The sequence below is a fragment of the Pinus tabuliformis genome, chromosome X, assembly GCF_031772625.1.
Source record: "Pinus tabuliformis cultivar Carrire ecotype Pingquan chromosome X, CPIR1, whole genome shotgun sequence".
NCBI lineage: Eukaryota > Viridiplantae > Streptophyta > Pinopsida > Pinales > Pinaceae > Pinus > Pinus tabuliformis.
This window is the reverse complement of record NC_142308.1, coordinates 827,999,466-828,071,554: the sequence shown is the minus strand read 5'-3', so window position 1 is coordinate 828,071,554 and position 72,089 is coordinate 827,999,466.

Here is a 72,089-nt window from a genome sequence, read left to right as displayed (position 1 = left end):
CATGAGGCTTGGTGCAATTAGGCTAATCTGTTTATCCTGGCTATGGTGAACAGTAGAATCCTCAAGGATAAGCTCTCCACATGTTTTATTGGAATGTAACTTCCAATTTTTTTTGGATGCCTAGGACAGTGTATGCGCACGTATTCTTCTACTGAAAGACTACCTCGTCTCTGGCCCATGAAATGCATAACTTCTCCTGTTCGAGAGAGACCATTGATAAAGTAAATATTCTTAACCTCTATCTGCAAGGGCATCTGATCAATCATAAATGCATCATCATCGACACTCTAATAGTGGATTAGCATTTACAGCAGACGAGTGTTGGCTTTCATGTTGGGCATTTTGAAAAATTCAAACAAGTCACATCCCCTCAATGCATCTAATGCCTATTGATCATTCATAGCTTCATTATCAATTGTGGTATGCTCCATCTCTCTCCATGTGATTGTCATCCTGAAAAAAATTGAGTTTCAACCGTTAGATTTTTATTAAAATTTCAAACCACGTATACACGGGTTCCTTTTACACGCAGTTGTGTGTAGAGATATCGTATATGCAGGTTGATAACATCCAACCCGCGTATATGCCGAGTTGAAATTTTTAACATAAATTCCTACGGTCAAGCCTTAATGAAAATTTCTAAAAGCAATCACAAAGTAATGCAAGCTTGAATTGAGGATTACCTAATGATGTTGATCCAATTTGAATGGTCCAATTCTTTGGGGGGAAAGTTTGCTCTTTTTTCTCCACAACTTTTGCTCTCAACACAAATGGCGCAAATGGTGAGTCAAAAGGTCATTATATAGCTTTGAAATTGTCAGTTTTTTTCAAGACTTGATTTTTTATTTTTTATTTTATTTTTTCTGTCTCATGAATCTTTTAACTTGTGAGATTTGATTGTAGGGAATAGGTTGTTTATTTACGGTATTTTGGATGCTTCTTCAAGATTTCATATCAGTTCCATGACCGCCGACCCGTCATGGTAGGTATCGTTTACTCCCTAGTATATAGGTAGGGAAACCATTTTTTCTATTTCATCTTGCATACTAGCCTCCATTTGTCAATACACTTGCCATAGGGTCGATCACATCATGTCTTAGTTAGCAAACCATGTTCACTCGCTGATTTTTAAATCATGATGCGATGGTAGAGCCATCCTTTACATGGGCATCATAGTTAGCACCTCACTGACATTTGTTGCCCATGTTGTTATATTGAGTAGGCTCGGGAGTCCTCTTTAGTCCCGCCATGACTTGTGCGTTGAAGACTCATTCTCCTTGCTTCTTCGCTTAGTTCTGGCCTTATACCTTCGAGGTTCCTTTGTGTTGAGTTGTACTGTTGCATTGCATTTTGACTATTTGCACCTTTTTGCCTTGAGCTAGCTTCAATTGGACTCGTGTTTAAGCCACTTATTTGACCATGTCTTCTGCAAACTCAAACCTGCAATCACTTATCTTCTGTAACTTGACACACCCTTTGATCCATGGAAGGAACATCCCTTTGAGTATCCTTGACCAGTTTCACCTCCCTGCATTGAGCATAGGATTGTTCCCATCCCAGGAACTAATCATCTATTTCACTGACACTCATTCTTTCCACTGTACTATAGCATTCTTTTATTCTTTTTCCGGCTTAAAGAAAAAGACAAAAAAAATTATATATCCCAAAAAGAGCAGGAACGGGACATCATTTCCATATATTGTTGGTAGCTAGAGTCAGTTGTGTCACCCTTGAACAAATCAATCAAAAGAAAGTCTCCTCCATTTTGGGCGGGATTTAGTTTGACTTAGGTACGCCTTAACCTTGTTCTTGAGTCAGTTATCCTCTGATTGGTTATCTCTTCCAATCATATGGAGAGTTCGTTCGTGCCTCTTGCATGAAAAACTTATACAAAGTTGTCATATGCTGCCACATAGTCATCAAGGAATCGTGCTTTTGTTCAAGGGAAGTAAGCCTGAGTCAGCCTCTCTGCGGTGTGTCTTGACCTATTTTTCAGTCAACCATCCTTGGTTGTCAATGTCTTATTTGTCATCACATCAGTTATATTAGTCCTTTGCTTGTGCTGGTTTGAGAAGGTCTCCATTGACCTCTTGCTGGCGGGTCTTGTCCTTATCGACGACGACATATTGCTCTTAGGGCAGGCCTAGAGATGCACCCTAGCCCTATTTTCATTATTGATAGGTCACCTTGTGCTCAACATCGACTAGTATCATGGGTCTTTGACTGAGTGGTTTCCCTTATGTTCGACATCAACTTTCATTATCACATATTGGGATTCGTGTGGTGCCTTGGTTTCCATTTGACCCTATTGGTGGATTCCTCGCCTTTGTGTCATCTTTCATTATTAGTTGGTTCAGAGGGTTTCTATTGTGCGCTAGCTACATCTTTTGTATGCTGGAAACGTGCTTCGGTTGGGTTACTACATCTTTTTTTCGTCTGATTCCTACCATATTATTGGCCTACGGGTTACACTTGTGCTAGATTGATGAAGGATGCCTTAATGCCTTCCTTCTAGTAGATCTTTTCCTATCGACTATGACTCATTGCTTTGGGGCAAAGATCTAGAGTCCATTTGTTAGTACCTTGGGGTTTGTAGTCATCAGTGGCATAGCCTTCGCTATTGACAGAGGGAAACCATCATTGTCCCCTGAGTGATAGCCTTCGCACTTGTTAGATTGTACTGGGTACCTTGACTCTCATTATCATTATCGGTGAGTAGTCTCACATTTGTTAATGATATACATCAATGATTGGTAATCAAACGATTTCTCACATGGTCAACTTCAGATCATTTATTCCCATTGTGTAGAAATGTACCACGGTGGTCGGTGAAGACCTTGGGTTGCATCAACATTCTTTGGTTCACTTGTCAGTTGCTCCTGTTGCTGCTAGTTGACACCATCCACATTATATGTTGTAGCTCTTCACAGTGACATCTTATATGCTGGCATCCGAGTTGCAGTGTAGTATCATCTATTTCCATCATGTTCATTTGGTTTTATTGGGGTCAATTTTTTACATCAGTGATTAGCTTCATCTTTTAGCTTCATTGATCATCTTCTTATATGTGATATTCAAACATGTACTTGTTTGATCACGATCAGATGATCCATTATGTACTTTCAGTTCTTTATACTTGTATACATAGTGGATCCGCTTGTACTTGATATGCGGACATGCTTTACATTCTGAGAGCATAGGTATGCCCACCTCAGATAGTTGTTTCTTTCTAATCTTCTTTTGATGGCTTGGCAGGCTGAAATCTGGTGAAGTCATTCTCGGTTTTGATAGGTTTCCTTTCCATATACTTAATACATTTTGGCCATCATGTACCTGTTCTGATCTCATATATTAGGGGGAATCTGTTATAGCTCCAAATATCACCCTTGGTATTTGTGATGCTTGGTTTATGGCCTAGGGCAACCCCTCCTTCCAGACTTGGTCCAAATATTTTAAAAATAGTTTTTTACTCCCTGTATGCTACTTTTCCCTGTGATAAAAGCATGTAAAAGTGGGTTAGTCAATACCAAAGTGTATAAGTGTTAAAACACTTTAAAAAATTAGATTTCCTTAATTATGCGTGGAGTTCATGGGTTTTACCTGTTGATTACCTCCTAGTGCCCGTGGCCCAATTGTTTCCCAACTAAAAAACTAATTGGGAGAATTATAAATAAGACTTCTATGGGAAGGCATTAAGGAGGAGAGAAGAGATAGAATTACTATACTGAGATTATCCCCTGACCAAGTCTGAAGTATCCTTGTACTTCAAGCACTTCCCCAAGTTTAGGAAACCCTTGTTTCCTTGAGTGTTGATATTCTCCCACTTGCTTGAGATATCATGGTATTGGTTATGGAAGGAGGCTGTTGAAGATTGGGACTAGACGGATCCAGAGGACGGTTCCGCTTGGAGCTGGAAGAAGAAGACTCAAGTGAACTCTTTCTATATCTATTATAGCTTTCTACAATAAAAAGAAACACTATCTTGTTCTTGAGATTGACTTTGTTTATGCATTAGATGTTTTTGTTGTAATTCATGTATGAATGATTATTTTGATGTATAACTAACCATTTTCTTATATGATATAAAGTTGATTTCATTAAAATGATTTATCTATATGCTTCTATGTATGTTTGAATTGGTTGATTTGCAGATTCGAAGATCATCAGGAGTTGCAGAGAGTCTGAACCCACTGGAACTGCCCAAATGAAGGACATCCGGTTATGATCGTTATCACATAGTTTATTTATATAAGCATGTTTCCTGAGTTGTATGCATGTTTCTTACCGTAGATTGATTTTGCTCTGTTGTTGTTCCAACTCAAAACCCTAGGGTACTTATTCCCATAACACCTAGTGGATTAATTGGTCCAATGAATTCAATTGCCCATCTATCAAATGCTTGCAACATGACCTGTGGGTTTAAGGGTAATTCATCTCTTCACGATGGTCTTCTAGTCCTCTGACACACATCACATGCTCTGTAGTACTCCTTAGAATCTTTATGAATCATAGGCCACCATAGTACTGTTCGTAGAATCTTCTGCACAGTTGCCTTACCTGCATAGTGTCCTCCTACGACACCACCATGTGCTTAAGCCAAAATACTGTGTCGTTCATACTCAGGTACATATAGGTACAAAAATTCAACCGGTCCTATCTTATATAAGTGTCCTGCAATCACTGAAAAATTTGCAGCCCTGTTTACGAGTTACTTCTTTTGCTACGTTGTGTATCCTTGAGGAGCTACACTAGTAGAAAGAGTTGTACGTAATCAACAACTCTGACAGCAAAGAGCTGTGTGTCAGGTAGCCCCTCATCAAAATTCATGGGTTCTTTTTTGTTCTTGACCCTAGAGAGGTGATCAGGTCCAACATTTAACCTCCCTAGCTTAACTATCACTTCAAAATCATACTAGAGAAGCAACCATCGATAGATCTTATTGGCTTGTTGGGGCTTGACCCAGGTTCAGAAGTGATTTAGCCAAACAAAACCAAAAACTATCAGCACTTTTGGCAATAGTCCACGAATCGCGAACTGAGGTCTCACCCGAGGTAGTATGGGAGGGTGCTGGAACTAGGTTTCTGCACCCTAGGGATGTCTTGATGAAGGCTGGGAAGTTCGCGAACCGAGCCTGCGCACTTGCGCTGGTCCGCGCAGCCGTATAATCTTCACGTAGCTCTGTAAATAGCGTGAAGAGGCGTTGTCTATATCCCTTGTCCTTACTGTGTTATTATTATAGATCTGACTTAATTTTGTGGACCCAGTATTCTCATTAATCATTCAACATTCATAACAAGTGCGTGCAATCATAAACTGGAAAGAGATGCATAAAAATATAACAGAAGCATACAGACACAGATCTACAAGCAGATGAATAATATTTCAAAATCACTTATCTTTTATTAAACCTTTGTTCAGTTACAATCCCAACTCCGCCTGCACACTCAGCTGCAGGGGTCCTCCCACACAGTTGCAGACTCTTTCAGGCCTCACTGTAGAACCTCTCCTTACTACTACAACTAAAGACTCGGACTTACAGACTCATAGCAAATTCCTTATTCAAAAACCCATATTACTTAAGATCAAGACTACCACCCTTTTCTACACTTAGAGCCTCGCTCTATTTATACATTCCCATGGTCCGCGGACCATGGGTAGGCTAACACATTCTCTATTAAATTACAATATTTTAGGGCAAACAACCCTAGACTCTCATGCTCCATGCCCGCATTTCATGGGGTCTTACATTACATTTGACCAAAATTCGGGCTACAAGCCCCAAAAACCCACTATGGGGGGATCCGCTACCCAACAGGCCCCCAACACAATCATCGTGACTCGTCCTGAGTCACTCAGCTAGTGCGGTGATCTTCACTCGGAGTCCATCCAACAACTTCTGTGCTTCACTGACATCTGCCACACATTCCTCCGTTGTCCGTTGTATCAGTTGTGTGAAACTCTCCAATGCATTGTTCTCAGAGGCACCTTCTTGCCTTAGCGCATATGTATCTTGCATCTAGGCTAGCTTTGCCTCAATTGTGGTGGTGATCGTGAATACTTCCTTAAGCTAAGGCTGGATGCTTGCTTTAAGCCCTACTTCTTTCTGGTGTGCGACATCCACCTGTTCCTTCAGGGCCTGGGCCTCCCTCATCTTGGCCAATCGCTGAGTAAGGGCGACTGTCTGCGCGATCCCCTAGACATTGTCATAGGCTTACTACAACTCCCGCGCTTCTGTCTCTAACTGTTGTAGCGTTGGGTCTTCCTACAGTGAAGTGAGCGTGAAGAGGGACTGATCCAACAATCCTATGCAGTCCTATATAGCATGCTCTATCACTTCCAACCTCGATTGAATGGCACAGTGGCGCTGCTCTCTGACTTTCAGGGGTGTAGAGGGTTGCGCGTTCAGTCGTAGCTCTATGATCTACAAGTTTAGCTCCAAATAAACCTTTGCGACCTCCTCCTGGTTCTTGCGGACTCCAGCTGCTAGTTGTTGAATCTTTTCCCTGGTGGGGAGTGCTGCCAGCATGGCCAGCTCCGGTATGCTACTATAGGCCTCCTCCACGGCCTGTTCTAATCCCTGGTTTTGTGCGACTAGGTTGTTGCGTTGCAGGCTGAGCTATTATAAATTTAACTTCTACTTGCTCAAGACTTGGAGGGTGCGGCCCTCCCTGGAGCGAAACTCAATAGTTACTCCATCATGTAGCTGGTATAGGGTTTCTCTGGGAAAGTGGGGCCAAATTCAACCCACATCCCCTCATGTCACCCTCGGCTTCTGCTAAGACTGCACCTTTTGGTAACACCAAATTGTTCATTGTGTAGGCACACAACATCTGCTCGGCTTCGGATGCACCTTCCACAAGGTGTGGTGTCATTATTCCTGGGGGTCACACCTGTAATGCCTGTAACTGTGCTCTGAGTGCCCCATACATAGTTGTCTACTCCATCATTAATTCTTCAAGAGCAACCTTAATGACATCACAAACTATTTCGCCACTATCAAGAAGGTCTCCCTTAGAGGTATTCGTTGCCTTTGTATTTTTCCATGCGGTTGGCTTCTCTGGGACACACGACCTCTTGAGTTGGGTCGATTTTGTTGTAGGGTCTCTGTGTTCATCTGTCTCAGCCTCCCCTTGTATGTCTTGCTCCGTAGACATTTCCCTACCTTCCTTAGTCTCTTTGGTGGGCGCGGTTGTAGTTTGTGCCATCTGCACTATCGCTGCTGCCTCAGTCGCCTTCCATTGTATGGTCGATTCCTGTTCCTGGCGCTTTCTCTCCACCAGCTTTGTGATGCGCAGTTTGGTTTCCTTCTTTTGCTGTTGTGCTGTGATCTTTTCCAGTTCTACCAAGGCCAGAGTGCACCACTCTAGAGACCATGCTGCCATTACATTGAAGATTGCATCGTCTGTTGCAATAAACGAAAGCTTCACCCACGTTTGGGATGGATCCTTTTGCGCCTGGATATATAGATTATACATATCCGCCTTAAATCTTGCCGTGCTTTGCAAACTGTTATATACTATCGGGGACAAGTGCGGCTTATGGTTGATCCATGTTCGGATGCTCGCCTCCATGAACACCCAAAACACCTTGATCTCACGAACCCTCATCGCGTCTTTCATTGCCCAGAGCGAGGTGTACCTCGTGGCTTTAGGTAGGTTCCTCTCAATGGTGGGAAATTGGCTATCCTCCAGCAGCTCCCCTACAACCAACAAGATGGATAAGAGCAACCATGCATAGTGGAAGGTCTTACCCTGCTCCTGGGCCTCCCTACAATTTGTCAAAAACTCATCGCAGAGAAACTGCGCCCAGTTGAACTGGACCCCCTCTGCGCACTGCTCTACCAACGCAATTACAAATGCTGGCACCTTGTCTGCACAACATTTCCTCATTAGCTTGCCGGCCAATAGTTGGGTGGCTACATGCACCCCTTGGTCCTTGATGCTCACTATTACATACCCTCGCTTCCTCTTCTCCAACTTATATTTAGCCTTCATAGCTTCTGCGAGGGCCAAGTCGCTATGCTTTCCTGCAATGGCTGTGAGATCGTTTCCTTTGATGGGAAACCGAGAAATCTGGTGAATTAAATCAGCCGTGATGGGAATTGGCTCATCCAGCTAGAGATACCCATCATGTACAAGACATAGTAGCTACTGGATGAAAAAACTTGTTATGGGCGCGCGGTGGTAGTTAGGTATCCACCGCAGATGGAGCAACCCAGCCTTCTCCACACCACATAACCATTTATGCTGCAGTAATTTCTCCGCGGCAAACTGTGGGAACTTCTCACTGTCTGCGAGGTCTTAGTCTTTGAACTTTATATTAGATACCCATCCCAACGGTGAACCTTCAAACCTTATTTCATCTAGAAGAAGCGGGGTTTAGAGCACACTCTTCGTGGCCTCCAGGTCCTTTGGTATCTTGGATGTCTCCTTCCATAGGGGGATGTAGGGGGGTAAATTTATTGCTGAAGATACTTGGGAGACATTCTCCGCCTCATTGTCCTGTGCTTCAATTTGGGTGATCAGGGCTTGCAAATCTTCCTCCTCCTCCTTTGTTTCAAAGGTGACAGCTTTTCCCTTCTCTGCCATTGACAATTTACTAAATCGTGGGTTCCGTGGTGATACCTGGACTAGTCCCATTGTCTGCTTGTCTTTCAATGGTTGTGGCATGCATGGGGACTTTGGAACCTATGGTGCAGCTGCCGCCTCTCCAGGCTCCTCCTGAGTCACATGGGGCTCTGGGGTAACTTCCGCGAATCGCACTCTGGTTCTCGCAGCTGTCATCGTTTCTACACTGGATCCGTTTAGTTGTGTACTCACAGGTGGCAAGGTAGATTGGTGCTCAATACTATGTACTGGCTTAAATATTAAACAACCAAGTGTTGTCTTGAGGCTACCCCAAGGGATTTTATAGTATTGTTTGAATTTGAATTCGACCATTCTCTCCACTTCTAAGTCATTAATACCTTCTTGGCGGAAAATCATCCTGAATCTAGCTCTTAATTCCTGCCTTAATGTCTCACTGCTTGCTCCTTTCTACCTTAAATTGGACCTCTTGTCATGAACAATGACATCAATGGTCACCTCCCAGCCTACCTGCGTAGCAGCATAGCCCCTTACGCGTGGCCGTGACCCCTGTGACATACTGGCCCTGCGCGTAACCTCCTTCCTATGTAGCTCTCCTGCAGACTCGTTTCCCGCACCCTCTTTCAACTACTTCGAGTGCTAAGACTGTGCTTCTTACAGATAGTCAGGTGGTCGCACCAACAGCTCGAGTCGTGGGCACCCTTCAATTACCCTTGCGTCCGTTAGTGTGTCGCATTCTTCTTTGTATGGTATGCTCCCCTGCTTAGTAAGGTGCGGTTGCAGCCATAGTAGCAGGGTTGCAACTTCTTCTAAAGTAGTAGTAGGGCTGTCCAGACTTTGTCCCCTCATGTTTAGTTTCTTGGCACAGCCTTCTTGCGCAACTTCAGAGTTTAGTTTGTTGATTTCTTCGTCCAATGTCATTTCTCTCTTCCTTAGCCGTGCCCAATCTTCATCGAGTTCGTGAAGTTTCAAGCTCCCTCGCCAAATGTCTTCTTGTAACTGCCTAATTCCTTTACCTAGGGCCTCACGTCCTAGCCCAACTGTGAGAGCTGTGGTCTGGGGATTCTTCTCTGCTCTCCTAGTTTCATCTCTCCTTTTTAGTGTTGGGGTCATTTCCGCGCTCTAGTTTTTGCTTATGGTCCCATAGGCCCCTCAAACCACTAGTATGCGCAGGTCCCAGTTAGTTTGTCTCCCGTGGTGAACTTTGTTTATGATTCCGCATAGCTTTTAGAATGCTTCGTCGCAGAATATTTGTGGTGTGCATTTCCGTGTCTAGTTCTAATGTTCGATCCTTAGTCCGGGATATGTTCGCACAAAACATGTCTGCACCCAGTGACACAGGTGGGTGGCAAACTGCTTTGTGCTGGTTGCCTGGCTCTTGTTTGACATTGGAGACTTCCAAACCATCAGTGCATCCGCATTCTAGATTCATGCCAGTTTCCAATAGTCTTTTAATGTGTACTCCACCATCATGAGGGTGTCGCACACAATGCCCATTCCAGCACACCACACCACTGCTATTCTGGTATTGCACTTTCAAATTTGTCTAAGAATTCATCCACTCATGTTACCCCATCATATGTTGGCAGTTCCCTTGCTTCGGTCGTCACGCACCACAGTGATCTAATCATCATGTTGCAATTCAGCGTTGCCACTTTGTGCAACTAGTTTTGCTAGCGTTCTATTTCTTTGTCTGAATCCAAAGTACAGGAACTGCCGTGCTCCCATGAGATTCTCCATGCTTTCGGGTTCACCCGATCCTCGTCTTGTGCCGTTATGTGGTAAATGCAATCTAGCTCCTTGTCATTGTCATCGTCACGCACAGGTTCAGTGTAATGCACTCCTTCAGCCGAATCTAGAGGAATTACTACGCGAAGGGACTTTTTCTCGAATATCATCTTCCGCTTCTTCAGATTGATGACTCCATTCATATCAGTGGCCCAGTCTATTCCTAGCAACGTGAGGTAAGGGTTGCTGTCATCAACAATATCTATCACCTCAAAGTCTGTTTGCATGCTCACACCTTCGATATCAACTGTTACCCCTTGCAACCTCCCCATGGGCAAGATCTTTTGTTGTTTCACCATCTGTAATTGAATAGGGGACCACTACAATGCGGGCCTGCCCATGCATTCCCATGTCTGCTTTGGTAACACATTTGTGTCCAAACCCAGGTCTAGGATTACCTGATCCATTTCATATTCGCCAATATACACCATCAATCTCATTTCCCTCCCGGTGCGCAATACATGCTTTCCCAGTTTCCAGACTACGCACGGTTCCATGATCCTTCACACCTAGTGATCAACTCCTGTAGTCCTTTAACTCCCTTATTGTTGCGCAACAGTTTCATGCACGTCTCTAAAAAGGTAGTAAGCATAGAAGGATCCATTCCTGGCTCTGGTTGATCCTTACTACCTGAAGTAGAGGCCTCCGCGAAGCTCTTCTTAGCTTCCATAAATTCCTCCTTTGCGCGTTCCAAGTCAAACTTAGGTTCCTTTGTAGCAGCCTTGTGAACCCATGTATCTTCCTCGGGCTACTTCCCCTTATCTTTCCCTGTGGTCTCACCACTTCTGAGCACCATATTCACATTTGGGTCTTCTTCGCATGGTTCAAACCTCATCATTTGAATATTTTGTGGCAGAGTAGGTTGAAGTACCCCTTTCTCGTGCATCTGTGTGATCAATGTAGGACAATATATTGCTTCATGATTGAATTGAGCACAATATGAACAAGATAGTCTCGTCGGGTTGGTACAATCATGGGCGTAGTTCCCTGGTCCTTCGTAATTGTAACAAATTAACTGTCCACGACCCATTTCTCGCCCCATTACTCCTCGTCCTTGACCTCGCCCTTGAAATCCACCATGCGCCATTCTCATTGCTAGGTCAAGGGTTCGCGTTTCTGTCTGCATCTGATAGGCTGGGGTCTGATCCATCATTAACTCGTAGCTCCGAAAAGTACGCTCATCGTGGCCCACTGACCTATAGAAATTACAAAATAGCTACTGCAGGGTCTGTGTATACTTCTGCAACAAATGACAGTTATCTGTCGTCTGATTTCCTCCTATCTAATAAATTGGGCACCATAGCACGAGTGCCGCACTTGGCCCTGCTTGTGCCTTTGGTATCAACGGCATTGCCCCCCCTCCTGCCAAGTAGTTTTCGAATACTGGACAGTGGTCTTTATCATGGCCCTGGCCCTTGCATTTTATGCACCACACTTCTTCGCGTGCCTCTGGCCATGGCGCCCTATCCTGTTTCAAAATATGCATCTCCAAACATAGTTTCTGTAGTTGCGTGTGAATATGTTGGACTCGCAATCCTGGACCCTGTATCGGTGTTTCATGTAACCTCATCACCATTTCCAACGCTTCGGCCTGGGTTGAAAGCTTTTTCTGTGACAACACTGTCCTAAGGTGTGATGTCAAAGATGCCACAAACCACGCGCAGTGCTATGCATCTGTTAGTGTCATATTAGCTGCACAGATCATACCCTTTAGCCTCTGATCCAGGTCCCAGGGGGTTTCGCCTGGAAGCATCACGATCTCCTAAAACCCGATGATGGAATGTGTCTTTAATTTCAGCCAGCTAAATTCTCTATTCAGCACATTCTGGATCTCTGCTATTCCTGCATTTGGGTGATCATTAGAGTGCTTAATATACCATGTCAGCGCACAATCCTGCAGTGCACTCACCAATGTGGTCTTCTTAATGTTGTCATCCGTGACTCCTTGTGCTTCCCACATTGCTCATACCATGAACCAGAACTGGTTTGGTTCCTCATTCCCTACTCCTCTGAATATGGGTAGCTTGATCGCACTTGCCATGCTGAACTGTGGGGGTGGTGGAGGTGGGGTGGGTGAAGATGGACGTGATGTAGGTGAAGTGGGTGAGGGCATAAGTGGAGGTGATAATTGCGGAATGTGCTGCCTTATCAAACAGACTGCACTTCTCAAGGAAACCCAAGCACACTCTTCCTCACTCTCTCGTGGAGGTGAAATTAAAGGACTATTTCCTAATCCCTCGATACCTTTGTAGATATTTCTGCTCCGTGTCGTTCCTAACATCAATGTATTCACATAACCTGCTTTTCACATAACAACATCTTAATCCAGGTATTCAGGGATTTGATGTACCTACCTCACGGTCCCTTGAGAAAACATTGTTCTTCTTCGCTATAGCTCATAGTTGTGTATACCGTGAACTCAGTGATAAATCCCCCTATTATCCGGTCAAGCCAATGGTCCACAGCTCGTGCGATCTTATCTTCTAATGCCTCTAGTCTGTGCACCAACTCCAAAGTCCACACTATCTGTTGATCGAGCTTGTACCTTCCCTGGCTGTCGGCTAACCTCACGATCCACTCATACTGTTCAGAAGAGAAGGATGCGAGGAAGATCTCATGGATTTATGTATACACGTAGCGATCTAGCCACCTTTTCTTGGATATTTGCGGAGTTTTGTTTTCCTGTGTCACGAACATGTGAAGCTTCTTATCCAACCAATCTTCAATTTCCTTCTTCATAGGATTCCAGTGTTCTAACATCAGACATCCCTTAGGTAGATCCCAGTCCCGACAATGGAATCATTTGTTGGCTTGTTGGGGCCTGACCTAGGTTCAGAAGTGATTTAGCCAAACAAACCCCAAACCTACTATCCCTTTCGGCAACAGTCCGTGGAGCGCGGACTGAGGTATCACTCGAGGTAGTATGGGAGGGTGTTGGAACTAGGTTTCTTGACCCTAGGGATGTATTGATGAAGGCTGGGAAGTTCGCGAACTGAGCCTGCGCGCTTTTGTTGCTCTGTGCAGCCATCTAATCTTCATGTAGCTCTGTAAAGAGCGTGAAGAGGAACTATCTAGATCCCTTGTCCTTACTTTGTTATTATTATAGATCTGACTTAATTTTGTGGGCCCAATATTCTCATCAATCATTAAACATTCATAACAAGTGCACACAATCATAAACTGGAAAGAGATGCATAAAAATATAATAGAAGCATACACACACAGATCTACGACCAGATGCATAATATTTCAGAATCACTTATCTTTTATTAAACCTCTATTCAGTTACAATCCCAACTCCGCCCTGCGCACTCAGCTGCAAGGGTCTGTGCACACAGTTGTAGAGCCTCTCCTTACTACTACAACCCAAGACTTGGACTTACAGACTCAGAGTGAATTCCTTATTCAAAAACCTATATTACTTAAGATCAAGACTACCACCCTTTTCTACACTTAGAGCCTCGCTCTATTTATACATTCCCATGGCCCACGGACCATGGGTAGGCCGACACATTCTCTATTAAATTACAATATTTTAGGGTGGACAACCCTAGACTCTCGCGTTCTGCACCCGCATTTTGTGGGGTCTTACATTAAATTTGACCAAAATTCGTGCTACAAGCCTCAAAAGCTCGCTATGGGGGGGTTCGTTGCCTAACAGATCTTCCCCCCCAACATAGGCTTATTGACCAGGTATTTCAATGGAGAATGATCTGTGTACATTTTGAAATGTGCACCTAGCAGATAATGCTTAAATTTTTGTAGTGCATAGACCATGGCTAATCCTTCTTGTTTCATGCTTGAATAGTTGCGCTTTGCCTTAGATAGTTTTCTACTTGCAAAGGAAATCAGCTTGTCAATATCTCCATCACCTGGATGAGTTAAAACAACTCTCAATGCTATACAAGATGCATCCATGTGCACATGAAACTCTTTCTTCCAATCCAAGAATACTAGGATTGGCGCAGTAACCATCTTCTCCTTAAGAACATCAAAGCTCTTCTGGCAGTCATCATCCCAGCAAAACGTAGCGTCCTTCTTCAATAACTTATCCATTGGCATAGTGATCTACGCATACGCCTTTATAAACTTACTGTAATACCTTGTATGAACCAAAGTTGTGCTAGCTGTTTTACATTCTTGGGTGGATCCAAATAGATACTTACAACAATCTTGGTAGGGTCCACCATCAAGCATTGCTTACATACGACATGTCCCAACAGTATTCCATAAGGTACACATAAGATACATCTCTTCAAATTCAGGGAAATCTGATATTTCCTACATGTATACAACATTAGGTGAAGACTAGAAACCTTTTTCTTAACCAACCCAAATACTATCTAGTCATCGAAGTAGACCTCCAAAAACTTGTGAATAAATTCCTTGAATTCTACGACTACCACCCTTGAAAATATTGCAGGAGAATTTTTCAGCTTGAACGACATAACTATATATTGGAATGGCCCGCATTATGTAGCGAAGGTAGTATTTCTTCTATCCTTTGACACAATCTTAATTTGGTGATATCTGGAAAATCCACCGTTGAACGAATAAGCTTCCTATCCACCAACATTTTCTAGAACTTCATCTATAAAAGGCTTTGGAAAGGGGTCATGCAGGCATGCATAATTTAACTTCCACAGATCTACATAGATCCTTATATCACCCTTTGTTTTCTTTTCCTTGACCACCATTGAACTAACCCATTCCAACTCTTCACTAGCTCAATTATACCTGCCACAAGCATCTTATCCAACTCTTCTAGTACATTTTCCTTGTACTTGGGGCTCATTCGATATGGGCGCTGCTTAACTGGCTTCACGTCTGGCTTTAAATTGATCTTCATCACACCCAAATCACCTACTATTCCCTTCAATTCAGAGAACTTTGTTGGAAATAAGTCCTGATATTCATGCAATAATTTAATAACCTTGCCTACCATGTCTTCATCCCAATAGTCACCAATATGTGAAAACTTTGGTTTTGCTTCTGAGCCAATATTTACTGGTTTGGTATTTATTGGTTGTGATATATCAGGGATATTTGTATAAGGTCCTACAACTTCGTGCAGTCCTTCTGACTCAGGAATGTTGATATTTCATGGATCCTCACCGCCTTCTTATGTAGTAACATTGTAGCATTCTAACACATGTTGTAGTTGCGCGCTCTATTCAGGCTAAATCCAAGTTATAGGTTATATTGGTGTTCGAAAGATCGCTACCTTAATTGCCTGAAGCACCCATCAATGCATTCGAAATTGTCTTCGAAGCTGAATTTAAGGAGAAAACCCTCCTTCATTTCATCCCAATCAGTAGTCTTGTGTCACAACTCTATCTCCAAATACCAGTTCGTCGGTATAACATCCAAGGTATGAATAAAGATATGTACCCATTTTGGTTGAGGTGCCTCACCCCAAGCCTTAGTCCATCGAGCCAAATGTTCACGTGGGTCATCCTTACCTGTTTACTTTTCCTTGAGCCACATTTTGTAGAGCCAAATCTTAATCTCATCAATTTACAATATTCCTTCCAATCAACAATATTATCCTTGTGGGTTCCCCACCATCTTATTGGCATAGCTCTTAAAGCCAAATCTAGAGCATGGAACCTGTTCTCCTCTGGTATTGTTATCACTCCAAGAAACTCTCCTAGGTTGCAGCTTGGAGATTCGTGGTAACATATAATCTTCAATATTGTTCTTTGAACTATTGGAATGAAAGATGGTTTGGATCAAGCCAGATAACCATTTCAACTCTATTTTTACTCAAGCCATGCATGAACACCCTCAGTTTTCTAAGGCTTTAGACCACTAATGGTCAATAGTTTGTAGATTTAATGGATAGATGGAGAACATTGACCATACTGACAGATGCATATATATAAACACATATGAATGGCTATCTATAGGTAGTAAATGAAGAACATTGACCATACCGGCAGATGCATATATAAAACACATATGAATGGCTAGCTATAGGCAGTAAAAGAAGCTTGCAAATCTAATTTATCAAAGCAGAGATAAGATGACAGTTATTTGGCCTTAGACACAAAAGAAACATGAACAACCTGTTCAAGTGCAAGCTTAGAACAAAAGAGAAAATGGACATTGAACATATAACAGCAAAAGAAGCTTATATTTGCTAGAATGAAGATGAGAAGCTTGAGTAGCAAAGTCTCAATAGTCTCCAGAAGTTGAACTTGTATTACATCTTACTTTCATCTATTTATAGCTCTTTACACTACTCCTGAGCTCTCAGAGGCTCGGGGGGTTTCTTCTTCTGACAGAAGAATAACCGTTCAGATATTTTGGGTAGTTTGCTGCGCTGTCTTGGAGCTCTCTCATGCTAGAGATGCCCCACAATCATTCTATTTATTCTGGCTGTGTCATGTTGTGGCTCCATGATCACTTTGGGTTGATTCAGCTATGTAGTACTATATATGCTCGTTGATCACTTTTCGGCCTCTACTCTATGTTGGAATGGCTCTTCGGTTCTATGAAATCCCTTTAAAATGTGGACATTGACTGTTTCTTGTTTAATACAGAAAAAGCGCTGCAACTGTAAAATCTCACACATATCAGTTTGTTTCGAACTTCAAAAGTCCTCAAATGTGGCTTAGTCCTCTATCGGGTCCAGGTCTTTATCGCATCGGCGCTGCCCAAGGCTCCCTTTGTATTTCGTTAAAATACAAAATACACAAAAAATGCATTAAAAAATTCTTTCCCGTAGACCTCAAATTTTATGAAATATTATATATATAACTGTTGGGTCCAATTATTAGATCGGCCATATGTATATATGCCTGCTCCCATGTGGAGCTGATGTGATATAGTGATGCGATCAATCACAATCGCATGTCACTCATGCCCAGGGTCCGTGGCTAGCGTGCCCCTTTGAAATTCCTGATAGCGATACCCCGATGTAATGTGGGCGATTGATCTTCATGCTTGATCGATGGTCCACGTTTAATCTCTGATCATTATTGCCAATTCTGCTTGGTCTGCATGGATACCTTCCGGTTTCCTCCGTGGATTTGCGACCCACCGATCTGGTTGTCGGAGATCGCTAATTGGTGGTGCCTTCTACCCAGCCTAAAGTCCTCTTTGCTTGCCAATTTGTGATTTGTCGCTTAGATCTAGGCTGTTGATTGGCCAGATCTAATGGCTGCTGTGCATTTGGACTGTTAAGCCTTCAATACATGGTGTTTCATGGTTTTGGAGTGTTTTTAGCCTCCCGATAATGTATTTCCACCCTTCCAAGGGCTCTCCTCTTGTGCTTATTTCAATCTTTGGATGATCTTAAGCAATATTTGAAGACTTCAATAGCATATATCGATCCATTGGCATGATTTTAAGCAAATTTGGAGACTTTGGGGAATATTTGAATCCGTTTTTAGGCCATTCACCAACAAGGATGACACTGGCTCCTTCTGGGGATGAAATTCTCCATGTGAGGTTTCAAGAACTATAGAATAATGCCTTTCCTATAAAACCAAAATTAGATCTTCCTTCTAATGTTCCATTGGGCATGGAGTCTATTTAGCATGAAATAAGAACTTAAGAAAAAAACATATTTACAATTCCAAGGCTTTAAAGCCTTAAATGAAATAAAGTTTCAAAAACTGCCCATTGCCTAGGCCATCCAAAACATCTCCTCCTTCCTTTAATGCATCCCTTTTGAGAAAACAATCACCAAACTGAAAATTGACCCTTTTTACCTTTCTATCAAAGGTTTCTTTCTCTTGGTCAATGTGTATATCAGCAAAATCATCAAAGACTTGCAAAAGCCTATTTATTTGATCATCTACTTCATAAAATTTCCAGCATTTGATATTATAAGGCAGAGATGGTCTATATTTCACCTCATCTCTATATGTTTTCAGCCTTGGATGTTTTGCTTGGAAGGTTTTTTTCACTTGAAAATTTAATATAAAAGATGGATCAATGCATTCCTGTGTGGGGGACATAAGGACTTCACCTGCTCCTGCAACTTCCTTAGAGAAAGCCCCATCCAAGAACATGTCCCAGATCTTTGGGCCTGCTTCCTCTGTGATCTGGCAAACTAGTTTTTTAAGTAGTGTGGAGGCTAACTGAGATTCTTCAATCTGAAGAAAACAAGCTCCAAAATCAGTGCCAACAACATAGATGGGATGATTAGTGGGATTCCTTTCATCGTTGATGATATAAGCCAATTGAGCTTCTCTGTATAATCTCCTGCTCTCACCTCCAAAAACTGGGACAGTAGCATAGGATAGATCATTTTTCAATGTTCCACCTAATCTCTTGATCCAGCCTCTGGAAAGAAACTTGCCAAACCTGGGTGGTACATTTGCTACCACAATATCCATCATCATGCTCTTCATGGGCAGCTGAGGCAAAGTGATGGCTAGGTCCTTGATTAATCCTTGACATTTCACTTTTCTAGAGTCAAAAGAAAATAGGTCATGATAAGGCTTGGTAATGTCAAGACCCAATTTATCCATGACAGCCTTGGGAATTAGATTATGGTTGGCTCCAGTGTCGAGATGGTAGTTGTGAAGGATTTTGTCATGAATAGTCAGAGAGACATAGAATGATGGGGAGCTATTTGCACAATTTTCAATCATTGGGCTGAGAATGATAGCTTGTTGGTCATCTTACAGATTTACATAGTCAGTGGAGGCTTGGATGGATTTAGGCTCAAGGGCCTCAAGGATGGATCTTTTGAAGGATTCATTCTTCACTAGTTCAATCAGAGGCATAGGTATTCTTAGCTTCTGAATTTCTTATTGATAATTGAAAGAAGAAGGGGACTTGTCAAGGCCTCTTACCTCTATGGTTGGAGCTTTAAGGACGATAGGATCAACTTCTGGTTGCTTTTGCTTATTAGATTGTTATTCTGCAAGGAAAAAAACTTTATGAACATGAGTTTCCTTGAAATTATTCATCTTAGACCTCAGATTATATTTGTGCTGATCTTTAGTTTGTAAAATAGCTTCACCATCCCATTCTTGGCTGATCTGGTCATTTAATAATGACTTTTCATAGCCAGCTAAGGTCAAAAAAGGGGCACTGCCTTTTTCTTCCATACAATGGATCTCATCATTTTCTTCACAATGCTCTTCTTCCATGGTTGCATTTTGAAAAGGGGTCTTCACCCTTTGGTCTTCATTGGCATCTTTGCTACTTTGCAAAATCTGCAACTGCTCATTTGCTCTTCTATATGGATTAGGATCTCTAGGGTCTTTATCGCATCGGCACTGCCCAAGGCTCCCTTTGTATTTCGTTAAAATACGAAATACACAAAAAATGCGTTAAAAAAGTCTTTCCCGCAGACCTCAAATTTTATGAAATATTATATATATAACTGTTGGGTCCAGTTATTGGATCGCCCATATGTATATATGCCCGCTCCCATGCGGAGATGATGCGATCAATCCCAATCACATGTCACTCGTGCCTCGGGCTCATGGCTAGCACACTCCTCTGAAATTCCCGATAGCAATACCCTGATGTAATGTGGGCCATCGATCTGCACGCTTGATCGATGGTCCACGTTTAATCGCCGATTGCTATCGCTAGTTTCGCTTGGTCTACGCCAATAACTTCCGGTTTCCTTCGCCGATTTGTGACCTGTTGATCCGATCATCGAAGATCGCTGATCGGGGAGGCCTTCTGCCCAGCCTGAAGTCCTCTTTGCTTTTCGATTTGCGATTTGCTACTTAGATCTAGGTTGTTGATTGGCCAAATCTAATGGCTGCTGTACATTTGGACTGTTAAGCCTCCAATACATGGTTTTTCATGGTTTTGGAGTGTTTTTAGCCTCTCGATAGTGTATTTCCACCCTTCCAAGGGCTCTCCTCTTGCGCTTCTTTCAATCTTTGGATGATCTTAAGCAATATTTGAAGACTTCAATAGCATTTATTGATCCATTCGCATGATTTTAAGAAAATTTGGAGACTTTGGGGCATATTTGGATCCATTTTTGGGCCATTTGCGAACAAGGCTAATAGGTACATCTCTTTCAAAATGATCAAGAAAAGTATTAACATCATCTAGCCCATCATATTAAGGTAATTTATGTACCTCAGTTGATATACAGTGCAAAGACTTTGTAATCCTATTTCATCGTAGTGTAGAGACCTCATGAAACCGATTGTGTCAATTTTCTAATTCTTCATCTGAGTCTGATTTGTATGAACTATCCTTCTCCCAACTGATACATCCATCTGCAGTGGGATTAATCCAGCCTTCATCTCGCATAGTGAGATTATATATGTGATGAATATATTCATCTTCATAGTCATCATGGACTGGCTCTGTGCATCACACACCTTCAGTTGGATCCAATGGAACAACCACTCTAAGGCCATTCTTTTCAAACACCATGCTTCGCTTCTTCAAATTAATAATATCATTCATGTTGAAATCCAAACCAATCCAAAGCAATGTTGGGTATGGATTACTATCATCTACTATTTCAATAGCTTCAAAATCTACGAGCATGCTCGCTCCTTTAATATCTATAGCCACTCCATGTAAGCGACCCATCAAAATTATCTTTTGTTGGTTTTCCATGCATAGCTGGATTGATGAGCACTGCAACTTAGGTTTCCCCATAGTTCCCAAGTTTGTTTTGGAAGTACATTAGCGTCATATCCCAAGTCTATAATTATCTAGTCCATATCAAAATCACCAATTTGTGCTATCAACCACATTTCCCTATTAGTCCTTTTCTTGCTTCGGTTCCCCTTATTTACTGTGTGGTATTCTGGTAGTAGCTTGTCCTTGCTAGGACAATTAGCTATCAATTCTTGGAGTCCTTCAACTACCTTTTGATCCCTCAAAAATTCATTCATGTCTATAGAAATGATTTTAGCACTGTGGGATTAGAGTTCTCCATCGCAGTACTTTCTTCAGATTTCTCTCTTCGTGGGAATATTGGTATTTAAGTTTTAGACATAGAAGCACTTGGATCCATAAAAAAATTTCTTGCCTCCATAAACATCTCCTTTTCTCTGTGTAAGTCAAATCCAATATTCTTTTCACCAGCCCTACGAACCCATGTATTCGATATTGACTTCCTTCCTTCTACCTTGTCTTCACCTATGATGATACCACTTCGCATGACTATATTGACTCTAGGATTGTCTTTGCGTAGCTCATATCTCATCATGTGAATGTTTTGTGTGGGTTGTTGGTTCTTCTTTTCCTGCATCTTTGCTATTAATATAGGACACTCTTCTATAACATGATCAAATTTCTTATAGTATTGACAAGAAGGATGAGTTGGATTTTGACAGTCGCGCGCAAAATGCCCTGGTTCTTCATAATTGTAGCTGATGATATGGTGCTAGAAGCTGACCTCTTCCATCGCCTCCTTCACATCCTCTTCCATGTCCTTGAAATCCTCCACCAACTGTAGGTGATCCTTGGTCGATTTGCACGTGATTTTCAGCTTACATCCCATACATTGGGGTTATGTCTATCATCTAGTCATAGCTTCAAAAATTTCTTTCTATCATGGCCAACCGATTTACAAAACTTACAAAATAGTTTCTTTGGTGACTGTACAAAATTTTGTAATAGATAACAATTTTCTATCATATGCATTCCTGATACTTGGTAGATACTACACGAGGCGCTTGAACTAGTGCTTGGTATAGTAGGAGACTTTGGCTTCAGCGGGTTGGGACCTACCATAGCTATATAATCCCAGTACACAGGGAACTGATCCTTATAGTGGCCTACATCCTTACACTTCATTCACCAAACTTCAGGGTGTAGTCCTGACTGAACCTCGTTTCCCTTCTTTAGATCCTACAACTCCATATGCAGGCTTGCTAACTATGACTAGATCTGTTGAACTCCTATATTTGTATCATGGATTGATGAAGCATCTAGCTTCATCATGATATATAATGCTTCGGCCTGAGATCTGATCTTTTGTTGAGACAAAGGCAATATTAAATGTGGCAATAACGAAGCTATGTATCATTCCTTATACTGTTTGTCTGAAATCTGAAGATTATCTTGTCTCAGTAAGCACTTCAACCTCTGATCCATATCCCATGTAGACTCGTCAATTGTCTTCTTGATCTCCTTTATTTCAATAACACACCGAGCTTCTGATTTCAACTTTCTAAGTTGTACTATGTTTGATATACCACGCAAGTGATCTATCCTGTAGTGTTGTAACTAGTTTCACTTTCTTCATGTCATTATCACTAATCTACTGCACCTTCCACATAGCTTCAACTATGAACCAAAACTGATCAGGATCCTCTTATCCCTGACCCTTGAATACATACATTTTCACTGTATTCGCCATATTCAAGAACAAAGGTGGAGGTGGAGGCATAGGTGTAAGAGGTGGTGATGAAGGTGGAGATGGGGTGGATGGATGTCGAATCCCAGAAGTGCCCTAAACTTCTGTTTACGGTGCACCTCCAGGTGTGTTAGGGCTGGTCCTTTCTTCTTTGTCATCTAATTCACCCAACAATAGACTATATGTGCCTTCAGCGTATTTGTCCCAATTGGCTCTAAATATTTTTCCACTTCACATGGATCTGGTCTAACCTCTTTTAAACATCAATTGAGAGGCATAACACCCTTTTCACACAACAACATTTTAATCAAATTTTTTAGCGATCTTAGGTACTTACCTCTCGGACCCTTAAAGAATTAGTGTTCAGCTTCGCTATAAGATACAGTTGTGTCAATTGAAAATTCAGTGATGAAACCTCCCAAAATACTATCAATCTAATAGTTGACAACCCTTGCAACCTTATAATTAGACTCTTCAAGACGCTTGATCAGTTCAGGAGTCCACACAATAGGATCGTCGTGTTTCCAAGTAGGTTCATTGTCTACTAGCTTAGATAACCACTCATGTAATTTGCAAGGGAACGATGCAAAGAAAACTTTGTGATATTTTGTGTAGAGATATCTTTGTAACCACCTTTCTTTGGACCAACACGGATTTCGATTTTCTTGAGCTACAAACTTGTGCAACTTCCGATCTATCCACTTCTCGATTTCTTTCCTAGTTGGTATCCATAGACACCACATCACACATCCCTCAGATAGATCCTGGTCCTGAAAATGGAACCATTTGTTGGCTTGAGGGGGCTTGGACCCAGTTTCAGAGTTAGTTGTGCTAACCAAGAAAACCCTACACTACTAGCCCTTTTAGCAATAGTCCACTTAGCGCAAACTATTGTCTCACCCAAGGCAGTATTGGGGGATGCTAAAACTAGGTTTTTGCATCCAAAAGGCTATGTGATGTAGCGGTGAGGCATTTTCTTAATCTAGGGCCAGATTTGACCTTCGCAAACCCTTATCTTCGAAATCACAGACTTAAAGCAATTTCTACTTAATTATATCTACCAGCTCCTCTTAAGTGTTCTAACATTCGTAAGTTAACATACAAAAGTAGATCTGAACCTTTGCAATACAATTAAAATGATATGACAGAGAACAAAATCATAACTAAGCATAAAAAAATATAAATATACATCAAACACACAAACTTTCTTCAAATATGCTTTATTACTTCAGATCTTCAGTACATACACTTCTTCTGACCCTGCACACACAGCTGTAGGGGCCTATGCACTCAGCTATGGACTTACCAAGGTCTCCATGCACTCAGCTACAGGAGCCTTCCCCTTCGCCAAAATACAGACTTATAGACTCAAAATCTTATTTAACAATTATCCATAAGCTTAGACTGAACTGAACTGAACTAATGACTCCTAGATGACTCCCTTTCATATCTTTTATTTTATGTTACCATGGTTTGTGAACCATGGGAGGAGTTTATTTTATAATCAAAACAACCCATCCCTTTACAAAATAAAGGGCTTTGACCTGCCTTTTGATCCCTCAACAACTTCATGCATGTCTGTAGAAATAATTTCAACACTGTGGGATCAGAGTTCTCCCTCGCAGTACTTTCTTTAGATTTCTCTCTTCGTGGGAGTATTGGTATTTGAGTTTTAGACATAGAAGCACCTAGATCCATAAAAATATTTCTTGCCTCCTTAAATGTCTCCTTTACTGGATGCTTTCCTTCTACCTTGTCTTCACCAGTGAAGATCGCGTGACTATATTAACACTAGGATTGTCTTTGCGCAGCTCAAATCTCATCATATGAATGTTTTGTGTGGGTTGTTGGTTCTTCTTTTCCTGCATATTTTCTATTAATATAGGACACTCTTCTATAACATGATCAAATTTCTTACAGTATTGACAAGAAGGATGAGTTGGATTCTTATAGTCGCATGCAAAATTCCCTGGTTCTCAACAGTTGTAGTAGATGATCTGGCCCTTACCTCTTCCAGTGCCTCCTCCATGTCCTCTTCCATGTCCTTGGAATCCTCCATGAGCCATCGGTGAGCCTTGGTCGTTCTGCACGCTGGTTTTATCCTACACTATATACATTGGGGTTATTTCTATCATTAAGTCATAGCTTTTGCAATCTCTTTCATCATGGCTAACCGATTTACAAAACTTGAAAAATAGTTTCTTTAGTGAGTTCACAAACTTTTGTAACAGATAACAATTGTCTATCATATGCATTCTTGATACTTGGCAGATACTACACCAGAATTTTGAACCAAGGCTTGGTCCAACAGGAGACTCTGGTTTTAGTACGTTGGGACCTCCTATAGTTATATAATCCCAGTACACAATGCACTAATCCTTAAAGTGGCCTACAAACTTGCACTTCGTGCACCAAACTTTAGGGTGTAGTCCTGACTAAACCTCCTTTCCCTTATTTAGGTCTAACAAATCCATATGCAATCTTGCTAACTGTGATTGGATCTATTGGACTCCTATATTCGTATGCTAGATTGGAGAAGCCTCCAGCTTCATCTCGATCTCTAATGCTTCAGCTTGAGATTTGATCTTCTGTTGAGACAAAGGCAATCTTAAATGTGGCAATAATGAAGCTATGTATGATTACTTATGTTGTTCGTCTGAAATCTAAAGATTAGCTTGTCTCAGTAAGCACTTCAATCTTTGATCCATATACCACACAGATTCGTTAGTTGTTTTCTTGATATTCTTTATTTCAGTAACACACTAAGCTTCTAATTTCAACTTTCTAAATTCTGTGTTCAACGCAGTCTTTGTCTTAGCCAATGTAGCATTTGGATTGGTTGTACTATATTTGATATACCATGCAAGCGCTCTATCCTATAGCGTTTTAACTGGTTGTGCTTTCTTCATGTCATTATTATTGATCTGCTGTGCCTTCCAGATGGTGTTGATTGCGAACCAAAATTGATCAAGATCCTTTGATCCTTAACCCTTGAATACATGCATTTTCGCTGTATTTTCCATACTGAAGAATGAAGGTGGAGGTGGAGGCATAAGTGTATGAGGTGGTGATGAAGGTGGAGATGGGGTGGATGGATGCGCAATCCCAAAAGTTCCTTGAACTTGTTTTTTCTGTGCACCTCCAAGTGTTTTAGGGCTGGTCCTTTCTTATTCATTGTTCGATTCACCCAACAATGGACTATACGTGCCTTTACTGTATTTGTCCCAATCGTCTCTAAATATTTTTCTGCTTTGCGTAGATATGGTCTAATCTCTTTTAAAAATAAATTCACAGGCATAACACCCTTTTCGTACAACAACATTTTAATCCAAGTTTTCAACAATCTTAGGTACTTACCTTTCAGATCCTTAAAGAATCAATGTTCAGCTTCGCTATAAGATATAGATATTTCAATTGCAAATTTAGTAATGAAACCTCCCAAAATACTATCAATCCAATAATTGACAGCCCTTGTAACCTTATAATCAAACTCTTCAAGACACTTGATCAGTTCAAGAGTCCACACAATAGGATCATTGTGTTTCCAAGTAGGTTCAATGTTTGCTAGCTTAGACAACCACTCATGTAATTCGCAAGGGAACGATGAAAATAAAATTTCGTGCTCTTCTGTGTAGAGATATCTTTGTAACCACCTTTCTTTGGACCAATGTGCATTTTTATTTGATTGCGTTGCAAACTCATGTACCTTCTGATCTATCCACTTCTCAATTTCTTTCCTAGTTGGTATCCATGGACGCCACAACACACATCCCTCAAATAGATCTCGGTCCCAGCAACATAACCATTTGTTGGCTTGAGGAGGCTTGGACCTAGGTTCATAGTTAGTTGTGCTAACCAATAAAACCTTACACTACCGGCCCTGTTGGCATTAGTTCGCTAAGTGCAGACTACGGTCTCACCTGAGGTAGTATTGGGGGATGCTAGAACCAGGTTTCTGCATTCATAAGGCTATGTGATGTAGTAGCGAGTTGTTTTCTTAATCTAGGACCTGATTTGATCTGCGTGGACCCTTATCCTCAGAATCACAGACTTAAAGTTATTTTTACTTAATTAGATCTATGAGCTTCGCTTAAGTGTTCTAACATGCATAAGTTAACATACAAAAGTAGATCTAAACCTTCGTGATGCAAGTAAAACAATATGAGAGAGAACGTAATCATAACTGGGCATAAAAACATATAAATATACAGCGAACATACATAATTTCTTCAAATATGCTTTATTACTTCAGATATTTAGTACATACACTTCTTCTGACCCCACGCACACAACTGCAAGGGCCCATGCACTAAGTTGTGGACTTACTAGGGTCTCCATGCACTCAGCTGTAGGATCCTTCCGCTTCGTCAGAATATGGAATTATAGACTCAAAATCTTACTTATCAATTATCCACAAGCTTAGAATGAACTAAACTGAACTAATGATTCTTAGATGACTCCCTTTTATATATTTTACATTACATTACCATGGTCCATGAACCATCAGTGTAGTTCATTTTATAATCAGAACAACCTATCCCTTTACAAAATAAGGGGCTTTGACCTGCCTAAAAGCCCCTTTGACTCTTAACGTTCTGCGCGCTCTGCTCCTCAAAATGCAGAGACTTTACAATGTTACAAAATTTGACTCAAAACATAGGCAAAACTTGTACTTGGGTGTCCCCATCCCAACAGTAGCCGCCACATCTCTTCTCAGAGATAAGCTACCATCACCCGAGCTAGCTTATTTATATTCTGCATGTAAACAATTTTCAGTACTTTGTTATTATTGAATTGAAGTTTTGTTTTCATTGTAACTCTGTGTTTCTACATATATCTATATTTCATTTCATTCCTTCATAAATCTAGATCACCCAACTGCGACAATACCACCAACCTTTGACATTGATATCATAATCATCTAATAAAATATATTTAACATAATGGAAACAACATAATATCATGCACGAAAGTCATAAACTGTAAATAACTAATATGCCATAATATAGGTTTTGAACACTAGTCTAATAAAATTCATCAATAGATTGTAGACCTAAAATGTTACACCCAACCATAGACCACTCTACTCATCATCTCTTAGTAATGGATCACCCCCAAGTCAAGGGAATAGAAAAAGTTGGCTATGGTACAATAGTAGTACCTAATGTAAATAGGGCCTAGGTAATAGATCCCAGCAGTTTGACATCCTCCATCAATACACAGAATTCAAGGTAGTACACCCCCTTTTCTACACCCACAATCCATCATGTTGTGCCACTACCCTTCTAGGGCTTCGAAATTACGCCAACTAAGGGTGTCTCAAAGCCCCATGATATCTAGAAGTTCTAAACAACATCAACAATCTCCAGGTACCCTCTAGACCCATATAGGGACACCAATCCATATACTTCTCCCTTAATGGATCCATCCTTCCCCATGGCCACCCAAGGAGAATTGCACTCATACCTTAACTAACCTAAGGTCCTTGGGGTGCAATCGCCAGTAATCCTCTGATTCTCCCAAAAACGAGCACCACCGTCATCCCTAATAGTCTATCCCTTTGAATTATGGGACCCCCTCCACCCCCCAACCCCTTTTATAGATATGGTTCCCATTAATTTATTTTTTAACAATATATTATAATAATATATTATAATATATTTTTAATATCAAGAAACGTTACCTTTATAACAGTGAATATAAATAAAATAATAGTATGTTATGTTAGCCCCCCTTGCTATGCTCTCTATCCCCCCTCACCTTTAATTGCATAGATTCCTAGCCCTCCATACTCCTTTCTGTATGTGTTACCACAAAATCTATCAGGCCTTGGAGGGGCAAACCCTACAAGACAAAAGTTGGTCTAAGTGCTAACAATGGGGTAGAGGCCCAAATCACGTTAATGAAAACCCCATGATATTTATGGATTTTCACCAATGGGAGGAGTCTTGGTAGGATATGATAACCTATGAAATATATTCTAAGATTAAGGTATAACATGATAAAACGAGGGCTCATTCAAGAGAGAAGCACAATAAAGGTACTTGGATTCAAAGAAGCAAATCACTCTCAAAGAGAAGCCCTAGAAAAGAAGGCTCAAGGTCTAGGGTTTTGAGGTTTTTCTATGGTAATGGGTATTCAAAAGCTCAAGGCCCAAGAGAAAAGATTTCTTACAATGATATTCACCTAATCCAAGACTCATGAAACCCTTAAGAAAGTCCTCAAGTTGAGGGAGAAGAAACTAGGGTTTCCCTCTTAGAGAAACATATAGGGAAAGAGAATTTATGGATTAAATTTGAGTATATGCCCACCAAATTGATAGTTTAGGTAACCTAAACCTATATCTTGATGTTTACGCTCTTAGATCACCAAACCCCCCTTCCCTAAAATTTCACTCAAAGCCTTAGAATTTTTCCCTAGCCTTAACATGATTGAATTTAAGGAGAGAAATTTATGGAGAAAATTTTAGGTTTATCACCAAAGACTTGGAATAATACCTTGTCCTTTAGGAATATGGAGTCAAGGATGCCTAAAGATAAGCTAAATCATTTCTAAGGAGACTAAAAATTGAAGCCCTAGGTATTGATTTCTAACATTTACCCACTTCTAAGGAAAATGAAATTTGATGGAGAGTTATAAGAATTCCTCCACTAGGAACCTTCATTACATCATATACAATGAGTACCATATGAAATTATCAAGTAGATAACCTTTCAAAAATTAATTATAAATAAATTAGGGCACAAATAAACATAATATAGAAGTAGAAATTCCATACATGAGACGATTTCAAGATAAAATTAATTAACAATAGAAATTTATATATCTATCAATTCACCAAAGAAATAGCTCAAAAGGCAATCCAAAATAGCTTCCGAACATCAAATTTCACCCAAATACTTCAGTAGCCAAGAAGGAAACAAGTATAAATTCTCTTAAGAGGTCCAAATTATCCAAGTGATGATGATGAGAGAGTGAAATGATCTCTCTCCAATTTATAAATGTCCAAATATCTCTACTTTTAGCCTAAATCCTGCAAAATCATAAAATAGTGGGCTTGATACATGGTTAGGCTACACACCAGCCTCATAGACAATGTAAAGCATAAGAATTAACCCACAAAAGAGGCCAAAATGTGGACATCATGCATGCATAGGCATTTTATGGCATGCATTTCGCTCCTCTGGTGCCAAAATGTGTGTAGAGGTATCCCTTAAGCTGATCTAGGGGTTGGCCCCTAAATCTCCATGAAAATCATCCTGTGGACCATAGTTTTGTGTTTGGGGCACAAAATGGGTCTCATGGCTCTCTTAGTAATATAATCTCTTGATTATTCTCCAACTTTGAGGGATCTGAGAATGGTGCTAGCCCTCCCATGTCTCAAGGGGTGAGAAAAACCTCATTTGGGCCTTAGATCAACTTCCTAACCATGTAATGATTTCTAAGATGATTGGGGCATCTTGGTCCAAGCGCATCACCTCATGAATAATGTGGGGAAAAGTACAAACTATTGGGGGTGTTGTAGGTGCTCATGGAGTGAATGATGCTCTACAAGTAGTAGGAGTCCCATGTATCTCAATGCTTTAACTGTAGAGTAGCCTATGCTCTGCTAGTGGACTTGGGCCCTAGTTGAGTTTCCCAACCCATGGTGAAAGTCACCTGCCAATCATACACAATGTCCAGTGCCACATCTTCACTATTAGGTATTATAATCATTAGTGCATCTAAGTGAAGAAAGCTTGTTAATAAAGGGAAAATTGACATTTCATATGGGGCTTCACTTCCAAAGTTGGAGCTTTGATCAGATAATAGTGTTACCTCCCTAGGTAAAGGTGGATAATAAATGAACATATTAGGTGTTCCCAATCCCTAAGGGGAAAGATAGGTCCTTGCTAAATCCTTCAATAAATAGGTGGCATGTGAATAATGATGGAGTGGAATAGGGAGAAAGGGGTCTCAAGGGCAAATGTAATTGTCAGAGGGGTAACAATTATGAGGAGATCCACATTCTGGGCATATGGATGTGAGGTGGGAGAAACTATGTATGCATGAGTTACCCCGACCTTTGTTTTTCCACCCCTCTTATTTCATTTTTCCTTTTCTTGGTTTTTCTTTGTATTACTACTCAAAGCTATAGGAAATGAGACCATGTTGTGTATGATGTATAGTAGTGGTTACCGCCTTAAACATGGGGCATTTCATCACCCACAAAGGGTTCCTTTTGTTGGGTGTGGAACTTGATTATCTTCTATATTCAAAGGTATCGGCACATTGGACCCCAGTTCAAAATGGGGGCAGCAACGTCGCCCGTAAAATATTTGCTGCAGGGGGGGTCTAGGGGGGGTCCAGGGGGGGCGGCTACGACCTTTGGGAGCCCCCCCCTAGCAGGGGGTTTTGGGGGAAGCACCCCCGAAGCTAAAAACAGCTGTAAAATTGCCTTGTAAAAGTATAGTAATTTCTAGTCAATCTGGGCCGTTCATTAGGCGGATGATCTAACGGTAGAACTTATGTTTAGTTTAGGGGTTTTTGCCCTAGAAGGAAACCCCTCTCTTTGTATGAGGGCATTGTATTTGAGGTTGTGTTATAGATGTGTATTCTGTGTGCGGGAAATAGAGAGGTGAGACAGTGAGAGAAAATAGAGGATATTACATCGGATCTGCTGTAGGTTGTGTCTCTTCATTTTGCTGGATAATAGAAAGGAAGGACTGGCTGTTCAGGGTGGACGTAGCCCAAACTGGGTGAACCACGTATATTTGTGTCTCTCTTGTTTTATGCATTTTCTTTGTTTATATTTCTGCAATATTTTATGTGTTCCATTGCTCCATAATATATAATTTCTAACAACTGGTATCAGAGCCGAAGGTCTATTTGGCTGATAAACTCGCAGGAAAGAAGGGTTCCTGGTTCGAGTGGGAGCAATGGCGGAAGATGGTAAGTTTAGGGTCGAGAAATTTAACGGCCAAAACTTCTCGCTGTGGAAGATGCAGATGGAAGATTATCTGTATCAGAAAGATCTATACCTACCATTGGGCAGAAAATCAAAGATGCCGATGGGTATGACAGACGAAGAATGGAACCTTCTCGATAGAAAGGCACTCAGAACAATACAGTTGTGCCTTGTTGCGTCAGTCACCTTCAACATTTCGAAGGAAACCATGACAGAGGGTTTGATTCAGGCGTTTTCGAAACTATATGAAAAACCCTCGGCCTCAAACAAGGTATTTCTTATGAAACAGTTATTTAATATGAAGATGTCGGAAGGTGGATCTATTGCAGACCATTTAAATGATTTTAATACAGTTACAAGTCAGTTAATTTCTGTAGGGGTAAACTTTGATGATGAAATTAGAGCTCTATTATCCTTGTGCTCATTACCAGAAAGTTGGAATGGTTTGGTAATGGCCATTAGTAACTCCGTTTCTGGATCTAGTACTTTAAAGTTTGATGATGTTGTCGGTGCTATCCTTAGCGAGGAAATGCAACGGAAAAGCTCCGGTGAGACATCGGGAAATGCTTTGACTGCAGAGTCTAGAGGAAGAAAAATTGAAAGAGGAAAGAGCTCAGGATATCGCAGTAAATCAAGGAAAGGCAGATCCAAGTCCAGATCGGGGATAATGTGCTGGAAATGTGGAAAGAAACGACACCTAAAGAAAGACTGTAGATCTCGGAAGGGAAAAGAAGGAGATGCACAGCAAGAAAACAATCATGAAGCAAATGTGACAGGTGAGGTGTTACAAGGTGCTTTGATTCTTTCTTTCGAAAATATTATTGATTCCTGGGTGGTAGATTCAGGGGCTTCATTCCATGCCACACCTGATAAGAAATACTTTCATGACTATGTTCAAGGAGATTTTGGACAAGTTCGTCTGGGTGATGATAAACCCTGTAAAATCGTTGGAATGGGTAAGGTTCTTGTAAAACAACAGAATGGAAACCAATGGCTATTAAAGGAGGTAAGGCATGTTCCAGATCTAAAGAAAAATTTGATTTCAACAGGGTAGTTAGGCGGTGAAGGTTGTGTGACAACTTTCACAAATAAAGCTTGGAAGGTCACCAAAGGAGCCCTGGTAATAGCAAAAGGCGAAAAGGTTGGTACATTGTATTTATGCAATGGTATTTCTAACTCTGTTAATACTTTAACTTCCAAAGGAGCAGATGCAGCATTATGGCATCATAGGCTCGGACACATGAGTGAAAAGGGGATGAAGATTCTTCACTCAAGGAATTTGTTGCTGGGTTTGAAGAATGTTGATTTGGACTTCTGTGAGAATTGCATTTATGGAAAACATAAGAGAGTCAGATTTCTCATAGTTGGGAAAGAAAAGAAGAATGAAAAATTAGAGCTTGTGCATACAGATGTATGGGGACCTGCTCAGGTATCATCTCTCGGTGGCTCTCGTTATTATGTTACTTTTGTTGATGATGCAACTAGAAAAACTTGGATTTATTGTATTAAGAATAAATCTGATGTATTTGATACTTTCAAGAAATGGAAAGCTTTGGTTGAGATTGAGAGAGGAAAGAAATTGAAGTGTCTTAGATTGGACAATGGAGGTGAATATTGCAGCAAAGAGTTTGATAGGTACTATTAAGAGCATGGAATTCGAAGAGAGAAGACAGTTCCAAGAACACCACAAGAAAATGGTGTGTCAGAAAGGATGAACAGAACAATCATGGAGCGTGCAAGGTGCATGAGATTGCATGCAGGATTGCCTTGACAGTTTTGGGAAGATGCTGTAGATACTGCTGTTTATCTAATAAATAAAGGGCCTTCAAGTTCCTTGGATGGTGGTGTTCCAGAGGAAGCATGGACAGGTAAAAAGGTAAACTACTCTATTTTAAAGACGTTTGGTTGTGAGGCCTTTGTCCATATTGATAAAGAAAATAGAACAAAGCTTGAGGCAAAGTCAAAGAAATGTACCTTTATTGGATATGGTGTTAATGATTTTTGTTATCGCTTATATGATTACGAAAATCACAAAATCATTAGGAGCAGAGATGTAATATTCAATGAAAAGGTCTTGTATAAGAATCAGTTGCAGGAAAAGAAACAGGAAAAGGAAAACAAGGAATACGCGGTTCTTGATGAAATCAATGAAAAAGTAAAGGTGCCTGAAAATAATAATAATCAACAACCACAACAACAACAACCACCACAACAACAATAGGCACCCCAAACACCTGAAAGTGGTGTTAGAAGATCTACCAAGATAAGTAGACCCCCTGAACGATACTCTCTTCATTATATTATTTATTTTTGACTGATTCCGGTGAACCCGAATGTTATGAAGAAGCAATGCAGGTTGAAAGCAGGAAGAAGTGGGAGGTAGCCATGGAAGAAGAGATGGACTCCTTAATGCATAACCAGACTTGGGATTTAGTGAGGTTTCCTGTAGGAAAAAATACATTGAAGAATAAATGGGTTTACATGCTGAAGGAAAAAGATGGAGGAAAACAGAGGTATAAAGCTAGACTTGTGGTGAAGGGGTTTGCACAGAAGAAAGGTATTTATTTTGATAAAATATTTTCTCCTATTGCTAAAATGACTTCAATCAGAACTATTTTAAGTCTTGTAGCTGCTGAAGATTTGCATCTTGAGCAGTTAGATAAAGACAGCCTTTCTCCATGGGGATTTGGAGGAAGAGATATATATGCAGCAGCCACAAGGATATGAGGTGAAAGGGAAGGAGAAACTAGTGTGCAGGTTGAAGAAGAGTTTGTATGGCTTGAAACAGGCTCCAAGGCAGTGGTATCTAAAATTTGACAAGTTTATGTCTGAACAAGGTTATACTAGATGTCACTCTGATCATTATGTTTATTTGAAAAAGCAAAATGATGGCAGCTATATTATATTGTTATTGTATGCAGATGACATGCTTGTTGCAGGATCTAACATGCAGGAAATAAATGTGCTCAAAAGAAAATTGGCAAATTCATTTGCAATGAAGGATTTGGGAGCTGCAAAACAAATCCTTGGTATGAGAATAACTAGAGACAGGAAAAATCGTAAATTAACATTGTCTTGGAATGAATACATACAAAAGGTGTTGAAAAGATTTAACATGCACAATGCAAAACCAGTTAGTACACCTTTTGCTAGCCATTTCAAACTTAGCAAGGAAATGTGCCCAAAGACCCAAGAAGACATGGATTATATGTCTAAAGTTCCATATGCCTCAGCAGTTGGAAGCTTAATGTACGCAATGGTCCGCACAAGGCCTGATATTGCACATGCAGTGGGAGTTGTAAGCAGGTACATGAACAATCCAGGAAAGGAACATTGGATGGCAGTTGAATGGATTCTCAGATATTTGAAAGGTACCACAAATCAAGCATTATGCTTTGGTGGTTCAAACATCTCCCTACAAGGATATGTTGATGCAGATATGGCAGGTGACAAAGATAATAGGAGGAGCACTACAAGATATGTATTTACTGTTGGAGGAACAGCTATTAGTTGGGTTTCAAAAATCCAAAGTGTTGTTGCACTTTCAACAACAGAAGCAGAGTATGTTGCTGCTACAGAGGCTAGTAAAGAAATGATTTGGTTACAAAGGTTTATGGGTGAATTGGGTAAGGAGCATGATATGGGCACGTTATACAGTGATAGCCAAAGTGCCTTTCATCTTGCAAAGAACTCAACATTTCATTCCAGGACTAAACACATACAGCTCAAGTACCATTTCATACGATCAGTGTTGGAAGATGGAGAGTTGAAGCTGGAAAAGATACACACTAGCCAGAATCCTGCAGATATGCTAACAAAAGTTGTAACCAGGGAGAAACTGAGAATATGCTCAGTTTCAATTGGTCTTCAAGGATGACGATGAAGATGAGAAACAGCTAGGTCCAAAGAGGAGTCATTGTCCAGCAAATGGAGCAGCGGTGGAGTTGCTACAATCAGTCTCCAAGTGGGAGATTGTTGGGTGTGGAGCCAGATTATCTTCTATATTCAAAGGTATCGCCACATTGGACCCCAGTTCAAAATGGGGGCGGCAACGCCACCCGTAAAATATTCACTGCAGGGGCGGATACGACCTTTGGGAGCCCCCACCTGGCGGGGGGTTTCGGGGGCAGTGCCCCCGAAGCTAAAAACAGCTGTAAAATTGCCTCGTAAAAGTATAGTAATTTCTAGTCAATCTGGGTTGTTCATTAGGCGGATGATCTGACGGTAGAACTTATGTTTAGTTTAAGGTTTTTTTCCCTAGAAGGCAACCCCTCTCTTTGTATGAGGGCATTTTATTTGAGGCCGTGTGATAGATGTGTATTCTGTGTGCGGGAAATAGAGAGGTGAGACTGTGAGAGAAAACAGAGGATATTACAGCGGATTTGCTGTAGGTTGTGTCTCTTCATTTTGTTGGATAATAGAAAGGAAGGATTGGCTGTTCGGGGTGGATGTAGCCCAAACTGGGTGAACCACGTATATCTGTGTCTCTCTTGTTTTATGTGTTTTCTGTGTTTATATTTATGCAATATTTTATGTGTTCCATTGCTCCATAATATATAATTTCTAACACCTTTTAATGATGTAATAGGGAAACCTTGGCCCTAAGAACCGAGTTATGGCCATATGATAAGGGGTAGAGTTCATGCTTGGCTTTTTCCCACGTGCTAATATTAATGTCCTGACCATATTTTGCATTTGATAATTTTCTTTCTTTTGTTTCTTAGTTGTTTCCATTATATTCTTTTACTTTTATTTTAGCTGCATCAACCTATGGGGCAATGTTTCTAGGTCTGACTCAAATATATAGACAATGGGAGGAGGTGTGCCAACACCCTGTGGATCTAAAGGTCATGTGGACCCAAAGAAGGGAGATGATGAATAAGGTTCATAATGTGTCAAGGGAAATGATAAATGTGGAATGGGAAAATAGGACTACGCTACCAAAATCAGGGTTTCCCAAGTAGTTCCCTTCTTAAATCCATGGACCAATAGGGGAGGTTCCTCTGGACTAGGATTGACTATTAACCCCCCATTTAAGGTGAGGGAAAAAAACCATGGTCAATACCCTTCCTTCTTTAAAGCTACTAAATAATCCATGCCAAATTTCCAAATGAAGAACAAACATAAGCACCCAATTGCACAATAAATAACATAGCTTCTAGATTGGATTTCCACCTTCTAACATGTTCTCTTGATAAATGGGTGAGGAAACATATGACTTATGTAGGTGGCAGAGATAAAGTCTCACATCACATAAGCTAGAATGATCTAGGTAGATAATGGTGGCCACCTGCCTATTCCACTTGGACCCCCATCATTGTTTCTTTCAATTTTTCAATTTCCTTAATTGTAGCACAATTTACTATTTTTGATAGTTTTTTCAGGCCTTAAACTTCTGAAGCCGTTTTCAGGCCCTAAAAAACGTTTTTTTTGGTAAAATCATAGTTCTCGAATAGATGTTTCTAATGAAGTATCATACATGTCAAACATAGATCATATGCCAAAGTTACGCCCTTAAGAAGTTGATGTGCCAATTTACCCCAACGGGGCCCATAGTTTGGTGTTTCATCTCCCAAGGTTAGGTTTTTTTATGCTTGGGGTTTTCCATTGCTTCTAAACAATAAATAGGCCCTCAAGCCTCATTGTAACATGGTTCAGAGGCATGTAACTACCACATATCTTCTAAGAGATAAGCTACCATCGGCTAAGCTAGTATTATTTCCATTATTTTTGTAAGCATATTTCAGTATTCGATATCAATGAAATGAAGTGTTATTTCTGCTGCATCTTTTTATTTATGGTTATATCTGTAATTTGTTTCCTTCTTGTTTAAATTTGGATCAGTGGTATCAGAGTGGTCTGCTCTTTCTATGTTTTTATTTGCATGTCCCCAATGTGGTTGAGATATAAGGAGTTAGGGATTGAACTGGTCAAACCTTTGCAAGACCAACCTCACAAATCCTGACGACCTCCCATTGGGGAAGAAAAGAAAGATGAGGGAGTAGGATATCTTATCAAAATATTTCTCAAGGAGGCCCTCGAGAAACAAAGGAAAGCGATGATGGATAACTTTGCCCAGATCCTTCAACTGTTTCCCATCGGCAGTGCATCCACATCCAACAACCACTCAGGAGGCGCCACTCTTTTTAAGGTACAATTAAACTTTTACATTCCCATATTTGAGAGGAAAATAGATGCAGACACCATAGATAAATGGTTGAATCTGGTAGAAGGATATTTTTCTGTTCATGTTTTTTTCCAATCGAGAAAAGATTACTTTTTCTCTTCTCAAAGCTGACCCCCACGTCAAGGGTTGTTGGGAAACCTACTGTGAGCAGAAGGATGAAAGTACACCCTCACTGTTTTCAGTTGCACCCACTTGGAATTCATTCCAAGATGCCATCAAGGAGGAGTACTACCCTATCGGGAGCTATAAGGATAAATACATAAAGTGGACCACGCTGCGATAGCAGAGGGACCAAAACATGCCGATGTTTACCAATGTTTTTCATACCCTTTGCACGAAGTTGGGTATCAAGGATTCTGAGAAACATTTGTTACTTAAGTACTGTGGCTGCCTACATAGGTACATCCAGAATGAGATGGAGTTCCTAGACATCTCCTCGCTTGGGATGACGTACTGATACGATATCAAGATCAAGCATAAGCTTAAATATATAAAAAAAAAAAAGACTTTGGATCTGTGAATCTAAAGCAAGGGAAAGGTGCCCCCAAGCCACAAAACAAAGGACAAAGCCAAGGCGGGATAGCCTAGGAAAACCCACTAAAGCTGCAAGCAAAGAACAACACCGTGAAGCTGAAGAAGGATACGAGAAAGTGGTGTGAGTTCCATAAGATCTCCATGATGAGTGCCAGTATTGCAGCAAGGATTTTGCAACTGCTAGGATACCAACTTTACTTTATCAATCCGAGGTTCGTACAAACTCGGAGGTGACAATGTTGTATACACAAGTAAAAGTGATGGTTCTGCTTGTTGTCACTGTTCAACTGGCGAGAGACCACTGGTGTTTCAAGCTAGACTTTTATGGAGTCAGAAGAAGCTTGATTTCTTGATGGAAGAAAGGTAAATCTACTCTATGAGAGAGCTACTCTACTGCAATCATGGAGAAGGTTGACATTTAATGATAAATCTCACCATTTCCTAATTAACTGCTAAGAAACTATTCTTTGCAGAAATGCAAAATCAACATGAACCAAATGCCACTATCTAAGTTATAGAAGGAAGAAGCATCAAACATCACTAATGTGCAAGTAAAGAGACTGAACTAAATCTATTTTTGCCTTTTTGTCTTTTTATGAAAAATCAAGTATACAAACTAATTTCTTCTGTTGATGTGGTAGGTGAATTAAGGATGTTTGAGGATGGATGGAATGGTTATGAGATGGTTGGATGGTGTGGAAGGCCCTTGGGAGGTTTTTGGTGACTTCCTAGAGGTTTTCCATCAATTTGGCCTCAAAACAGGCCATTTCAGGAAAACCTACAGGATGTACTAGAAACTTATAAGATTCCCTATAAACCTATAGGATACAGAGGAGAGAAAAATGTGAGGTATTGGAGGTGATGGAAGGCCTAGGAAAGGTGTGTGATGGTTGGAATGGAGTGGGAGAAGGTCTAGGACCACTCAAAAGTAAACAACAAAGATAGGACATGGTTGGATTCTCTCAATGTGCTTGGAAGAATTTCTATGAAAAATGATGAAAACTAGTGAAGGTGATGGTGAAAACAGGGGATGGCTAAGGTGGATGGAGTGGAAGGTGGCTACTAGCTATGAAGTCTTAGTCTCCTCCTGAAGCACCTGCTCTGCATAAAACATGTATATCTTTCAAAAAGCTATGTAAACAAGAAACATTCTCATAAACTAGAAAAGCAGAATTAATGAACTAACTGCCTACATTATGCATGAGGAAAGTTGCTAAAAGGAATGAAAGCATGGATGAGATCTACTGAAAAAATGAAGATGAAAAATATGACAATGGAATCCTACCTTGCAAAACTAACCAAATACTAATTTAAAGACAACAAACTCCAAAGCTCATAAAAGAACTAGAAATTTGTGTTTTTGGGGCTACTTAAGGGTCCCTTCCTCAAGTCATGATCCCAGAGGGAGGAAGTGAGGCCAAGACACCTATTGAAAACCTTATGGTGCTCCTTTTATCCCTGCTAACCTGCTATTGAAGTAAGACACAAATGGAAGAAAACTAATAAACAACCAATCTAATCTACACTACTTGTAATGGAAATGCATCTAAAAGCAAATTAACAATGAAGCTATGAAACTACACTAAACATACATATACAAGAAAGAGGAGCCTTGGTTGCTAGGGTTGGGCCCTAACCCAAGATCTTCAACCCTCTGAGTTAACTCAGTGCTGGCTCAAAACAAAACTCATTCTTATTACCAAAACAACAAATTACATCAATAGAACTTTCACAAGTCTGGAGCTTGAAAATATCTTAGAGTTTTACAATAAAAATTCGAATCCTAATGAGGTTCTAGGCCTCTCTACTTATACAAATGAAGTCCTTGATGACTTCCTTAAAATCAAGGAGGCTCAGCTCCCGAACTCGAGATAAACTAGCTCTATGTCTCTCACTTGATCGGTTGCTTCTAATCATCATGGCTTGGCGCCTTGCACTCTGAGTTGGTGTGATGGATGGAGGAATATTCGAATGGGGAATAAGTAAACAAGGAGGATTTACCTCCTACAATCTGTCTCCCTTGTCCTGTTCAAGATTTAACCTTAGTATTTGCAAAATATCCTTGATTTTCTCCTTTAATTCTGCATTCAATGCATATTACTCCACTAGGCATAATATCCAACTCTAACTCATCTCATAAGTAAAATATAATAAAAACATGTAATAAGTTGTGAGAAACGTTGGTTTGACTAAGCTAGGAGGTGAATTAAGGCCCATATAATTACCCATGATGAGGCTCATCATCATCCCCCTACTGAAAGTGTTTCTCATCCTCTGACAAACTCAATCAATATCCATATCCTTCATAGCTCTAATGGCCTCCCTAACATCCCATGCCTCTATTGTGGTCTCCTCTTCTTTTTCATAAAAGCCTGCTTTCCTTTCTACCTCCTCCCAATGCCTCCTTTCTTCTTCTTCATTCTTCCTTATAGCATTCCTAAGAGTAGTGGTGGACTGAGTTTCAGGCCAATCCAATTGACTTTCAACCTTTACATAGATTTCTTGTACATGGGTGTCCTGTTTAGCACTTCTCTCAATATTTGTGGAGAGTGGTACTCTCTTATCTTTAAGTTGTATGGCAATGTGTTCCATCTCCTTAGGCAAGAATGTATGCTATCATCCCCTAAGAGCATGAACATGTCCTCAAAATGTGAAATTCCTTGCTCTTGGACAGGAAGATATCTAGGTGCAAGCTGAGGACTATTTGTAATCAAATTATTGGTACTGATGAGGGCCATAGGATCTAATTCTTCAGCTCTGATCATAAGAGGTTCATTTTGCTCTCTTTCCAATATCTTCTTCATCTCTACAACCCTTGACTCCTCATGGTTCATCCATGATGCCAAAGCCATCAACTGTAAATCTTCTATCTTGGCATTAGGGTCCCATACATTCATGTATGTTAAAGACATCTTGTGCAAATAAAACTCAACCATCTTGGCCCTATCTTCTAGTGTGCTATGATCACAAAGATCAATGAACTACCTGTAGTCCTAAAATGGCATGGTGCCTCTCCGTGTTAGGGTCTTGATCTGGAACTGTAGCCATTGTTCCTTGAGGTATAGGGCATGGGATTTATTTGTCATCCTACACTGGATTGCTTCCAAAGAGAGAATAGACATACATGCCAATTGATTATCTCTTTCCTGCAGTTGTCCTCTCAACCATGCATTTTCTATCTCTAGTTGTTTTTCATTATGGCCTCTCTATCTCTCAAGCTACTTAGCTCTCTGCCCATCTCCGTGAGATTCTCCTGCATGTTCCCAATGTCTTCTACCCCATTTGATTTGGAAATCTGCATCCATCGGTGAGTTCTAGCCCTCTCCTTCTCAAGCTTGAAGAATAGTGGAATAGAAAATTTTTGAGGTATGACCCTTCCTCCTTTAATAAACCTATAGTAGGAGTCCAGGTTAGGTTGGGGGCTAGGTTATTTTGTCTTTGGGTCCTCTTCTTTAGTTTCTTGCTTCTCTCCTACCTCGCTTTCCAATTTTTGTGCCTCCTGTAGGTTCAATAGAGTATCCTATAGGACTACTTTTGCTTCTTGTAGATTATGCTGTGTATCCTGTAGGATTGCTTTTTACTTGGAGGAGGTTGATCTAGTCATAGGCCTTCTCACATAGGTGATAGGAGACTTAGGGGAAGGCATTTTCTCCTTTTGTTTAGGGGAGTCTTCAATCACAATAGGAATTTTGGTTGGTGTTTGGGGTTTCCCCTGTCTTATTCTTGTGCTTTTCCTTGTCTTGAAATATAAGGGAGTCTGCCTCTGTCTTTTTCCTTTTTGTTTGATGGGGGTGCTAAGAGAAGTGAGGGCAGATGTTGCCTCTCTCTCAGTGGCTTCTGGAGACACCCTAAGCGGCTCCTCCTTGTTTTTTGTCCCCTCTTTTCCGTTGCCTTCTTCACCTATGTCCTTCCTTTCTTCTTCCTCTTGTAGATCCTCAACATCTTTATCAGTTTCCTCCTTAACATCCTCCTTTGTTTCTTCATCATCCTCCTTCTCTTTCTCTTCTTCTTCTTCATCTTCCTCATTTTCTTTTGTTTCATCTCCTTCTTCATCTTCCGCATTTTCTTTTGTTTCATCTTCTTCTTCATCCATCTCATCTTCATCTCCCTCTATTTCTTCTTCCTATTGGTCTACTTCTTCTTCCTCTGCTTTAGTCTCTTCCTCTTCCTCTTCACTGACAATAGGACTAACACCATATGTGATAGCTTTGATGTCTTCCTCTGCCTCCATGTCTCTAAAAACTGACCATGTTATAGGATTTCTGAGGTTTTGGAGGGCATCTTCTATAAGGATCCTCATTAATCCATGGCGAGCTAACTATTGGGAATTTCCTTCCTATACTTTGATGCTTGAATCTATTAGTGATTGCAGTAGGAAGTATGGTATGTTGAGCCTATGGTGAGGGGGTGTTTCTGCTCCAAATATTAGTTCTTCAACAAGCTTAAAATGATAGCCATAGACCACACTATACCTACCCTCACATGAAATGTATTTGACCAGTTGGTAGCTTACCTCATTCCATAGATATGGCAGACTTGCTCTCCTTACTCCATTTTTGTCCTCAGTCGGTTCCTCACCTTCTAAAAAGAATTTCCTTTTGGAAACTTGGCTATCTTCTTTGTCTTCTTTCCTCCATGGTATTCCTAGGGGAAGTGTGGTAACTCTGTTGATGAGCTCAGGAGTGAGTTCTATGGAGAGGCCTCTTACCACAATAGTGGCATGGATTCTGGTGAGTGGAATGAGGGAGAGAGAAAAATCTTGGGCCACCTCATCATCATACCCTCTGAATTTTTCAAAAAACCCCATCCAATTATGCCTGGTGAAGATTTCTAGTACCTGAGGGTGTTGTTGGATTCTCACAGTGTTTGTGGGCTCCCTCTTATTAAACCCTCCTGTCATCTTGGTTGGTGAGGTTTTGAGGAGATGAGATGGTTGATACAATGCAGAAGTAAGAAATTGAGATGACTGTGTTGACAATTCTCTTGCACAACTACCAAATTTACTTCATACTAGAGGATTTTTTGATCAATTTACTTGGAAAGAGGAGTGTAATTACAAATACTACCTCTTTGTAATGCTTGTTGTGGTCAACCCCTGAGATTTCCCCCCTGAAACTCCTCTCAGCCTATCCTATAGACTGTCTCTGTGTATCTTGTAGAAATTCTTGTGCATGATCCTCTAGGAATTCTTGTGCAATCCTATAGGAATTCCTGTGCAATCTTGTAGGAATTCTTGTGCAGTAAAACGATGGATTTTTTCTTTCAGTAGGTTGCCTGGGTATGAGAGCGACCTATGAGAGCGAGATTTGAGGAAGTGAATGCATGAATGCATGGGGATGATAATTATTTCCTCTTACAGTCATTTGAGGTGAGGTGGTGTGCTGGCAGCAGAGGTACGTTTCCATTTTTGGACCATCGGTCCCCACTACCACCTCATCACTCCCCACTCCTCGTAATCAGCTCCCATCTTATGGATCCATAGCTTTAAATGCTTTTTTCCTTCTCCTTCTCTGTTTTTGAGTTGACTGCTACCACGTGCGAGAGAACATCCTGTTTGGTCTTTGTTAACTAAGCGATGGTGGCCAAGTTAACTTGCCACCTTTTCTCTTATAAACAAGCTTACTCATAAATTTTACATTTTTTGACTACATGATGCATATGAGAGAGCGAGCAGGATACTTACCTGTGGTGCCAATACCTTGTTGCAGTTGTTGAAGATTGGAGGTGCTTGTTGTGTGTATTAGCTGCATGCTATTCTTCTTCCTTTCTTGTTGCTTTCTGATGATCCTTTTGTTTGTGCAGGTACCTGTTGTTGAAGATGGTGGTGGTGGTGCTACTTTAGTGCTCCTTCTGCCCTTGGATCATCATGATGGAGGCTTGCTGTCATTATGATTTGTATTCTATGGGATAGGCTACTACAGGATTTCCTATAGGATGTCCTGTAGCTACTTCTCCCTCAGAACTCTTAATCATACACTTTTCTGGGGTTGTGAGGATGGTGACATGGATGGAGAGAAAGACTAGGAGTGTGGAGAACAAGGAATACTCAGGTGATGCTCTCTATTCCTCCTTGTTTCCCTTCTTTTTGAAGACTATTTTTTTTTTTGAAACTGATTTTGTTTTTAAGGGTGAATGTAGGGGTGATGGAATGATGGTGAGTAAGGTATGGTGATGGAATGATGATGAAGGGGGTGCTATTTCCTTGACATAGTAGGTCATTTTTTCTTTCGGGTCACTTCCTGTAGGATTTTTGGGTCACTGTGATTCCTACAGGATCATGTCGTAGGTTTTCAGGGGATCCTGTAGAAAACACAACGCCCTTGTAAATCGAAGGAAAGGAGTGGAAAGAATGAGAAAAATGGTGGACTGATGAATGAAAATGAGTGAAAAAATAAAATGTGAGTGAAATAGGTCTCTTGGTGATCCTCCTTTTCTTCCTAACTGTCCTTCTTGCTGACCTACAAAAAAATTAGAATTTTTCATGATTTTTCTCTTTTCTTTTTGTTTTTTTGAAAACAACTAGACTGCCTTTGAGAGGTTTTCATCCTAGTTGTTTGTCCTGGGCACCTCAAGAGAGGTTTTCACCCAGGGATGCTTTTATTCTCTTTTTTTTTTTAACACTATTGGGCTGCCCCAAGAGGTTTTCAACCCGATAGTGGGACTCAAGCACCTCATGGAGGTTTTCACCTGAGCCTTTATTTTTTATTTTTTCTCTCAGTGATTTGGTGAGGTAGGAGCTGAAACTTGCTCCATTATCATCATTATTTTATTGATATCATCAATGAACTCTTGTCTTGACAAAGGTCTCTTGTAGATTTTCAATCGATGTCCATTAACAAGTAAAGGGATGGCCTCTTCACTATGGTTCTTATATGAACTAAACCATTATCATGGCATCTTTCTACAAGATAAGGTCCTAACCATATTTTCCTTAACTTGCCCTTGAAGTCTTTATACCTAGAATCATATAACAAAGCACAATCACCTTCTTGGAATTTCTTTTCCTTGATGTTCTTGTCATGCCAGATCTTCCTCTGCATTTGAATTACCTCTGTATGTAGGAGGGCTTGCATTCTGAACTCATCCAAACCATTAAATATATCTCTTTTTGTGCACTACGGAGATCTAGATCTAGTTGGGTTGCCATCCTTAATGTGTTATACTCAAGTTCAATGGACAACAAGGCCTTTTTCCCATAGACCAGCTCATAGGGTGTGAATCCAGTGGTGGTATTCCATGTGATATTATAGGCCCAGGTGGCCTCAACTAGTCTATCTGCCCAATCCTTCCTACTGATGCTTACCACTTTGGTCAAGATGCCCTCCAACACTCTGTTGGTCACCTCCACTTTCCCATTAGCTTGTGGATGATAGGGAGTGGAGGTTATATGCCTGATCTTGTGCTGGCTGAGTAAGTCTTCAATCATGTTGGAGGTAAACTAGCTACCTTGGTCTGTGATCAGCTCTCTAGGGTGCCTAAATTTGTAAAATACATTCTCCCTTAGGAACTCAACCACCTTCTCCTCTGTTGTTGCCTTAATTTCCTTTGTTTCAGCCCACTTAGTCAAATAGTCAATGCACACAATGATGTACTATTTTTTCTTGGAAGGAGGGTCAATAGGCCCAATGAAGTCCATGCCTCACTTGTCAAATGGCTCTAAAGTCACATGAGGCTGAAGAGGCATTTCATATCTTGAAGTAGGCCTTCCAATCCTTTGGCATCGATCAAACTGACTAGTATATCTTTTCACATCCTGACGAAGAGTGGACCAATAGTAGGCTGCTTGTAACAATTTGAATGTTGTCTTCTTTGCTGTAAAGTGACCTCCACAAGGCCCATCATGACAGGTCAGAAGGATGTTGAATACTTCCTCCTCCCTGACACACCTTCTCAAGATTGGATCTAGGCCAAGTTTGAAGAGATTACCCCCAATCCATATGAAGGGGGCGCTCTTCCTTACTATTTTGCTCTTTTCTTTAGAGGGAAAGTTTGGTGGGAACTGTGTTGATACCAAATAGTTTTCTATATCAACAAACCATGGAGAGAGAACTGAATAGTAAATAAGTGCTTTTCTAGTAACTGGTCATCAACCATTCCTTCTTCACCTGCAAGAAAATTTAATATAGACAAAAAGTCTGCAACAACATTTTCCTTACCAGGCTTATCAACAATAGTTAGATCAAACTACTGTAATAAAAGTAACCATCTTATAATCCAAGCATTCACATCTGGTTTATTCATTAAATATTTGATTGTAGCATGGTCAATATGCACAAATGTTTGATAGCTTGTAATATAATGCTTGAATTTTTTCAATGAATGCACAATAGCCAAGAGTCCCTTTTCGGTCACTGTGTAATTTAATTCAGCCTTTGACAGATTCTTACTGATAAAATAGATAGCATAAGGCAATTTTTCATCTATCTAACCTATGGTTGCTCCTATGGCTTCGTGTGAGGCATCAGCATGGATATGAAAGGGGGGGGCCCAATTTGGGCCTCGAAGAATCGGTGCAGTGGTTAATTTGTCCTTTAGGTTGTCTAAGGCCTCTTGACAGCGTTTTGACCATATAAACTCAGAGTCCTTGGATAACAACCCAAATAAAGGAGAGGCCAACTTGCTGAAGTCCATTATGAACCTTCGGTAGTATCCATCTAACCCTAGGAAACTTCTGACATCTCGCTGCTTTTGAGGAGGTGGGACCCTTTGGATGATAGCTATTTTGTTTGGGTCACCTGTAGTCCTTGTTGAGATATTGAATGACCTAGCACGATACCTGCAGTCATAAAGAATTCACATTTTTTGGGACTAAGGGGCAGGTTAATTTTAATGCATATGTGTAGTACTTTTCCTAGGTTGGACAAAGATTCTTGAAAATCATAGCCATAAGGTGTAAAATCATCCATACAAATTTCCACCGCATCATGGACTAATTCGGCAAAAATACTCAGGACTGCTCTCTGGAAAGTGGCAAGAGCATTTCATAGGCCAAAAGGAAGGACCCTATAGGCAAAAGTACCCTAAGGACAAGTGAAGGTGGTTTTATCCTGGTCTTCCAGGCTGATCTGGATTTGGTTGTACCTGCTGAATCCATCTAGGAAAGAGAAAAACCTTTTCCCTGCCAAGCCATCTAACACTTGGTCAATGAAGGGTAGAGGGAAATGGTCCTTCTTTGTGGCTTTGTTCAACTCCCCGTAATTGACATAAATTCTCCACTTACCATTTTTATTCGGAACTAACACCAAAAGAGAGACCCACTCACTGTCAAAGATAGGGTAAATGAATCTTGCATCTAGCAGTTTTTGCAGTTCTTCTTTGACTATATCTTTAAGAGTTGGATTCATCCTCCTTTGGGGTATCTGGACTGGCTTGCAACCTTCTTTGATGTATATGTGGTGATTACACACTAAGAGGTGTAGTCCATTCATTTCTTTGTAACTCCAAGAGAAGGCTTCTAGATCTTCCTTTAGCATGTTGCATAACTTCTCTTCTTGAAGAGAAGAAAGAGATGGATTGATTTTCAAGGTTGTCTCAGGGTCAAATTCTATGGTTTTGACATGGAGTGAGTTGGAATCGGCCAATCATAAGTCAATTGGATGATTGTTCTGGGTTTCCTCTACTACATCTTCTAAGGGCAATGAACTGGGAGTTGGACTTTGGAGTAGGTGTTCAATCAAATCATCCTCATCCTACTGTCTTCCTCCCATGGTTGTTTCTAAAGTATAAAGCTGGGCAGAATAAACTTCATCTTCTTCCTCCTCCTCTAACCATAAAGGTAAATCATGCTCTAGAGATGGCTAAGCAGGAGGGTATAAGACTAAATGCTTAGACATATGCTCATTCTTCATGGTCATATTCCCAACTTTGTAGCTAATGTAAGCATCGGTAGTGGCCAACCATGGTCTCCCAAGGATGAGAGGGTAACCAGTCAGCTTAGCCTTAGGCTGGAGAACTAGGAAATCTGCAGGGTACTCCCAAGAGTCAATGGAGACCATCACATCCTCCACAATCCCCTCAAGGGTTACTATGGAGCGATCTACAAGTTGCAAAACTATTGCAGTCTTCCTCATTGAACCTTGAAGGTTGAGTTTGAGCATGGCGTCCTTGGTCATCACATTAATGATAGCACCAAGATCGATCAAAGTGTGTGGGACAATGGTGCCATTTATGTGCACATCTACTACAGGGCTTCCACGGTCCAAATATTTTGGACAGATTACCTGCCCAACATTAAGTCGGACAGTTTTCCAATGACATTAATGGTAGGGGAATCCCTTATTTGCCTCCATGGATGCTTGAAGCACTTCTCCTTAATCAACTTATTGTAAATAGGAACATCTTTTATTGCTTGGAGAAGTGGAATATTTACACATATATTTTTCAATTCTCCTAGAAGTTCAGTCTCTTCTAGGGTAGGCTGGAGTGGTTGGGTTAATCTCTCAGGAAAGGGTGGATTCACTTTAAGATTGCTTTCCTCTCTTTCTTCCTCAACCTCCCTAGGTGGAGGTGGAGGTTGGTTATCTGGGAGAACTCTCCCAAATCTCAAGTTAATCTCCTAGATTTCCACAACATAAGCTGGATATGATGTCTCTCCACTATATACTTGCTAAGCCTGTCTAGTGTTCGGGTTTAGATTTGGTTGGGCAGGCATCTGGGGTTGCTTGGGTGGAGCAGAGTGTAGTAGCTATGGTTGGGTGGGTGGTGGAGGTAATAAATCTAAATCATTATTGTATAGGGGACTCCACCCTTGGGGTGGTGCATTCCAATGAGGTTATGGTAGAGCATAAGGTTGAAATGACAAGTTGGCTGGCTGGGAGTGATACTGAGATGCAAAGGACCAAGGATGATCTGAATTGGATCCATGAAAATTATCAAAATGCTATGACTGTATCAAATTGGGATAGACTTCAAAAACTTGTGAAAAAAGAGCTACCAGGAAGGACCTCTGAACAATGGTAATTTCTAGCCAACAAGGAATGATGAGGACCTTGGTCAAATCGTGCTGATCGAGGCCCATGGAGACTGCGCAGGATGCAAATTGGAAGTTAGGAAGTCCAGATCGGAAAACAAAGGCTGTTTCTAATGCACGATTAGCACTAATTGTGCATCGCTGGGCAAAAAACCTCGAGAAGGAAAGGCCCCGAGCGCTCAGTTGCATGGGAAGTCGAGAAATATTAGGGAAAGTGCTAAAGAAAAAGGCGGGTCCCACACTTTGAAACCAACGGAATATCGGAGGCACTTTGGGCGGTAAGCAGATTTGGCAGAGGACGAGCGATTCCACACATTGCACGACGCGTGTCCAACGGATGAGAGAGAAAACTTCCTCTCATCGCGGGCTAATGGTTCAGCAATTCAACTGTGTGATAAGAGCAAACACTGTAGGATCTGAGGGCTCCAGATCTAACAACGAAGATTGCATCCAATGAGAAACCAGATCTGGAGGGAGAAATAAGCTGCGGCATATAAAAGTCTGAAGTCAAATTTGACCATTGAGTTGGCAAGTGAATCATTACATAGTGTAACTAAAATACCGAACCATTTGAGGAAGAGATGGCGCAGTTCGTAAGAGGACAAATGGCCACTTCCCTATGAGACATTATGCAGTGGCAATGACGCAGAGGTAGGGAACTCCAAGCGAACAACAATAGGCGATCCGAAGGGGCGGAAGAGGAAGCGAGCAGTCAGAGGATGGATTAGCTTTAAGCCATGAATGAACAGACAGAGAAAAAATGAATACGTGAGTGAGAAGAAAGAAGGAGACAGAGAGCCAGAATAGAGAAAAGCAAGAAGCAGAGAACAGAGAGTCAAGTTGACCTGCAGAGTCAAGGCAGCATTGAGCAGACAGAAGGCTTGAGAGGTTCGAGTGATCCCTGTGAGGATATCTGTCGGGAACTGAGTACCAAATTGGAATCATCCCATTAAGACCATTCGAGGTCGAGACTTGGTAAGGAAGATTCTGTGCACTCTAGTGGCTTGGGGAATCCAAGTACCACCCTACTAAGCATCATCTATTCCAGGAGACTCAGATTGAGCTCCTCATTGTAAAACTTTGTTCAAAGACACAATAAAATGAAGGCCACCACTAAAATTTGGACCGGAAGACGTAGCCTTGGAGGATAGGGTGAACTCCTTATTAATTTGTTGTGTTCTTATATTTGCTTACTGTGGTTCTCTTACTGCTTTCTAGTGTCTGTATATTTTGCAATCTTATCGATCCATTGCCTAAGATAAAATAGACACACACACACTAGCACATGAGTCTATAATACCTTGATTCATTAATTAATTAACTGAGGTCACTCAAGAGTGATTTTCAGATCAAGTGGTATCAGAGCTTTAGGCTGTTAAGGTTAGACAAGCTTGTGTTGGAGTTAGCTGTTGAATGCTAACTAGATCAAAGCTCAAATTAGGAGAAGGAGAGTTGGTCGAAACTAATTCTAAGATTGGAAGAGTCTATCCTCAGAAGTCAATGTCAGAGGAAGTTCTATGGGGCCAGACCCTCAATTCATAGATAGTTTCCTAGCCATAAGGTCCATGGTAGAGGAAATGTATAAGGACTTTAGAAAACATAAGGATGAAGATTCATCAGGCTCCAAACAAGATAAAGCAGAGGAAGAGACTTTCCTCCACGACCACTCAAAAGGAAAAGGGAAAGAGGAAAGCTTTCTCACACCTCTTAATAGCCCTAAACATAAAAATAAGGCATCTTTGATTAAACTAGATGTTAAATTTGATTTACCTATATATGATGGAGAGTTGAATGCAGAAAAGCTGGACAATTGGATTAGACAAATTGATGTTTATTGTAGAGTGCAGAATATCGACTCAGACAAGAGAAAGATTCAACTGGAAAGCCTATGCCTTGGAGGCACTTCCTTGGTTTGATGGGAAGGCCGGACCCAAGCTGACATGAAGAGACATGGTAAGACTATCTCTGTCTGGAGTGAATTTTTTTTTGCAATAAAAAAGAAGTTCTAGCCATTGGCCTACATGCAGCAAGCCATGATGAGCTAGAAAACTCTTCGACAGTTGAAAGGGCAAGGTGTACAAGGATACACCCAAGAATTTAGAAAGAGAGCATTAATTCTAGGAATCTCATTAGACTCACTTGAGACTCTGTTGAAGTACATTGGTGGTCTACACAGCTACATGAGGCACTATCCTCATGTTTAATCCCACTAGTATAGATGAGGTATTTGTACAAGCTACTCATCTAGGAGCTAGAGGAAAGAATGGAAGTCCAGAAGTTGGGGGATCATCCCAAATCACTGCAAGCAAGAATAAGGAGAAAAGAAAGCAGAAATGGAAAGCAAGGAAGGCTAACACTGCACAGAAGAGCAAGTATTCATGCACCCACTGTAAGAAGGATGGGCATGATGATGAGCACTATTGGATTCTGTATCCAGAGCTGAGACCTAAGAAGTTCGAGGGCAAGAAGAAGAAGATTGTTGCAGCTATTCAAAAAGATTTGGGGTTAGACTTAGGAGATGAAACAACCATTGTAGCTACAGGTATAAAAGGTAAAAATTCTGAAGCATCTACTAGTAATTCTACACAATCTATTATTGATGAAGAAAATGAGAGAAAAAGACATGAGCTTTTCCATATTCGAGTTATTTCCAAACATCAAAAGATTGATACTTTGTTTGATAGTGGCTCACAAGTAAAATTAATTTCCAAAGCAATTGTAAAGAAGTTGGGATTACTGACTACACCTCACAAGAAACCATACCCATTAGGATGGTTAAATGATAAAGCACAACTACAAGTGACTAGACAATGCAAACTCAAGTTTTCTTTTGGATCAACATTTGTAGATGAGGTTGAGTTAGACATAATTCCTTTGGATATATGTGGAATTTTTTTAGGAAGTCCTTACTTGTATGACAGAAAAGCTATCTTCTATCGAGCTGAGAACAAGTATCTACTTGTTAAAGATGGAATCGAATACTTTGTAAGAGATCATAAGCTCAAAAATAATTATACTCTCATAAACTCAGGGCAGATGAAACGAATGATAAATTCATGAAAACAACTCTTACTGATGGTTGTAAAGGAAAAGAAACCTGATAAAACCAATGTATTTGAAGGCTATAATGCTAAACAACAAGTTGATTTAGAAAAGGTTGTTTCAGAGTATGCTATCTTGTTTCAAGAACCTAAAGGTCTGCCACCCAAAAAGGAAATAGTACATGATATTATTTTGCAGCAAGATGCTCCATTGCCTAACATTGGAATGTACAGGTTTTCTGCTTTAGAGAACGTAGAAATCAAGAAGCAGGTGCAGGAGTTGCTCGAGAAGGGGTTCATCAGACCTAGTACATCACCACGTGGGTCACCAATCATTTTGGTGAGAAAGAAATATAGCTCATGGAGAATGTGCATTGATTACTGAGCACTGAATAAGATAACAATAAAAAATCATTATCCCCTTCCTCACATAGATGATCTGTTAGATCAATTAAAAGAAGTTGTTTATTTTTCCAAGCTAGACTTGCATAGTGGATATCACCAGGTCAGAGTTGCAGAACAAGATGCATGGAAGAATGATTTCAAAACAAAGCAAGGATTGTATGAGTGGCTAGTTATGCCTTTTGGCTTGACTAATGCTCCTGCTACTTTCATGAGATTAATGAATGATGTACTCAGACCTTTTCTTGATGATTTTGTTATTGTGTATTTGGATGACATTTTGATATTTAGCAAAACATGGGAAGAACATTTAAATCATGTTAAGTAGACACTAGATGTTTTGAAAAGAGAAAAAATTTATCTTAAACTCTGAAAATGTGAATTTGATAAAAAATCTTTGAATTATTTGGGACATATAGTAGGGGGTGGTGAATTGAAGATAGATCCCTCTAAGGTGGCAGTCATTGTGAACTGGCCTAAACCCAAATCTGGTACAGAAGTTAGAATCCTCTCAGGAGTAGCACAATATTGGAGAAAGTTCATTTCTAAATTTTCTTTAATTGCAGATCCCTTACATGATTTAACAGGATTGTGTCGAGCAATAAAAAAGTGTCTTTTTAAATCCTAATTACCTTCACATTAATTGTCAACCCAGGGATGACTTTTTATTTCAAGAGTGTACTCAGTATGAGGCAGCTATTTACTCAAGAGTAATGTGTTGCAGTATAGTGCTTAAAATGAAAAAGTAAATGAAAGCTGGAAAAGAAATCTAACTACAACAACATAAACTCAAATGCTCTGAAATCCAACTATTCACTCAGCACACATCAATCGAGGATACAGTAGCAATAACTCATTCCTGTAGAGATTGATACAATTGAAATCAACTAGAACAAGACAATCAACCTAAGAACGAGGAAGCAGTAACCAATGTTCTCTACAGTTGATAGCCCTGCTTAAAACAATCAAAAGGAAATAAAAATTGAACTAACGCTGCTATTGAAAATAAATTAGGAAAACTCTTTAAAAGCAAATTCTTGTAATGAATCAACAGAAATGAACAGCAAAGCTTCATCTAACAAAAATGATTTATTAATGGAAAGGAATAGCAATGCTAAAATACTAGAATTAAAAAGAAATCTTAAATGGAACCGAACAACAAAACTAAGTAATTAGAAATATGCAGCAACTATAAATATAATTGAATCAGCAACCTTAATTCTGCAACATGAACATTAATCGCAGTTATTGAAGCAACATCAATCGCAGTTATAATGGAATAGTAACTTAATTGAACAACCATTGCAATTATAAATGAGCAGCAATTAAATGAACCACATTCTTATTTAGACAACGTTGTATTAGATTAGAATTAAGAGTGGGACATTTCAAGTTATAATTAATAATTCTATCACTAACGTAATCCAATTATGATTTCAATATAACGGAGCAATTCTGCGAAATGTTCATAAACAAGAGATTACTGAACAAAAAAATTTAAAGAAATGAAAAGGAAATCAAACCATCACACAACAGCAATTGTAAAGATATGATACAGCAGCAGCGTACTCCACCAGAGGCTGGGCCCTTAGCCGCCAGCGGATGCTGCTGGGCTACTTCAGATCAAGGATGGAATGGAAACCATATTTATATTAAAATATCAAAGCAGAGTTACAGTGGATTACAACAAGAAATCTCTCCATCTCTCAGCCACTATCCATTCTCTCTACCATCCTCAATTCTGAATCTCTAATTCATCCTCAATTCTCCACCATTTTTCCATCATTTTCCCTCCCCAAATCATCCCCATCTCTGATCTCTGTTTTCATTTAAATAGAGAGAGATCAGAGAGAATTTACAATAAATATAATCACAACATGATTTCTATTACAAAATTGGTTTGCTTCTAACCAATTGATCAACAAGAGCCAGGCGAATTTGGCTTTGCAGTTGAGATTTGGAGGACGACCGCAACAACAAATTGGAGAAAATCGTGCTCAAAGAACCCTACGTTTCTCTCAATACATGTTGAATTTGGGCAAACCATTTCTTAATAAAGTTAATTGGGTCCGTTCTAGAAAAAACCCATGTTCCGGATTTTCCAGATTCTGCTTCATTTGTTCAGAATCGCAACCGCAAAACTGTCACTTCTTATTCCAGTGAATTTATGAGTTGGCACTTTTAATGATCAAATCTTCAATCTGGAAATTATTTTGGAGGCTAAAAATGGTGAATAATGTTACAACCAAATTATTAAAACTATCATTGATAAAATCATGCATAATCATCAATTTATTAGAAATAAAGGAGAATAAATAATATTCATTCATAAGAGCATAAATCATCGTAAAATAGAATTATATGATAAATTATGACAAATGACGTGATGAAGAATGGTAGAAATTGATGGAATAAGCGTTTACAAGTGATAATAATAATGGTATATTAACGGCCCAACATACCCCCACACTCAATATGTTGCATGTCCTCATGCAACAAAAACTGAATATATTGCATGTCCTCATGCAACCCAAAGACAAAACCCATGTGTTAACCAAGCAATAAAACATTTGTTCATCCCAGCTCATGGAACAAATGAATTCTTCCTTAATTAATGAATATTCAATTTTAGCAATCTTGATGAAGGCATAATAATGAAGTTGCAACAAAATATGATATAAGTGACAACAACCTTCATTAATCATTTTCGCAAAAACTACAAACCAGCTTTTGTTGAAATGTTGCAAGTAGATTTATAATATATGAATGCCTTTATGATCCAAAAATCAGATCATTTTGATGCACGGATCATGAGATATAAACAAAATGGTTGTAGGTGAGAGTGCATGATTTCCGAAATTCATGAACCAATTTAACTTGACATTATCTAGGTTTGTGTATTTTAATGATACATCTGTGTTATCCAGAAATCACAAGAATTGAGTTCATAGTTTTTAAAATATTATGGAAATCAATTTCTACACTGAAATTGTATGCCTTAAATGAGAAAGAAAATAGAAAACATTCATCATGTGTAGCAATTCCTCCCCCTCTCTGAAGAATTAGCATGCCCTCATGCAACGCTAGAAAAAAAATAGAGGCAGTTGCCACCATCTGTTGAATGCTATGCTTGGCGTAAAACAACATGGAATAAGGGAGGTGGTGAGAAGGAATAAGAAAAGCAATGGATGATAAAGAATCTGAATGACATGGTCATAAGAAAGAAATGAATGAAAGCAACACTCTCCCAAACTGAAAGATGATATGCCGCTGAAAAATGGAAAGTGGTACAGATGTGGACTGAAGGATGATAAATAATGCTCAAAATGGATTTTTATCAAATTCTCCTAAATTCGTAATAAATCAGAAAATTATGCTATTTTACCTCAAGTTTTACTCCAAAAAGAAAAATGTGGAAGGACATATATGTACTGGCATATGTTGAAGCTGATGTAAGCAGAGTTGGTGCTAAAAGTGATGCAAAAGGTGGAATCCAGGCAAGCACATCATGTCTGATCAATTGTTCACGTTCAGTTGCTCGAGCCTCTTCTATTAGTTGCAATAGTGTGATCATGCTGTGAATAGAGTTCTGCCCATACTTGTTGTTCTCCCGTAAAGAAAGTTCTATTTTGCATACAATGTTCTTGAGTCCATAGTGTTAGTTTTGAATAGAAATAGATAAGATGCATGCAAAACTTTCAATCAGAAAAACTTTTGTCAAATCAATAAGTTATGGCAGAGTGCAGTAATCATATCGCATGCTATCCCATAATGCATACATTCCCCCTCCAATTGGAAAAGGAATTCCATGACCATAAAGCCTATGAAAGGTGTTATGTTGACGGCAAGGTAAAAGAATGAACAATACGACAGCGAATGAAGCAGAGTACATATATCAATGATAGGACGGCGAGAGTTATAGTTATAATGAGAGCAGAGTGTATAAAGATAGTTATGAATAAGAGATAGGATGCTTTCGATTGATGATAGTTATGCGAAAAAGAAAAAGAACAACAATATGTCAAAAAGATGCCTTATTGACAGTATTCTAGCTGAAAATGATGTGATTGATCTGAAAACAATTTCTCATGCATAAAGGTTCAAAACAGAGAAAATTAAGGAAATAACTTCTCTGATAAAAAAGAAAAAAGAAGAAAAGGGTATTATAGTGATAATTGACGATAAGATATAACTTCAATACCATAAGCAGAGCCTCTACTGCCAGCAGGCATCCATAGCCTCGACAGGGTTGCTTTTTAACCTGTATGAGCCAGGATCCTCAATTTATAAAGGAAGAGTTACAGTGTTGTTCTACATAAGAGATCAGTGTGCTGGCGTGGTAACCAGATAACCACACTGCCATTCACTGGGATGTAGTAAAAGTGATCAGGTCGGCTCGTGATGAGACCTCATGTTCGAAGGATAATTTGGCTATCCAATGGAATATAACCCTGATGTGGTGGCCATAATGGGAATGTCACTTTGTTATAGCCTTATGATCATGGTAGGCTAGCTTGTAATGAGACCCCCTATCCTCCATCTGCGAACAAAATTTTGTTGTTATTACACATTTTTATGATAAAAAGAGGTAGGCTCAGTACTCCTTAAGAGCAGGGATGGTGGAAGAAGCTGAACATGTCACTAGAAAAAAAATACCCATAATCTCATTTATTACAAACAAAGAAGATTATAACCAGGAAGGGTGGAACCAACATGGTATTAAGATGATCAATTAGTATCATGTACAACATAAAACAATGCAGTAAAGTAATATAAAAATAATTGTGTCCCTTTTGAAAATAAGTTATCATCAAGGAGCTGTCCTGCTAAAGATCATAACGTAAATGATATTAACTCGCTTCAATAGAATCCATAATTCTTGTCCTCATAAAAGTAGTGTACTTCATGCTGTGAAAGGGAATCAGTAAAATGTGGTTAAGATGAATTAGGAATAATCCTATAAGAGGAAAGAAGGGTTGTTCTTTAAAATACTCCCAAGTGTTGCTCTTTTGAAGGAATAGCAAAAACACTCAAAAAAATGTTGTTCCTTGTAGGGAACAACAAAGAAAATGCATACCGGAAAACAAAAATACACACGAAAAAGGTGTTGTTCTTTGTAGGGAACAACGAAAAAATGCATGTGAAAAAATGTTGTTCCTTAAGAGGAACAAAAAAAATGCGAAAATGTTGTTCCTTTGAAAAGGAACAACAAAAATGTGAAAGTGTTGTTCCTTCGGAAAGGAACAGCAAAAATGTGAAAGTGCAGAAGCGCTGTTCCATTTGGAAAGGAACAACAAAACGTGAAAGTGCAGAAGTGTTGTTCTATTCGAAAAAGAACAGCAAAATGGGAAAGTGCAGAAGTGTTGTTCCATTCGGAAAGAAACAACAAAACGTGAAAGAGCAGAAGTGTTGTTCCATTTCAGAAAGGAACAGCAAAATTTGAAAGTGCAGAAGTGATGTTCCATTCGAAAAGGAACAGCAAAACGTGAAAGTGCAGAAGTGTTGTTGAAAAGGAACAGTAAAATGTGAAAGTGCAGAAGTGTTGTTCCATTCGAAAAGGAACAACAAATGTGAAAAAGGAACAACAAAATGAACCGGGGAAAAGGAACAACAAATGAATTGTGGAAAAGCAACGACAAAATGAACCATGGAAAAGGAACGACAAATGAACCGTGGCAAAGGAACGGCAAAATGAACCGTGGAAAAGGGATGAAAAACTGAACCGTGGCCCAAAAGGTGATTTTCCTTTGGAAAATGAACAACAAAACGAAAATGTTGTCCCTTTGGAAAAGGAACAGCAAAAACAACAAAAGTGCACACAAATGTTGTCCGTTCAAAAAAGGAATAGCAAAATGCACAAGCATAAAATGCAAGCATGAAAAGAATGAATTAGCTGTTCACTGCATTGATGCTGAGGATGGGTTATAGTTTGAATGAAGCAACACCTGAAACACAAAATATAAGAAAGATCATAAAAGAAACAACATTTTATTTCAAAACAATATGTAAATAACTAAATTAAGTTACAACGGCTATGATGTTATGTCAAAAAAAATGATCAGGGACGACTTTTTATTTCAAGAGTGTACTCAGTCTGAGGCGGCTATTTACTCAAGAGTAATGTTCTGCAGTATAGTGCTTAAAATGAAAAAGTAAATGAAAGCTGGAAAAGAAATCTAACTACAACAATATAAACTCAAATGCTCTGAAATCCAACTATTCACTCAGCACACATCAATCGAGGATATAGTAGCAATCACTTATTCCTCTAGAGATTGATACAATTGAAATCAACTAGAACAAGACAATCAATCTAAGAACGAGAAATCAGTAACCAATGTTCTCTACAGTTGATAGCCCTGCTTAAAACAATCAAAAGGAAATAAAAATTGAACTAAAGCTGCTATTGAAAATAAATTAGGAAAACTCTTTAAAAGCAAACTCTTGCAATGAATCAACAGAAATGAACAGCAAAGCTTCATCTAACAAAAGTGATTTATTAATAGAAAGGAATAGCATTGCTAAAATACTAGAATTAAACAACAATCTTAAATGGAACCGAACAACAAAACTAAGTAATTAGAAATACGCAGCAACTATGAATATAATTGAATCCGCAACCTTAATCCGGCAGCATGAACATTAATCACAGTTATTGAAGCAACAGCAATCGCAGTTATAATAGAATAGTAACTTAATTGAACAGCCATTGCAATTATAAATGAGCAACAATTAAATGAACCATAGTCTTATTTAGACAACGCAGTATTAGATTAGAATTAAGAGTGGGACATTTCAAGTTATAATTAATAATTCTGTCACTAACGCAATCCAATTATGATTTCAATATAACGGAGAAATTCTGCGAAATGTTCATAAACAAGAGATTACTGAATAAAACAATTTAAAGAAATGAAAATGAAATCAAACCATCACACAACAGCAATTGTAAAGATATGATACAGCAGCAGCGTACTCCACTAGAGGCTGGGCCCTTAGCCGCCAACGGATGCTGCTGGGCTACTTCAGATCAAGGATGGAATGGAAACCAGATTTATATTAAAATATCAAAGCAGAGTTACAGTGGATTACAACAAGAAATCTCTCCATCTCTCAGCCATTATCCATTCTCTCTGTCATCCCCAATTCTGAATCTCTAATTCATCCTCAATTCTCCACCATTTTTCCATCATTTTCCATCCCCAAATCATCCCCATCTCTGATCTTTGTTTTCATTTAAATAGAGAGAGATCAGAGAGAAGTTACAATAAAGATAAGTACAACATGATTTCTATTACAAAATTGGTTTTCTTCTAACCAATTGATCAACAAGAGCCAGGCGAATTTGGCTTTGCAGCTGAGAGTTGGAGGACCGCCGCAACAACAAATCAGAGAAAATCATGCTCAAAGAATCCTGTGTTTCTCTCAATACAAGTCGAATTTGGGCAAACCGTTCTTACTAAAATTAATTGGGTCTGTTCTGGACAAAACCCATGTTCCGGATTTTGCTTCATTTGCTCAGAATATCAACCGCAAAACTGTCACTTCTTATTCCAGTGAATTTCTGAGTTGGCACTTTTAATGATCAAATCTTCAATTTGGAAATTATCTTGGAGGCTAAAAATAGTGAATAATGTTACAACCAATTTATTAAAACTATCATTGATAAAATCATGCATAATCATCAATTTATTAGAAATAAAGGAGAATAAATAATATTCATTCATAAGAGCATAAATCATCATAAAATAGAATTATATGATAAATTATCACAAATGACGTGATGAAGAATGGTAGAAATGGGTGGAATAAGCGTTCACAAGTGATAATAATAATGGTATATTAATGGCCCAACAGATTGAACAAAGTGTTTCAGTGGGGAGGCAAACAATAGAAAGCCTTCGACACCTTGAAAGAAAAGATTAGTACAACACCTATACTAGCACTTCTTGATCTTCAAAGACCATTTGAGATCCAAATGGATGCCAGTGGCTATGCCATGGGAGCAATGTTGATACAACATGGTAAACCCATATGTTATCATTCTGAGACATTTAATTCTGCAGTAGTTAACTATCCTACATATGATAAAGAATTGCATGCATTAGTACAGAGTGTTAAAAAGTGGAAACATTACTTAATGGGCAAAGAGATAGTAATACATACTGATCATCAACCACTTCAATATCTACACTCCCAAACTAAGTTGCAGCAATCAAGACATTATAGATGGATGGGGTTTCTACAATAGTTTCATTTGGTCATTAGATATAAAAAGGGCATACAAAATAAAGTTGCAGATATGTTATCTAGACCCATTATAAATGCATCTACTATACTTAAGCATAATTTTGTGTTACATGAGGGCTACATTGAACAATATGCTCAAGATATAGACTTTAAAGATGTATATGCAACTTTAAGTCAAGGCAAACGAGTAGAAGAATTGGATTATCATGTAAAGGACTGGCTCTTATATCATTGTGGGAAGCTATGCATTCCACAAACTGAAAGAGTAAAGATAATTTGAGAAGCACACACTTCTCTAATATCAGGTCACTTTGGGATAAGTAAAACAGTTGCACAGCTGCAAAGATTTTGTTATTAGCCCAAAATGAACGAGACAATTTATAGATATGTAAGAGGGTGTACTATGTGTGCCAAAAGCAAGCCCAACAATAGAAAACTAGGCTTGTACACTCCATTACCAGTTCCTTCTCACCCTTGGGAAAGTGTTTCAATGGATTTTGTTGGAGGACTGCCTAAATATAGGAAAGGTCATGATTATCTGTATGTTGTTGTGGATAGATTCAGAAAAATGTGTATTTTAATACCTTGTAATAAACAGATTACAGCTGAACAAACTGCAAAACTGTTCTTTCAACATGTATGGGTTTATTTTGGATTATCCACTTCCATTGTATCTGATTGAGACACCCGATTTGTGCGGAAATTTCTGTCAAGTCTGTGGGAACTGATGGACACCAAAATGTAGAAAAGCATAGCCTTTCATCCACAAACTGATGGCCAAACAGAAGTAGTCAATAGGACAGTGATCGAGTTTCTCAGAGGATATTGCAGCAAGAATCCTAAGCTTTGGGATGAACATTTATGTTATGTGCAGCATGCTTACACAGAGCAAAACATTCTTTTACATGAAGACCTCCTTTTGAGACCTGTTTTGGTTTCACACCAAGGTCTCCTTTGGATTTTGTCTTTGGTAAAGACACCACAGTTGAGGGACACAATGATGTGGACATGGAAACTAGGTTCATTGAGCAAATCCGAGAGATCCACCAGGCAGTATAGGAACAGTTGGAAAAGAGCCAAGCCAAATACAAGGCAAGGCATGACAGGCATTGGATGGAGCATAGTTTCCAAGTTGGTGACCAAGTCTAGTTGTATATCAGCAAGGACATGATGCAAGGTGAAGGTAAAAAACTAAAGCCTATCAGGTATGGACCTTTCAAGATACTTGAGAAGCTTGGTGAGAATGCTTTTCGCCTTGATCTACCAGCTTACATGCACATCTACTCAGTTGTAAATGCAGATTGCTTGAGATTATTTGAACCTTCATTAATTGAGGATCCCGAAGAGTAGAGTCAATTGCCTTCTATTGATGACCTGCTACCTGAATATATTAATGAATTACAAGAAGACACAGCTCTAGACAGGAAAGTGAGGATGACGCATAGGGGAGATGTTGAGTACCTCAGAATTGGGCTCAATGGTTCAAAGCCGAGCAGTACAAAGTGGATAGAGATTGGACAAGTGAGATAATTGTACCCTCATTTACTCGATGCTCGAAAACCAACTTTTGGTGGTCCAAAAGATTTTTTAGTGGGAAGGCCGTGATCTGAATTAGATCCATGAAAATTATCAAAATTCTATGACTGTATCAAATCAGGACAGATTTCAAAAACTTGTGAACAAAGAGCTATCAGAAAGGACCTCTGAACAGTGGCAGTTTGTAGCTAGCAAGGAATGACGAGGACCTTCATCAAAGCACGCTGACTGAGGCCCATGGAGACCACGCAAAACATAAACTGGCAGTTAGGAAGTCCGGATCGGAAAACGAAGGCCTTTTCTGATGCGTAAATCGTGCATCGTTGGGCAAAACTCCTCAAGAAGGAAAGGCCCCAGCGCTCGGTCGCATGGGAAGTCAGGAAACTGTAGGGAAAGCGCTAAAGCGAAATGCAGGTCTTGCGCTCCGAAATCGGTGGAATATCGGAGGCACTTTGAGTGGTAAGCGGATTTGGCAAAGAACAAGTGATTCCACAGATTGCACGACGTGTGTCCAGCAGATGAGAGAAAACCACCTCTCATCGAGGGCTAACTATCAAGCAAGTCAACCATGCGATAAGAGCGAATACTGTAGGATCTAGGGGCTCTAGATCTAATGGCGGAGATTGCGCCTAATGAGAAACCGGATCTGGAGGGAGAAATAAGCTGCGACATATAAAAGTATGAAGTCCAATTTGACCACTGAGTTGGTGGGTGAATCATTACACAGCGTAACCAAAATACTGAATCGTTTGAGGAAGAGCTGGCGTAGTTTGTAAGAGGACAAGTGGCCACTTCCCTATGAGACGTTACGCAGTGGCAATGACGCAGAGGCAGGGAACTCCAAGCGAATAGTAGAAGGCAATCTGAAGGGGTGGAAGAGGAAGTGAGCAGTCAGAGAATGGACTGGCTTTAAGCCATGAAAGAACAGACAGAGAATAAGCGAATAAGGAGTGAGAAGAAAGAAGGAGACAAAGAGCCAGAACAGAGAAAAGCAAGAAGAAGAGAACAAAGGGTTGATCTGACCTATAGAAGCAAGGCAGCATCGAGCATACATAAGGCTTGAGAGGTTCGAGTGATCCCTGTGAGGATATCTGTCGGGAACTGAGTACCAAATTGGACTCATCCCATTAAGACCATTCGAGGTCGAGACTTGGTAAGGAAGAGTCTGTGCACTCTAGTGGCTTGGGGAATCCAAATACCACCCTACTAAGCATCATCTATTCCAGAAGACTCAGATTGAGCTCCTAATTGTAAAACTCTATTCAAAGACACAATAAAAAGAAGGCCACCATTGAAAGATGGACCGAAGACGTAGCCCTGGAGGATAGGGTGAACTCCTTATTAATTTGTTATGTTCTTTTATTTTCTTACTGTGGTTCTCTTACTACTTTCCAGTGTCTGTGTATTTTGCAATCTTATCGATCCATTGCCTAAGATAAAATATACACACACACACACCAACACATGAATATGTAATACCTTCATTCATTAATTAATTAACTGAGGTCACTCAAGAGTGATTTTCAGATCAAAGGAGGGGGCATAGAATAGGAAGGATGAGTAGGGGGTCCCCAATAAGGCATGGTTGTGGTTTGGTTGGGGTTGTAATATTCATAGGATGACCCTTTCATGCCCTGCGGGTATGGTTTAGGCTCATGAGGTCTCCTTTGGTTTATGTAGCAGAGTTGCTCAATGGCCCCTTCAGCTCCTTGATATACAACGTTGATTCCAGGAAAATAAGGGAACTTGTCTATGGAGTGGTTTTCTTCACAGGCTGAGCAAATGTCAATAGAATTCAATGGACATTCATTCCTAGGATGCCTCCTGGTGCATCTAGGACAAAAAATGGCCAAGGCTCTCTCTTCTTCCTCCTGCTTTCTCTTAATGTGCATAGTGTCCATTTGCAAGGAAAGGGTTTGTAGAATCTCACTTTTGAAATCTTCCAGCATGTTTCCAATTTCACCCTTGACGGATGAGTTGGAAGAGGATGTACTGACCATAGGTTGACTACCCCTACCCTTTTTCCTAGCTACCCTAGAATGGTTTCTAAAGATAGTCTTGATATCCTCATAGGGAAATTGGTAGATATCTACTCCTGCTAACAAATGTAAGGTATCCAGAAGATCTTCCCTTACTCCCCTAAGCAAGACCAATTTTAGTGACTCTGTGTCAAGTGTGCACTTGGCCCTTTTGTAACTATGCTGGAATATTTCTTCGTAATCCTCTAGGGATTCATCATTTCCTATGGTCATCCTGAAAATTTCCTCTTTAGTATCCTTTGACTGATAGTAGTCCTGATATTTGTTGTTAATGGATTGCTGCATCTAAACCCAAGTTGTGATGATATCCCCAGGTAAATCCATGAACTAGTGTAATGTTGCATCCTTGAGGGTAGATGGAAATAGTTTTAACTTCTGCTCATCATTTGTGTAGCCATAGGTTTAGCATATAACAACAAACTCAAATAGGAAAGTGCCAGGGTCCTCTGTGGTCAGGCCATGGAAATGAGGTAGGATAGAGGGGCTTATATTTTTCATCTTAGTGTCCCCATTGGTTTCCTTGATGGGGAAGGCACCCTCAACTCTCTCTCTATTCCCTCTGTCATTTTTGTTTTCAAACTTTGGTTCAGTAGGAATGGGTTCTTCTTCTTCTTCTTCCCTTGTAGGTTCTTCAAATATGTTAGGTTGCTCACCTAAGGGTTCCTCCATTTCACGACCACCGAAGAAGAGGTAAGGTTGGCTGTTTGATGCAGTGGGGCTATTTGGCAAAAATTTCCCTAAGTTGTCCCTATTCCTACGAGGCATGAAAGGAAATGTTTTTGGCTTGTTTTTGTATTTTTTCAAACTTGGAAATTACTCTGTAGAATTGGAATTTCTGATTGAATGAAAACTACTTACTAAATGAAAAAGCTACTTGCTGAATTGAAATCTTGCTTGAAAAATGGAAAGGAAAGCAAAAAATGCAAAATGGAAGAAAGGAAATAACTAGATTAATTTTCTAGAAATAAACTAATGGCAGAATATTAAAGACAAGAAATAGAAGAAAATAAAGGAGTAATCACATCTTACTCAGACACCTCCCTAACAATGGCACCAAAAAGTGATGAGCACCAATATTGTTGCAAGGATGCTTCAACTCCTGGGCTACCAGCTTTACTTTATCAACCCGAGGTTCGTACAAACTTGGAGGTGATAGTGCTATATACACAAGTAAAAGAGATGGTTCTGCCTATTTTCACTATTCAGCTAGCAAGAGACCACTGGGGTTTCAATCCAGACTTCTATGGAGTTAGAAGAAGCTTGATTTATTGATGGAAAAAAGGTAAATCTACCCTAAGAGAGAGTTACTCTACTGCAATCATGGAGAAGGTCAACATTTAATACTAAATCACACCGTTTCCTATTAACTGCTAAGAAACTATGCTTTGCAAAAATGCTAAATAAACATTAACCAAATGACACTATCTAAGTTATATAAGTAAGAAGCATAAAAAATCACTAATGTGCAAGTAGAGAGACTGAACTAAATCTGTTTTTTCCTTTTTGTCATTTTATGCAAAATCAAGTATACAAACTAATTTCTTCTATTGATGTGGCAGGTGAATTAAGGATGTTTGAGGATGGCTGGAAGGGTTATGAGATGGTTGGATGGTGTAGAAGGCCCTTGGGAGGCTTTTGGTGACTTCCTGGAAGTTTGACATCAATTTGGCCTAAAAACAAGCCATTTCAGTAAAACCTATAGGATCTACTCAAAACCTACAGGATACAACCAAGAGAAAAATGTGAGGTATTGGAGGTGATGGAAGGCCTAAGAAAGGTGTGTGATAGGTGGAATGGAGTGGGAGAAGGTCTAGGATCACTTAGAAGTCAACAACAAAGATAAGATATGGTTGGATTCGCTTAATGTGCTTGGAAGAATTTCTATGAAAAATGATGAAAACTAGTGAAGGTGATGGTGAAAACAAGGGATGGCTAAGGTGGATGGAGTCGAAGGTGGTTGATAGCTATGAAGTATTAGTCTCCTCCTGAAGCATCTTCTCTGCATAAAACATGTATATCTTCCAAAAACCTATGTAAACAAGAAACATTCTCATAAACTAGAAAATAATAATTAATGAACTAATTGCCTACATTATGCATGAGGAAATTTGTTGAAAGGAATGAAAGCATGGATGAGATCTATTGAAAAAATGAAGATGAAAAAGTTGAAAATATAATGCTACCTTGCAAAACTAATCAAATACTAATTTAAAGAAATCAAACTCCAAAGCTCATAAAAGAACTAGAAATGTGTGTTTTTTGGGCTGCTTAAGGGTCCCTTCCTCAAGTCATGATCCCAGAGGGAGGAAGTGAGGCTAAGACACCTGCTGGCAACCTTATGGTGCTCCTTTTATCCCTACTAACCTGCTACTGAAGTAAGACACAAATGGAAGAAAACTAATAAACAACCAATCTAATCTACACTACTTGTAATGGAAATGCATCTAAAAATGAATTAACAATGAAGCTATGAAACTACACTAAACATACATATACAAGAAATAGGAGCCTTTGTTGCTAGGGTTGGCTTGGCTCCTAACTCAAGAGCTTCAGCCCTTTGAGTTAACTCTGTTATCACTCAGAATTAGCCTCAAGGTTGAGAAAAGGTAACTCTGAGGTAAACACAGACCAAGCTTTAGGTCTGGCATCTAGCCCTGCCAGACCGGAGAAGGCTCTCTCTTTGCCAACAAGATGTGGCTGCAATAAATGAAATTTTAGGTTAGCTTTGGAGTGCGGGGATTTGTTTGAAAGGTTTTGGGTCCAAACAGGAAGAGAAAGGACGATTGGGCTATGGAGTCGATGCCAGTTTCCGCTGGCAAACTTGGGGCAAATTAAGTGTCATGTTTAGCCATATAGAAGATTGCAAATGTGAGAAGAATAAGGGAGAAATTGTGCTGCCCTGCAAGCATCAAACAAGGGATGGATCTGCAGCTGCAACTTTAGACGAAAGAGGATCACGAGGTTGCTCAACAAAACATCTAGCAAAAGATGAATTCTGCAAAGACAACCATTACAACTAACAACAAAATCATGATGAAAGGAGCATCATTAAAGATGAATTCTTAACATATCTCTTAGATAATTCTGTAACAAGGTAGAGAAAACAAAATATGTAAGTGAGTTACATGGAAAATATACTGAAACAATAAACATCGTGATGAATCCCAGGTCCAAAGAGCAGAAAACTACTTTATGAAAATGATATTCAAGAAAAATTTACACAATGCCAAGTAGCCTCTCTACTGCCAAAATCAAACCTCTATCTTTTAAAAATAATCCTATAATACTAAATTACAAATCTATTTTTATTTCCTCAACATAGGAAATAAAAAATAAAATAAAAAATACACTTAATATTAAAATCCTATCATAAAACAATATTAAAAATAAACAATATTCAATAAAACTCTTGTGAACTATGGAAAATAGAGTTGTTCTAAAAACCAAAATTAGTGAATTTTGGTCATGATCTGCTTCCTTTAAGGGTGGAATTCCACAAAATCTACGCTTTTACTGCTGTTTCAATATTTGACTGCTGATATTAAGCCCTAAAATCTGAGATTTTCCTCAACCACTGCTCGACCTGACACTTCAATTTTCACCACTAATTTTCCTCTTTACTCCATTCCCTCGAATCTAGGACTTAATTATTCAATGGTTCCATTCATAAAATATGTCACTTGTTATCAAATCTTCCAGAGTCTTGAAAACAACAAATGTTGTACAATATTTGTTTCTTCACACGAGAGAATGCCTGAAATTCAACTGAATATTTCTTTGGAAAAATATTCTGCAGTTTATCCTAGGTACCAACATGTATCTTATGAATATAGAGTTTTGAGAAGTTTGGTTCATTTACTTCAAGATTTCCCATGTCAAGAGGATCATTAAGTCCATGATCTAGTTTGGCAAGGGTCAATTTTATTGCAGCGATTGCATCATCCAAACAAATGTGTGGCTTTCCTTCCTTACGTAATTCATATCCTAGCACAACCCTACATAGTTTTGGAGTTTTTCGATCAACCTGTTGTTCTGTTTGTTTCCCAAGTGTAAGCACTGTGCATAGGGCCATATACCAGAAGTGCAGCGCCATGGCTAAATTGTCTTGGCTTTCCTTGGGCGGGATCATAAGGTGGGACTGTCATTGTATAATCAAAAGGCTTCATGTTGATTTCTTTCATATGCTTTCTCACACACTAGCAATGGAATCGCAGGTCTGGCTGTTCTGCTATCAACTATACAAATTGTCAGCTTAAAGGAAAATAAGGATTGTATGCTTGTGTTATTACAAGCCATTCTTCATCATAATGGATCTCATGTGGCCCTACAACAGATTCTATTTCAATAACCTGAAGAAAATTTTGGCCAGGAAGACACTTATCCAATGTAGGAAATTTTGTGATAGGTCTATTCTCCCCATGTTGAACAACAGCTACAAATTTAGTGCGCAAATGTGCAGAGAACCAATATGAAGGCTTCAACTGTTTCACAATTTCTTCAGCAGGCTGACTCCCCAAAGTCTTGTTTTTTTTTAATCTCATTTTCAAAAAAAATGGCTTGTGACGAAGTAACTGCTCTGAATTTCCAAAGTTGTTTATACCACGAGGCCAATCATGTGAAATAAATATATCTAGAGACTCCTCAATTTGCTAGATTTTGTGTAAATTACTCTGCCACTTGTCTCTTTTGACCCTTTTGAAATCTGTAACTGGATTCCTATGTTGATATAGAAATGTAGCCACTTGTCTCTAATCTGGAATTACTGATTCAAACTGCCACCTGTGTGCTTATCTTCACCCTTGAGAAGCTCTCCACCATTTAGTTCGATGCTTTAAGGTTATGAAACTAGTTTCTACATTATTGATTGGAGAATACAAAATTGACACCTGCCACCTCTCCTATTGATTGTGATTGATTTTGTGCCTCAATTTTTCCATGAGAATAACCAACAAAATAATGCCATCACCACTTAAACTCTGAACATCTTCTTCAATGGACTCATTCTCCACTTCTGTTGTACAACCAAAAATCCAGTCCCACTGGCTTTGGAAATAAGCATAAATTTTAGGCAATATAGAGACTATAACAATTTGAAACAAGTGACCTCCACAACTGACACATACTCAAATGATTTAGCATCATCATTTGCCCAAACAAGAAAATTAATCCTTCACTTCTCTGCATGAAAAGATCTGATAGCCAAATTGGATTTTCAAAACTTAGCATATTTCATGCTCGAGATCATTGAAAACTTGCATAGAAAACTCCTTTGTTTTCAAATACCCTTGTCACTGTAGAACCTGCTTGTACACTCTTCTTTGAAATGGAAGTTGCCACTGGATCAACAAAGACCATTGGCAGTGCACCTTTATCTAACTTTTTAAATAAACAAAGTTGTACTCTCCCATGCTTAATTGACAAGAAAAAACAAGGCTACTGCATTTGTCGAGGAAATGAAAATGATTTCCAACTTTCCCTGTCCCTGTCATGCAACCCAAACATTAACAAGATAATTTTCCTTTTGCTTGTACATGTTGCTGGTTCATCTTTATATGCAAGTCCCTTCTTCCTCGAGACCCAAAGGAGGGAAAAGCCTGATAAATCTCAGAACAATAGAATGATCCCGCTCTTCAATTTCATTAGAGAGCTTCTTCCTGATTACACTCTTGAGATTTTGCTTGGATTCAAGAAGTTGGTTTCTCTGCTCTGTTGTAGTATCTCTACCTCCCTCAGAACCTGTGACAATGGAGTCACTATACTTTGTATCAAGCTACAAGAATGTCTTTACATATTTTGCAGTAGAGTCATAATCCTCAGATTCAAAGGCTTGTCTAGCACCATCTATGCAATTCCCCCTCTCCACAATGGCATTAGTTCTTGTTAAAGTGGACTGAACCTGAGACTGGGAAAGATCTAGCTCTCTCACCTTGCCACTCACATGATCTACAAGGTCATAGGTTGAGCTTACACTTAAGAGCATCTGATCTGAATCATCCTTCACAATCTCCAAAACTTCAAAAGATTTATGGAGATCACTTAACTTCTTCTCCAGCTCATGGCTCTGCGACAACAACGCTTCCAACTCTTCATCGATGCCTCTCTGATGAGCAATGCATTCATGCAGCAACTGGGTCATAGAACCTACATCGTTAGGTTCCTGATCTACTCTATCATGTCTTTGCTTCCAAAGCTAATTGATGGAACCCCTCCTTTACCCAGATCATCTTCTGCTAACGCCATCGCCTTCTCTCTGTCTATTAGCAAGCTATTAGAACAAAGTACTAATGATGTTCGGTACCTTCACGAAGACCTCCTCCTAGTCTTCTAGTAAATGATCCATATCCATGTATAAGAGGTTTCGAAATTCGAGTTAGACCTATCAAACTATAGCATGAGTTGTTCAATGCCCTTGTTCAAACTGTTACATCAATCAACAACATTGCTATACCCACATAAATCCTCAATCTTTCCAATTGTTGAAGCAGCATAAATTAATATGGCAACACAGAGTCATGGATTGCCTTTCTCACATACAGCCCACAGACATCCAATATAGGTAGACAGCCCTAACAACTGGCTTGCACTTAACCAATCACAGGTTTGAAATGAATAGTAAATGAAGCTTTTCTCCTTTTTCTTGCAACGAACTTCCGGATTTTAGCGTTTTAGCAAAAAAGGAGGAAGCTGCTGCTCATCATTGAAATTCCAGAAAAATTTGCACTGCTAACAACTTCGACACGAATAAAATTTCCATAAGTAAGGATGATACAAGAAAATCTATAAATCTTCAAGTAATTCCTCTCTAGAACCATGAGACCAGCAGCTATAAACTTTTCACTAGCAATATCCCTGTCAACAATGTATCGTGCCCTCTGCATAGGATATCTACTTCAATCAAAGCAGAGAAACGAGCTTGCCATATGTTAAGATGAAAATTAGTAGCATGGTAATAGGCCTTCAAATGCTATGTTCTCTCCTTCTCCATCAAAATCCAACCACACGACCAGCCACTAACATCTCCTAGCTTCTTCTAGATCATTCTATACCTGAACTGCTACACGGGAGGCCTTTGAGTCAACCATTCATTTGGTCATATCTTTTGATCCAGGAGCTGGTTTCTGGAGTGTGATATACCATTGGAAAGCTCCTTCTGAGTTGTTCTTGATAAACATACTTAAGAAATGTTTTGTGCTAAATATCATGTGCAAAACATCTAATCAAAGCAAACCTAGTAAGAGTTCATGTTGATCTCTGGTGACAAGCTGCGAAGACTGGAACTAACATTGGCCTTATTGGGGATGGCAGCTCCTTGGAGGTGTCAAGAACACCATAGACAAAGTGCCTCATCCATTGGGCAATACGGTCAAATAACTGCAAACCCAAAGCAACTCATACCAATCCAAAAACATATACATACTGTAAACTGAAATGCTGCCTTGGGCAGCTTATTTATTTACAAACCTATCCTACTTTGCTGCAAAATCAATAGATCAAGTGATGTTGT